The 56,150-nt window shown below is 46.4% G+C and overlaps 1 protein-coding gene across 8 annotated transcripts; it reads right to left on the bottom strand.

The window, feature by feature from the left end:
- Positions 1 to 4,062: 4,062 nt before the first annotated feature.
- On the bottom strand, positions 4,063 to 34,732 carry ZNF384 (zinc finger protein 384). Of its 8 annotated transcripts, none has more exons than XM_035140918.3 (10): positions 32,871 to 34,732; positions 27,426 to 27,496; positions 27,096 to 27,336; positions 24,702 to 25,020; positions 20,978 to 21,100; positions 13,571 to 13,795; positions 12,819 to 13,001; positions 11,887 to 11,965; positions 8,268 to 8,426; positions 4,063 to 8,121 (listed from the first exon to the last, which is right to left on the bottom strand). In XM_035140918.3, the coding sequence occupies exons 2-10, from the start codon at positions 27,489 to 27,491 to the stop codon at positions 7,717 to 7,719; spliced, it is 1,800 nt and encodes a 599-aa protein (XP_034996809.2). In that variant the 5' UTR covers positions 27,492 to 27,496; positions 32,871 to 34,732; the 3' UTR covers positions 4,063 to 7,716. The 8 variants fall into 8 exon arrangements, with proteins under 8 accessions (XP_034996809.2, XP_060125150.2, XP_060125154.2 ...); XM_060269167.2 differs by lacking the exon at positions 32,871 to 34,732 and adding an exon at positions 32,490 to 32,863; XM_060269171.2 differs by lacking the exon at positions 32,871 to 34,732 and adding an exon at positions 32,490 to 32,621 and having other exon boundaries at positions 27,426 to 27,492.
- Positions 34,733 to 56,150: the final 21,418 nt, after the last annotated feature.

The raw sequence follows: 56,150 nt of genomic DNA, 5'->3' as shown, positions 1-56,150 counted from the left end.
ACAGATTTAGCGGGTGGAGAATGCTTTGCTGTGCACAGAAAGAGAAATGTTTTGCTTAGTGCTACATTGAATAAAAATCCAGGGGGATGAAGCTGGTTTTTTTAAAGATAGCCTTAGAAGGGGGAAAAGCTCACTTACACAACGCAGCCACAGCGCAATTGCTGAATCCCAGTTTATACTTTGGTCCTCTTCATTTTCTCCTCATGAGCTGCTTTGTGCTCTGCTTCGACTCCTCTGCAGTCATTTTCTCGCCGCACTGCCAACAAACCTCCCCTCCCTTTGCCACCCATGTTTCTGACCCCATCTCCTGAACTCCCACTGCTGCCTTCGGAAGGTTGCCATGACAACATCCTGGGGGCTATAATTCGGCTGTGATAAATATGAGAAGCTGCCCTGTTATTTTCAAATGGGGGTGGGGGTGGGGGGGAAGAGAACCAATTTTAGGTGGAAAAATTCTATTCCTTCTCAAACACCCTGTAAAGCAGGCAACAGGTGAGTGGCCAAAATTCTGAGAAACCTTTGGCTAGCAGCTTGAGGACACACAGAGCAGTAGGATTTTTCCGTCTCTTAACCAAAATATACACTTCCTAGTTTCATGGGCTTTTAATTCAATTTTAAGATACTACTCTAGGCATGATGATTGAGCTCTGACTTGTGCTAGAGAGGATGACCCCTGGCTTTGATCTCTCCAAGGGGAGAGGAGTCCCTTGCTTCATTGTCCTAGCATGCGTCCATGCAACCAGAAAAACGTTTTTCCTGGCAATAAACTACTTTAGTTTCTCTCCGAACCACCATCTTAAGGATGTCAGGATTGTAAACAGCCCTTTAGCAGCAATATCTTTGCACCACCATTTCTGTTTAACATCCAGCCCAAGAGCTCCGCGAAACTCAAGAACTAGCACACTGCATTGTGACTTTCAGTGGAGCCTAATAGTTTGTGATGGATTGATTTAAATTATAAATTATAAACCCACCTTTTTCCTCAGAGGAGCTCAATGCGGTTCTCCACCTCCTCATTGAATGCTCACAACAACCCTGCGAGGTAGGTTAGGGCTGAAAGGCAGTGAATGGCCCAAGGTCACCCAATAGGCTTCATGGCAACTTTTATGATTTGACCACGCCATCACACCGTAGAGCATTTATGTCTGCCCGCTTAAACGCCTTTCTGTCTTCTGTGCTATCCGGAAGGCTTAGGGCACCCCTTTTGTTGGATGAAAGATTGGTTCCTACTTGATAATACTGATGTATCAGATTTGGAAGGTTATGATAATGCATTTGTGTTGCTGTGGTTCTGCTCCTCCTTGAATTGTCATTTCCAGGGGGCAGTAGACTACTCCCCCTCTTCCCGTAGTTTAACACTATATGGTCCCACGAGGGTCTACCTTGCCTCCTATACAGTCTAGGACAGGCATCCCCAAGCTGCAGCCCTCCAGATGTTTTGGCCTACAACTCCCATGATCCCTAGCTAACAGGACCAGTGGTCAGGGATGATGGGAATTGTAGTCCAAAACATCTGGAGGGCCAAAGTTGGGGGATGCCTGGTCTAGGACTACCCTTATGTAACTGCAGATTTCCCACTTTTCCTTAGGACGTCCCTATTTTCATTGGAGAAATGAAATTGGGAGGGTATGGAGTTATCCAACCCACAAGGCAGCCCTGAATAGGAAATGTTTAATTTAAATGTTTAATTATGTTTTTATATATGTTGGAAGCTGCCAATAGTGGCTCGGACAACCCAGTCTGATGGGCGGGGTATAAATAGCAAAATTATTATTATGGAATAGGACATCCCTATTTCCATCGGGAAAATGTTGGGAGGGCATGTCCATTTCTTTCTTTTTTTGTCCAAGCGAGGCCACGAAGTGTTGAGCTGACTGGATGAGGACCACTAAGCGGAAGCTGTATCTCAACAAGATGGAGGTATTGCCATGAGGTGGGCCTGAGTGCAATGGCGTCCAACCTGTTCTAGATGCCAATGCACTTCCTCTGAGAGATCAGAGTTCATCGTTTGGGAGCACCGATCAGCCTCTAGAACCAAAGCCAGATTGAACTGTCCTGAGGCATGAAGCACATTCACCAGGTACACAAAAAATGGAGAATTTCTTAGGTACACATGAAAAGCCCATGAATCAGTGCTCCTCTGTTGGGTGGGCAAAAGACAAAAGTTACATGAGAAAGAATGAGCATACAGGACCAGCAACTGGTTTGATCATTTAGGCCAGCGGTTGCCAACCTTTTTGGACTGGTTAGTTGCAATGGAGTGGGCATGGCAAAACGGCTACCATGGGGAACATGGAGTAAAACAAAATCAGAGCGACAAGCACCTTATGCTTACCATGAATAGTTCCCTCTGCTCTGCTAGTCCCGATTATGGAGATCAGGAGTGGTTAGAGAGCTGGACTAGGACCCATGATTCAAATCCCCACTCGGTGAATATGGATCATTCAGAGTCTCTCAGCTCAACAGGGTTGTTGTGAGGACAAAAATGGAGAACCATGTATGACACCATGAACTCCTTGGACAAAAGGTGGGGTATAAACGTAACAATGAATACTGATGATGCTGTCTACTAACAGGGAGCATTCCTCAGTATACTAGGAAAAACACTACAGTGGTGCCTCACTAGACAAATTTAATTCGTTCCACGGGTCTTTTCTTATAACGAAAAATTCGTCTAGCGAATCCCATAGGAATGCATTGAATTTTTTTTTGCCCATAGGAACACATTAATTGAATTTCAATGCATTCCTATGGGAAACCGCGATTCGCTAGATGAATTTTTCGTAAAGCGAATTCGTCTAGCGAGGCAACCTCCGCTAGAAAAAACCTTTCGTTAAGCGGAAATTTCGTTAAGCAGGGCATTCGTTAAGCGAAGCACCACTGTACTCTCATTTCAGAGAAATTGCTTAGAACAGGGCTTCCCAAACTTGGGTTTCTAGCTGTTTTTGGACAATTCCCACCCTCTCTGACCACTGGTCCTGCTAGCTAGGGATGATGGCGGTTGTATTCCAGAAACAGCTGGAGACTCAAGTCTGGGAAACTCTGGCTTAGAAGATACCTGAATGTTTTGCCCCACAATTTTCTAGCTAGGAGGGCAAGATAATTACTTTTTTAAAAAAGACAAGAAAGGCCAGAGTCTGGGGCACTGGTGGAAGCCTTCATGGGAGCTAGGCTGGCAAATCCTGATTTGGGCACAAGCAAGCACATTTCTATTTTCACAGACTTTTAACAACTTCTAATGCTACTATTTTTAATTTAGGCAGTTTTGATTTTACTGTCCAATTGGCTGATTATAATAGTATAGTAATATTATAATAGGTGGCGCTGTGAGTTAATAACCACAGAGTCTAGGGCTTGCTGATCAGAAGGTCAGCGGTTCGAATCCCTGCAACGGGGTGAGCTCCCGTTGCTTGGTCCCAGCTCCTGCCCACCTAGCAGTTCGAAAGCATGTCAAGTGCAAGTAGATAAATAGGGACCGCTCCGGCGGGAAGGTAAACTGTGTTTCCGTGCGCTGCTCTGGTTCGCCAGAAGCAGCTTTGTCATGCTGGCCACATGACCCGGAAGCTGTCTGCGGACAAACACCGGCTCCCTTGGCCTATAGAGCGAGATGAGCGCCACAACCCCAGAGTCGGACATGACTGGACCTGATGGTCAGGGGCCCCTTTACCTTTTTATGCTAGTTTTATTGTACTTACTGGTTTCCTTCCTACCTTTTGCTTAAAGCTCCCAGGGGAACATACAAATTTAGGTTGAAAATGAGTGGGATGCACATAAATACATATACAGTATACACCTGCTGACAGTAACAACAAATGATACAGCCATCTCCTCTACCTTCTTTGGCATTTAAAAGCAGTATGGGGGAAAATAATGAAAGCAGTATGAAGACAAACAAAGTGTTTGGAAATATGTGTGAACATTCTAATGTTTAGAAACAAAGAGGGGCATGAACAACAAAATTTCTGAAGCTTTTTTTTTAAAAACACGTTCAGTTTAGAGGATGGTTTGATTACAGCACCCCTTCCAGCCATGTCAACAGCTAAAAATTCGACCACACACAAATTTGGTTTCATGAAGGTTAAGAGGGCTTTCGGAGTTTATTCTTTTTTAAAAAAGTAATGAAATTAAATACAAAAAGATCTAATGCAATATTAAAAGTTTGAAATTTAAAATACCCCTCTCCCTCTGGGAAATGCAACTCGAAAGGTCTTTTGAGAGAAGTGAAAATTACACTGAACTGATGCTGCGTTTTTAACGAGGTACGAGCAAAAACAGGAAATGGTTGCCTTAATATTCAGTGACCCGAATTCCACTGGTACTCTTTCTTTACTGAAGACGGGAAAAGCATGAACACTGGCCCAGCATTGGGAACATTTGGCATTTCTTGACTTGATGTGTTTTCATTGGCTACTTTAGACACTGCATCTGCGGAGAAGCGCTTTTCTATTCACCATAAGCAACGCTGTGTTCTCGGCTCTCACTACCCACTTCTCTCAGATCTCTTCCCTCTCTGGTGCAGCTCAGGAGGTGGGGATGCTGACCGAAACAGCAACCAAATCAAAGTTAGGGGAGTGCAGAAAAGGGGTGCCAGCCTGGGAAGATGCCCACATACGCAAGGTGCTTTATGATTGCCAAATAGACTGCGGTGCTCTTACCCCAACTCACGTCCTGTTAAATTTCCAGGACCAACAGGTAGGTTCAATCCTTGCAACCCCCCCCCCCCCGCCCAGGCTTGAATATCTGGAACCATGTGTGGCTCTCAGCGCTGTCCAATTCTTTATCTCAATGGCCCACATTAGATTAAGGACACAGGCTGTTTCCACGCTTGGAAAACAGGATTCTCAACGTACACCCCATAGTCACCTCCTCACGGAGGAGCAAGGAGACTGAGATAGCTGCTTCATCCTGGTGAATGAGTCGAAAGGTCAGTTTAAACAAGCCCCGGAAGTCGGAGCATGAAAGAGTTTGCGTTCTCACGTACAAAATGAATTGGTGTCCATCTCCAAGGCACATTATCTGACTCCTTAAGTGCTGAAAGCAGTGCAGAGATATTTTTCTCAAAGGCCTGAAATCAGCATACAAGAGTGTACCACTTTTGCCCATGGTACATACATTCATAGGCTGCCCCTCTGTGGTCAAACAGGTTTTGCCAATTACAAACCTTCTGAGCATAATTGGGGAGGGGGGGGGGAGACGTGAATATAGGTGCCATTGGGCACAGACAGTGTTCTCATATGCTTCAGTTATGGTCTGTACACAGCCTTAGACTCTGCTGTGTTGGGGAAATGCCAACACTGCCTCATTTGTGGCTCATGAAAGCGTTCATCTGCCCCAATGTTTCTGGTAGGAACTGGAATTACTCTTATGCTGAAACACTGCATGGGTATTCACATACAACAACTTTAGTTACTAACTCAAGGTTATGGCTGGCATGTGGAAGCTGGTACACGGAAATAAAAGAGGACACACCATTCCTGCAGCTCCAACAATGGTTAGCAACCATGATCAACCAAGACATATATTATCAGGCCCAGGTAATTCACACTCCAATGAGAAGGAAGTGTAGGATTCAGCCAGACATGTGCATGTTCGTGTACACACACACACACACAATACGCGCATGGCACTTTTGTTAGGATATTTGCAACCATGTCTGACGACAGAAACAACACACACACACACACACACTCAAATTCATCACAGTCCCTGGAGCCGAACCTCAGTTTTGAAATGTCAATGTGCCTTTTAGTTTCAGCGGGGCTTCGTGTGGCCCATTGGAGGTGGGTGGGGAGGGGAACGTGTTTTTCAGTCCTGGTCCATCCCAAGAGTTATCAGGTCACTTATGGATTTGTGTTCAAACAGCAGCTGCTTTCTGCACTCAGGGAAGCAAGAGCAGTTTGCATAGAAGGTGGCTTGCAATGTTCCTGCTTGGCCGGATCTCTCATGGATGAGAGGAGAACATGCAATCCCCATACTCTTGGCCTTGGGCATGCAGCTACTGCCAACGATTCCCAGTTCACATAGAAAAGCATCTGAACCAATTTCTATTTTATGCACCAGTATTATTTTTATATAAAAAAAGCAGAATCCTTACAACCCCCCTCCTCCAAAATCTCCCCCTTGCGGTATTCACATGCCCGTAAGGGATCTTTCCATTGTTGTTGCTCAAATTCCAATCAGCTCCCTCCCTGCTTCCTTCCCTTCCTCTGTGATTCAAGTGATAACTAGGAAAATTGAAATGATGGCATAGGAAACCACAAGATTAGAGAGAGAGATTGGGGAGGGGGCAGAAGAAGAGAAAACGGGGGAAATAACTTGGAAGATGGCGATAGCAGAAGAGAAAATGGGGGGAAATAACTTGGAAGATGGTGAGAGCAAGAAAGGGCATAAATCAAGGATTGAAAAGTAAAAGTGTGCAAGGATAATGCGTTTTATAAACACAGATAAAAACAATTACAGCAAGGACAGAGCAGGCCAAATGGGGCTGGGGTGTGAATAGATATATCTATCTATCTATCTGTATATATATATTTATATAGATATATAGATATATTTAAATTCAATGGGAGTTTGAGTCTATGCTTGGGGTTTCCCCCTTTTTTTCATTGGTCTCTCTCTCTGTGTGAGCAGCTGTTTCCATAGTCTTCCCCTCTTCTCCACTGTCCACCCTCTGCAAGATTCAGTCGCTGCCTTGCTGTCTGTGTGCTGCCACTGCAGCCACCTCCTTCCGGGTTTTTTCTTGGCGATTGAGAGAGCAAAGGAAGCATTTGGACGATGTGCAGCAAGGAGCAGCTCAGCAGTTCCTTTTCCCCTTGGCCCCTCAGAAAGGACTCCCTTTTGGGGGTGCAGCCTGTGATCCTGGGGGGAAGAAGTCAGAAGGATGGCCTCCCTAGCCCCCAACCTCCCCTCCTCTCTGAGGGAAGGGACCGGGCTTCATTTTGGCACTGTCACCACCAGCTGCTTATTTTGTTTTGGTTCAGACTTTCATCTTATTATCTGCAGCAGGCTTCTTGTTGCAACGGGTGCCGAACCTCCCCCCCCCCCTCATTACTTCTGCATCTGGTTGGGAAGAAAGGTTTGTAACCTCAATGCCAGCCACCTACAGTGTGTGATTCAGCCGGTACAGGTCAAACCCTCTGCAACACCCCTTTTGCCTACACGTCTGCAAGGTGGGCACATTTGGTACCTAGAACTGGAGCAGCCATTTTCCCTCCCCCTCGAAAGGAGGGGAGACGAAAAGAGCAAGTGCTCTCCGCTCCCCACCCAAGGGAAAGCTTCCAGAGGCTCCCTTGCCCTCGCTCATCCGCCATCGGCCAGCCGCTGCTGCAGCCCCTTCCATCAAACAGCTTCACCTCACTTAGGCAACCAAAGGGCGTTCTCCTTTCGTCTCATAAAGTGACAGAAACGGGGGCTTTCCCTGGACGAACCAAAGATGCTTCCTGAAACAGAGGACTGCCTCTCACAAGTAACCGGCTCGTTCCCCTACGTCTAGGACGTGCTGTTGTTGCACCTTGAAGCACAGATGGTTGAGCCAAGGGGCAGCCGCTACGGGGACACAGCCCCCATTTCCCATTCCCCCCGCCCACCCAAAGGGAAGCTGTAGAAGAAGAGGCCAGAGGCTGCTTGCTGCACGAGGAGAGGCCGCCACACCAGAAATGCCCTCGGGCACAGATTACGAGCAAGGAGTTTTTCCCCCGTTCCCCTCTAGCAAGGTCTCTAGGAACTGGAAAGATGCTCCACCTGGATGGCGCTGGTGCTAACCGTGAGACAGATGTCTTTGTGATGTTCTGAAGTCTTGTAAGGGGAAAGGTCAAAGGAACATTGGGGCGGCGGGTTGGGAGGGTTGTCTCCAGACGGGCCCCCGGCTGCCCCGCCGCCTTGTGACTGGAAGTGCTGCTGCTGTTGCTGTTGCTGCTGCGATGCCTGAGCTTGAGCTTGAGCTTGAGCTTGAGCCTGAGCCTGAGCTTGGACCTGGGCTTGAACTTGGGCCTGGACCTGGGCTTGAACCTGGGCCTGAACTTGGGCTTGGACCTGGGCCTGCACCTGGGCTTGGACCACAGCCACCTGCTGCTGGGCATCAGGGATATTGTGTTTCCGCATATGCTTCATCAGGTATGTCTCCTGTAACAGAAGAGAGATGGAAAATAAAACCAGACACAGACAGACAGACAGACAGACAGGACAACTATCTCCTTCATGCTAACAGAGAAGCCATGGGGAATCTCTTTCCAAAGTACTGCCAAGACCCAACACAGGATGGTACTTACTGAGGTGTAAGCCCGATTGCACATGGAGCAGTTGTAGATCTTGGCATGCTTCACCGTGTGGGTGGCCAGGTGGACCTCGAGAGAGGTGCCATCCGTGTACGCACGGTGGCAGTTGTGGCACTTGAATGGTTTGTCTTTGTTGTGCTGCCTTCTGTGGGACTGCAGAGCATGAGAGGAGACAGAAGGGGTGCGGATTAAAGTTAGACTTCAGCCCCACTACTGATGCAGTCAGAAGCGAGGGTGGAGCCCAATAACAACCGTCTGGAAGGAATCTGTCAGTGGAACAAGAAGAGGAGGCCATTTTTGATCATCCCCCCCTCCCTGTGCAATCCCAAAATCTGGTCTGGAGGGTTAGGGGGAATCTTCTGGAGCAGGTTCAGGGGTGATGCCACAGGGGTAATCACAGAACATGGACATTCTGCTATTGGATTATTTAAGGGTCCCCAGACATCAGTGTAGCCAAGATTTTTGTGGGGGGGGGGCAGGACTTGGAGGGGGGGCAAAACCAACATGACTGGTCAGTTAGCTAAGTGTTTTTATTATTTCACTTGATCTGGGGGAGGGGGGCAGCTGCCCCTCTGCCCCCTCTTGGCTACGCCCATGTCCCCAGATGCAAACGTTGGTGCTTACTGTGACAAGTTCCTTCTCTGGAGGGAGGAAAATGATCCTTCATATGGGATGTAGGACTACAACTCCCACCATCCCCTAACTCCTGGTCCTAGCAGCAAGGAATGATGGGTATTGTAGTCCAACAACAACTGAGGACCCAAGGTTGAGAAAGGGCAAGTTAGCCGGTAGTCACCCCAGAATTCTAAGCTCAAGAACAAGCACTCCAAGTCTTGATTCCATAGAGGTCCTTCAAATCTCTACACATCTGAGACTTCAAGCTTGCTCTTGACCTGACATACTGAACCTGTAACATACTCTATAGCCAGAGATTTATGCTTGCTTTGGACAGCCATACAAATGCTAACTGTCCTCTCAGTTAATTGCCTTTGCACTTAAGGAACCCAAAGTGATATGAAACCAACACAGCTTTCATTTATACTATTTGCTTCATTTATATTCCACCCTTCTCCAAGGTCAAGGCTGCAAACATGGTACCCCCAACCCACCCACCATTGCTTTTATTAATCAAGCCCTTGAAGCTCAGGGCTGTGAGATGGAAGAAGTGAGAATAAGTGACTGGACAAAGATCATAAGTGATCTTGGCAGGCTGAGCGAGGACTTGAGCCCAGGTCTTCATGGTCCTAGTCTGCAACTCTAACCACTACACCACACTGGCTCTCTCTATACACATATGCACACACGGCAGAAGCTGTATTGATAAAACCTAGCTTCTTATTGTGGTGCCATGTTCAAAGACCCATTCACCCATTCCCTACCATCTCTATTCCATTTCTCAGAGGCCAAGGTTAAGTAATAGTGGCTTCAGAGTGTTGCTGACCCTCATCTCCTTACTTTGCCCCACACTTCCACTTAGGAGAGATCAGCTGTCGCTTGGCAGACTTTGAACAATACCTAAAGCTGTGCGAGTTGACTTGTCCTTCCTCCTCTTCTCCCTGCTGCCATCATGGGCAAGCGGTGCAGAATCTGTTCCATAAAAGGTGTGGGGCATTGCAAGGGGGTAAAGTGGACCTAAATGCACCAGACGGGAAAGAGAGGAGAGCCATCTCCTTTTCTTCTTGATGCTAGCATTGGCAAAGATGGGATTAGTTATATATGGTATTTCATTAAGAGGCTGCTAACTGAACCACCAGCCCTCGTTTAAAATATTCTGAAAACGACTTTGAGAAATATTTAACTTATCTGGTTAAATATGCAATAACCAAGAAAGTGGACAGTGTGTTGGGATTTAGCATCCAATTTTGTTTCCTGGGCTCCAGGCCTTTCCCCTATGAAGATGGGTTAATTAAACCTTGCTTAAATTGCTGTGTCCAGAGTTCAAACCTGGGCACTTCACGAGGTTCTCCATCTACCCATCTCTTTCCCCATCCCTCCCAATGTTCCTTCTCCCTTATCCCATCCTTCTTTGTTTCTCTGCTCCAAACTCATACCACATTTCAGGTTTGTTCAGCATAAAAAGGATGCAAGCACACCCTAAGCTATCCTTTCCAAAATCTTCAAGCAAAGCCTTTAATTTTTAGAATTTGTATTCTGCAATGCATGCTCCCCCCGTCCCCCCAAGCCATTAAAATTCATATGTAGTCATGTTAACAAGCAGATTCCACACACACACACACACACGGTTCACAGGAAGCAATGGCAGCTGTTCTGAATTCAGCATTAAGATTTGTCACTATTCATACCGATAGGAACATCTTATTTTTTATAGATCAAGCTATCTACCTACTGTGACAGGCAACAACCACTGACCTTCCCACGATTACTTAAGCAACCAAATCAGACTGCACCACAGTAATTGAAAAAAGCCACACATGAACATCCTCGCCTTTTCCTTTAACAGATACTCAGACTTCCAGCTCTCTCTCTCTCTCTCTCTCACACACACACACATATTTCTTCAGGCTGCTTATTTCGATTCAGAATTGCAAGCCTGTAGTAGGATAAGACTGGTCTGTTCCATTTATTGCACAATGTCTAGTGAACAGTTCATTAATTTTATGCAATATTGGTACTAAAACTACCAATATTGGGACCAGAGAATCATAGAATTGTAGTCGGAAGGGACCCCGAGGATCCTCTAGTCCAGGGGTCAGCAAACTTTTTCAGCAGGGGGCCGGTCCACTGTCCCTCAGACCTTGTGGGGGGCCGGACTATATTCTGGGGAAGAATATGAACGAATTCCTATGCCCCACAAATAACCTAGAGATGCATTTTAAATAAAAGGACACATTCTACTCATGTAAAAACACCAGGCAGGCCTCACAAATAACCCAGAGATGTATTTTAAATAAAAACACACATTCTACTCATGTAAAAACATGCTGATTTCTGGACTGTCCGCGGGCCGGATTTAGAAGGCGATTGGGCCGCATCCCCCGCATTTGGGGACCCCTGCTCTAGTCCAATCCCCTGCAAGGCATCTATCCCATCTGGGGATTGAACCAGCAACCTTGGCATTATCAGCACCACGCTCTAAGCAACTGAGCTATCCATAAAAGCAGACTAAACTGGTTGAACTTAGGCCCCACTGAGATCAATGGGAGCTGTCTTATCCCCAGCCCACCCTCCAAAAATAACTCTAGGGATTTCAATATTTTCACAATTCTTTTAAATTCTGATGAACGCCCCCCCCCCACAGTAAACAACTTCCTGCTCATTCTAGGCCAGGCATAGGCAACCTTGGCTCTGCAGATGTTTTGGAACTACAACTCCCATGATCCCTAGCTAACAGGGCCAGTGGTCAGGGATCATGGGAGTTGTAGTTCCAAAACATCTGCAGAGCCAAAGTTGCCTATGCCTGTTCTAGGCTCTCAACACAACCCTGGTCACACCCACAGATCCTGCACTTGAGGAATGAACAGATATAGAGATGCCTCCTTTTCTAACATTAACACTCTCCAGCCACAACTCCTTTCTGCTCTGGTTTGGAGAAACAAAGGACCATATAGTGTCCTACTTCAAAAGGGAATATGAAGCAATTTCACTACCTTACCTGCAGGTTGGAGAGCTGCGTGAAAGCCTTTTCGCACCCAGGGTGAGCACATTTGTAGGGCCGGTCTCCAGTATGAATCCTGCCGCAGAAAGGAAAAGCGCAAAGGGAAGATGAGCAGAAGAAACACAGAAAGAGAAACCTGCTCCCAGACGCTCCGATCAAGCCCTACAGTTGAGCTAAGCAAGAGGTGAACTCCCCTCCACCAGGCTTATTCGTTCAATTCTCTAGTGTGAACCCCATGTCGCAAACCCTTACTCCTTCGACTTGAGCTAGCTAAGGGCAAGGGGGAAGCATGCAAGATCGTGCAAGAACAAAAGAAGAGGGACAAGCAGCTCCTGGACAAAAGGCAAGCTCACCGGTACCACAGTCACCCGCAGCTGTGCCAAGGCAAGGGACTGGAGAGCAAGATCTCTGCTCAAGCGGAGTCTGTGGGCAATTTCCTTCTGCCCTCCACAGTGCCCAAGGACAGGCCCACAGATCCATTCATTAGCCTTACAAAAGAACCAACACCGTCCCCAAGGCCAGGCCAGAATTGCTAAAGGAAGTGGCTCCGCTTTCTATCCAATGGAAGCTTCCCCACACCCTTGCGCTCCAATTCTTGCCATCCCTCCCCCTTCCCATAGGTTGGGACCCCTAATGACCCGTGTCTGCCCCCCACTCTCTCTCTCTGTGACCCCCTGGGGGAAATGTGGGGGGGGGAGAGACTTCCCCAGGGTAGGCCCCTGCCCACCCCTGCCCTGGCAAGGTCAGTTGTCTTTTCTGCAGCCCTCACTCCATCCTCTCTGGTGGGCCGCTCCCTTGCGATTGACGGGGCCGTTCCACCTCCCCCCCGCGCCCCCCCCCACTCTGCATGCTTGGCGTGCGTGCTCCAAAAAGGTGCATGCTGACGGCACGGGGGGCCAGGCTGGGCCCCCAGCCTCCTTGGCCCTTACCGTGTGTGCTGCTGTAGGTGGGAGAGCTGGCGGAACGCCTTCTGGCAGTAACGGCACGTGTAGGGTTTGACCCCCGAGTGGATGCGGAGGTGCTGGGCCAGGTAGGACGTGTTGGCGAAGCTCTTGGAGCAGTGAGGGCACTTGTGCGGCTTGACAATCGCCGTGTGGAGCTTGGAGTGGATCCTGCCGAAGAGGAGGAGGAGGAGGAGCAGGGGCAGCAGTTGGGATATGACCGCCAGCTGGCTAGCAAGGGCATGAGGGACGGCACCATGCTGCCTGGCGACAGGGGAGGAAAACCAAGGAGCGCTCTTGCCCCGAGCTCCAGCAAAGAAAGAACGAAAGGCTGAGAGCGCTAGCTGCACCAGGAGGTCAGAGAGAGGAGAACCGGGCTGGCAGAAGTGGGCGCTTGGGAAGCCCCGGGGGCTGGGGTGGGCTTGGGGGGGGGGTAGGGACGGCTGCTCAGGAAGTGCCGTTTGGGGAGGCTGCCAGTCCTGACCTACAGCTTTCAGTCTCCCACGGATCACAGAGGAATGCCTGTCTTTGACAGCTAAACAGCCCCCCTCAACTCGCCCCGGGCGGCTCTTTAGAAGAGGGCTAGAGAGCACACACTGAGGAGTACTTTTGCTCAGTGCACTAATGGGGGAACCACTGGCAGTCAATGTCAACGCTGCCCTGAGCAGTCTCCCCCCCCCATGCGAAGATGCCGGCAGCACATGCAGCGCGGAAGCCTCCCCCGCCCTCGCGGCCCTTACCGTGTGTGCTGCTGTAGGTGCGAGAGCTGGCGGAAGGCCTTCTGGCAGTAGCTGCAGGTGTAGGGCTTGGCCCCAGAGTGGATGCGTATGTGCTGAGCCAGGTAGGAGCTGTTGGCGAAGCTCTTGGAGCAGTGAGGGCACTTGTGCGGCTTTGCCTCGGTGTGGGTTTTGGAGTGGATCTGCATCTCCGACTTGGAGTAGAAGGTCAGGGAACACATCCGGCACCTGATACCAGGGCGAAAGAGACAGGATCACACCCCCGTGCCTGAAGATACCTATCCACTGCTCGCTAGAAGGTTGCTGCTTACCCCCAAGGGCTAGCTCCTCCACCCCCAAGTTCTCTTCCCCCCCCTAATTCAGTTCTGGCGAAGCAGATCTACAATAAGCTACACTTCAACTAGGGCAGGGGTGGGAATATTCCATCATGGGGGACGTTCTGGGGCAATCACTGGGTGGGGCCCCCAGGCAAAACTAAGGGAGCATCCAGTGGGTGGAATTCAACATAGCAATACATGAAGGGTGCGCACAGGGAGCAAAGTCCACTCACACAACAAGACTTTCCCACTCTCTCCTCCCTAAGTGTGCCCCCCACAAACTTGTTCTGGGAGTCCCCCCTCCCCCCAGCCTTCCAGAGCAGTTTTGGGGAACACAGGGGGAAGAGAGGCAGGAAGTCCTATTGCATGAGTGGACCTCGTTTCACACATGCAACAATTGGGGTGAATCTACCTCGGGTAATTAACTCTGCACATTAAACTACTGCAAACTACTGAGAAAAGTCAAATGTTTTGACATTAGCTCAGAGCAAGGCCACTGAGAAGTGTCAGAAGACTGGGCATGGCCTGGGCAGAGGTCCAAGCGGTGGACAGAGGACATGAAGGCTGCATTTGGCCCTGGCCTCATGGCTCCCCACCCCCCTCCCCAGTGCCCTAGGATGTGGAGCTAAAGAAACCATGACAGATACCCATAATGGATGCAAACTGAGATGCCATGATACAAGCAATTGCTTTCTGCTCTGTAGAACTGAGTGCTGATTTTACTCAACAATGCAATCTGAATCCATGATATATAGTGTTATAACAGTCACTTGCCTTTCCCAAACCAAAGAGCTAATCTCTAACCTATTCCCAAGCCTAGGTAAGCATTAAAAATTATAAGACACCCCCTCTTTTCAGGAAGAAATAGCCACAATCCCTGCAGTTCACTTATGAAAAGGATGGCAGCTGATTGATGTGGAAACCCCTGCAAATTGTCTTAGTATCTGGGATACCCCTACTATTGGATGGTAAATGTTGCTTACTTACATTTCATTAACAACAGAACATGTCATTTTAAATGCCATTTCATCAATATCACCTTAACATTTAGATAATGCACATACTCTAAAAGAACTTCACACATTACAGGTTTTTTGTAAGAACACAACAGGGTAAAGTTGGTCAGTATCAGCCCCGTATTGCCGATAGGAGTGACTATGGCAGGCATAGGCAGACTTCGGCCCTCCAGATGTTTTGGGCTACAATTCCCATCATCTCTGACCACTGGTCCTGTTAGCTAGGGATCATGGGAGTTGTAGGCCAAAACATCTGGAGGGCCGAAGTTTGCCTATGCCTGGATTATGGCTACCTAATGAGTTGAGGGAAGGCAGAGACAAGATTTAAACTAAGGATTTCCTGATTCATACCCCCACCTTCACCATGCAAGGGCTCAGATACGCTTTATAGGTAGGAGCACATTATTCACAAGGAAGATCACATGTTCAGGAAAGTCATGTGACCATAACTCAGACGTTCTATCTCATTCTGCTTTGGCTGGTGGGAAGGAAACGGTTGCTCCATGATGTACAGGCCGCCCTTTCATTGTATCATTCTACATTTTATTTATTTAATTAAATGTTTTATTTCAATAAATATATTAAAATATGTTTTCATGTATTAAAAATTTGTTTATTTTATTAAATACAAGATAACAGTACACAGTAACAGACCAAAACAACAACTCCCATTTTAAATGCCTAACTGTCTTATCATATGGCAGAGACCATTTTATAACAACACAGAATTCAGAGTTCATATGCAGGTTTCCATATGAACCTGCCGGACCCTCAGTTCACCTTCTGAGGCCCTTCTACGCGTGCCTCCTCCATGAGAGGTCCGGAGGGTGGCAACAGGAGAACGGGCCTTCTCTGCAGTAGCTCCCCGTCTATGGAATGCTCTCCTGGGATGTTTGCTTGGCACCTTCATTGTACACCTTTAGGCGCCAGGCAAAAATGTTCCTCCAATGCCTTTTTAAATGTTATGGGAAGGGGTGGGGTTGGGTTGCTTTTGTTATTATTATGTATTTTGTGATTTTATCCTGTGAACTGTGGGTATAGGGTGGTATACAAATTTAGTAAATAATAATAAATGACAATAATAGATTACATGTCTTTACTTGGTACTTTTTCAGACCATTTGTGAAAGCAGAATGATACTGTAGGGGCATGAGCACATGGCATTAATAAAGCAACGCTTTCTGGATTTCACTCTGCCAACATTATCTATTGCTTGCCCTTTTTGGATAGATTTTTAAATAGTTCATGTATGAACTGGCATGCTCCCTTTTCCATGCAGTTAAAGCAGGGCTTTCCCAGACTAGCTATAGCTCCAACGCCCCCCCTCCCAAAATAGCCACCCGGACACAAGGCTTTGGTTTGAATTTCTAGGATTAACTTCCTTTTTCTAAAAAAACAAACAAAAATGTCTGGTGTCTGGTAAAATTCAACAGATGGTTTTGATTATGCAAAACCTTTTAAAAATGGGAGCCTCACATGAAATGCCACACACTCTGCAGGTTTGAGTGTAAAGATCTCACAACTGGATTTCCTATAGATAGAAAATTCTTGCCATAGCTAAGCTGTTAACTCATTTCCCCCAGCATAACAGTCCTCAGCAACGCAGCTGAAATGGAGCTGGCCTCTAGGAAAGTTTGCATAGGCATTCATTCCTCCGAGGAGAACAAGGGAAGGACAGAGAAGTAGCTGCTTTGAGAAAAAGAAGAGGGTTTTCAGTCTCAACTTTCCTTCCCAATTTTTCTTAGCCATTACATAAAAAGCTGGTCTTAAAAACTCCCCAATTTTCTTTCCTCAGTATTCAGAAAACTGTGTGAGGTTCTCAAAACAGCTTTCTAAAAGGTTGCCATAACCATCTCAGCCTCTAAAGCAGGCAGGATCGCTGTGTGAGATCCCGACCACACACTGCTAGAAGAATGAAGATCAATAGAGGGAATATCATGGCAAAGTTTCCCACTTATGAAACGGTGACAGAAAACTACCATAGGAAAGCAGGACATTTCTAATCCCGCAGATGAAAAAGAATGCGCTATGACACGTACAGTACACATTTTGTTTTTAAGAACAAAGTGGGGCGCTTCAGATCTTAAACAGGGAACAATGACCCCTACGTAGATATTTCTACATGTTGCGCTTCCCTATTTCTTGGCGCAGGGACCTCTGCTTGCGAACTCATCCAAATCTTCTGCAAAGCTGCCTGCAAACCATTCAACATGCAGGAATGACTTGGGTCAGCTACAGGGAAGTGCTTTTAAGAGTAAGGAGTAAGGCAAGCCATGAGCATGAAAACAAAACCGACACACACTCCTTTGTAGCTCACCCAGGGACCACGAAGACGCTTCTCCAGCTCTCTGACTTTCAGAAAAACATACCTACACTTAACTGGTTCTCCCCTCTAGAAGCATATGAACAATATTAAAAAATGTAAGCCTGGATACACTTCACTTGGGCTGAAAAGCTCACAGGAACACCTCCTTCTGGGAGAGTCCCTCCCTAGCTCACTGAGGGCGTACATGCCTTACATGCAAATGGCCCCCAAAGTTCAACCCCGCAGCAAGGCTGAGGAAGAACACAGCTTGAGACCTAGGCGAGTCAATGCCAGAATAAGCAGTACTCAGCTAGGACCTGATTCAGGATTTATGGATCTCTATGCTGGGACTGAGAGAAAGTATATACACCCACTGCTGTCATAGTAGTTATTAACCCATGCAAGCCAGAGAAGGAACTTCAGTGCTGCACTGTGAAAAGGTGGCATCCTTTTCAAAATCTAATGCTCAAAGCAGCCACATAGATCATCGTTGCAATGGTTCTATGTCCTCCGTATTTCAGAGAAGAGGCTAGAAAATTGAGCTTACTGAAATCCGACCTGGGGATTTACTGACTCAAAACTCATGCCAAACCAGCCCTCCATCAAACTAAACACTCAGTGCATACTTGGGAATCGGCAACTCTTTTTAAGCACTGAGCTCTTCTTTGCTCTTGACTGAATGCATCTTTCTAAGCCAACCACAGAATGCAAATAGTTGCCAAAATCAAACATTACACCACACCATCAATTTCCAAGTGCTGCGGGTTTCTTGTTCCCCCCACGCCCCCTGTAAATGCAGAAGCTGGGGGTTTTACTCTGAAAATATTCTCTCATTCATATGCATGCCTAAACAAGCTGATCTGGCAAACAAAGCTAAAACCATTTGGTTGTCTGGCAGTACCACCTTCAAACCAGTGGTGTCAAATATCCAGGCACCAGTATTAGAAACTCAGCGCCCAAAGGCTCCTTAAACCAGGTTACAGTCGCCAAAACAGAATGTCTAGTTGCCATTTTGGGGCCAGATGGCACAAAAGTTGCATTTTTCAACACGACATTTTGGTTCCTGAAATTCGTTCCGATTGTGCAGATAAAATACCACTAATAGAATTCTAAAGGATGCGTTGCTAGTGTGTGAAAACAGGCAAGATCCAAGGATCCCCAGGCATGCACCTCCAGATGGTGGAGACGTCAGGCGCCCTCCTGGCACCCGGGCATCCTCACAGTGGCTGATAGCTAGGCGCAAAATGCGCCTGGCAAATTTTGAACGCTGCCAGGCACATGCCCACTAGCACCAGGAATCAAGCTGCAACAGGGTTCAAGGACAAGTGCCTTAAGTTGGGGGACGATACCGGGTGGAGTGGGGAAAGGCTCAGGCAACCCAGACATACAACGCCCCTTCAACAAATGCTGAGAAGAGCTGGGTGAGTGCACTATAATATGAAGCATCAAAACGGTAATGGAAGCCTAAATCTCCTGCGGTTAGTAGCACTGGAACCCACAGATATCACACACAAGCATGCCCTGATGACTGGAAGCAGGCCCCGAGGCTCCAATGAAAGTATTAGGTGCCCTTATTCCTTCCTTCCTTCCAGCTGGTGAACTCTCCAACAGCTTGGGGACATGTCCATTTGAAGAGGAGCAGGGAGTCAATGTCAAACTCACATGGGATTATGCCCTGTTAGAAATTCCTCACCAAAGGCTCCAGAGGAAACTTAGCAGCCATAGGATAAAGAACAGGAAGCAGAGAGTGGAATAAGCAGGCTGTTCTCACAACAGAGAAATTTAATCAGTGGGGTCCCCAAAGGACCTTCATCGGGGCCTGTGGTTTTAAGCTTGTTCATCTGAAGCTAGGAGCGAGCAGTAATGTAGTCAAATTTGCTGAGAATTGTTCAGGGTAATAAAAATAAAGAGGTTGAGAGAAATGAGAAATGTTCAGTCAATGTTAGCAGGTGGGGTGATTGACTAGGAAAGCGATTTAGGATTGGGGTGGATAAATCAATGAAAAAGACAACTGAGGGTACAACAGTGTTGAAAATGACATTCCATGTCAGGGATCATTAGGAAAGGAATAAAAATAATAATAATTGCCAATATTGTAAGGCTGGAGTTGCAATTTTTCAATTGACTTGCCTAAGATCCAGGACGTCAATTCCACCTTTTAAATCCCGGTAATGGCAGCATTTGTACAAATCTATACAAAATTTATATGCAGGCAGCATGAGAGGGATATAGCACCGATGCCTCACTGTTAGACTTCCCACAAGGATCTGGATGGTCACTGTGGAAAACAAGACGCTGGACTAGATCAGACTACTTTGGTCTGCTCCAGAAGAGCTCTTATGTTCACTGCAGACTATGTTCACTTCACCACTACCATCATGCATGCACCTTCTCCTCTCAGGCAGGCATCCACACTTCACTACGTGAAGGCAGCCCTCAAAAGCTGGAGATGCACAAGAACTGGGAAAGACCAATGCAATACCATATGACCCCATGATGCTCTACAGTGAAAAAGGATAAGAAAAAAGGCTGTACCAAAACCACAAAAGATAAGACGGAGCCTCACAGTGGTGCCAAGAAATCAATCTTTATCAAATACAGTTCTTGCCTAGCTTTGCAGTGTTTTACAGAAATGATTATTGGATAGAGATTGATTTCTTGGCGCCATTTTGAGGCTCTGCCTGCTCAACCCCTTCCTCTGTATGCTGCTACAACAACCTGCTTCACGACTTCACATTCATTATAAGCCTTAGCTGCAGCATTTTAACTGTGGATACACAGAACCATCTTTCTTAAAAGTGTTTCAACAGGACGGACTTTGACACGCTCACAAACTGGACTCATTTCCAACAGAGGGGAGCATCTATCTCCACTTGATACCCACAGCTTTGGCCCAAAGTTGGATATGGCTGAATATAACATAACCATGTCCCATTAGGAGGCGGCAGTCATGAGAGGGCTCTGGGAAAATAGCCCTGTAGTTCTGGCAACAAAACTATTCCACCCTGCCTCATTGTAAGGACTGTATGAATGAGAAAAAACAAACCTAGCCTAGAGGATGCGATGGATGGTAGTTACATGGCAGAGTATCAGGAGCTCCTACAACTAGAACTCTTGCTCTTTTACCATGTGATGAGCTTCTGGATCTGTAAATAAAAGCGCTCCCTGCCTGCAAAGTATTCTTCAGCTACACAGTGACTTAATCCCAAGCCTTTTGTCTTCTCCCCATCCTCAGACTTCAAAGGACCACAAAAGTTATCGGGTCCAGTTGGGACTTTGCAACCTCAACTGTACATGCCTGCCCAGCAATGACGAGGTCTCAGAACTGGTCACTGATACACCAGAGACTAAAGCCAAGGCTCTGTGTCATGGTCAGGTGGGCAAGATGTCCCAACCCAACATCCAAAGCCCCCTTGAATAGCATCAAAGAGGAAGTGGCTAGTAAGAGGCTAGGAATTTTCAAGGGACCCTTCTATGAATCAGCCTGGGTGGAAACACTTCTGAACATGAGATCTTGTTAAAAGTTCTACTGTTTACTGAATTAAATAGCTTCACACTATTGCTCTTTAGGCACACAAAGAACACTGGGCATCGCATTTTGCTGCCTAAGCTGCTGTAGGTAACTGAAAGTCTCCCGCCACCCAAAGGCTATTGCTACTATAATTGTATTCTGCAGCACCTTCTCAAGATCTGACGATCCCAAAGCATCAGCGCCTATTTTTGCTTGAATAAACACTCAGAAACAACCACAGTTTTGAATATCAGTACTAACTTGAAGTGATCTTTTCCATGAACGAAACCAGAAGCTGGGAAGTCCAAGCTCTGACAACTATACCAAGTATTAACGCAGCCAGCACATCCTGCAAACCATGAAGTTCTAGGCTCCCCAGGGATCCTGGTCAACAGAGAGGAAGATTTTCATAATCAAAGTTTAGTGGAGGGGGAAAAATCAGTTACACTTTGTGGTGGCGATCTCACACCCACCACAGAATATTAGCTTATAAATTGGGCTGAAATACTTGCTGCCAGATTGGGTCCAATTGGTACAGATTAAGAGAAAAGATTCAACAAATCTACGTAGGCAGCAGTTATCCTGTTACAGCAATGCCAACCCTTTTAAGCTTCACTTCTATAGGACAGCAGCTCCAATCTGCCACTACTTCTAGTCTGTCCTTGTCCCCTTAGTAGGGTCACGTGAAATGCTGCAGTGATAGTAAGTCACAAATAACAGAACTCACCTCCTATGCGATTCTTAAAAGGTACAGGCAGGCCTATCAGGGTCTAGCAATCCCATTGCCCCAGGCTCTGAAAGCTCAATTGCACATCTGCTTCCTTATCCCTTACGTCTTACTTTGTCCTTGGTTCTTCCCTGCTGCCCCATTTTATTATACCCAACCAATAATAATTGCTTCCTTAGGTTGCAACTTTCTAGCCCACTTGCTTCTTCGTTCTGTTTCCTCTAACACAAGTTTTTTCCGAACTTGGGTCGCCAGCTGTTTTTGGACTACAACTCCCATAATCCCTAGCTAGCAAGACCAGTGGTAAAGGATTGTGGAAATTGTTGTCCCAAAACAGCAGGAGACCCAAGTTCGGGAAACGCTGCTCTAACCACTCCCGCCTTCCTTCCCTATGCCACCTACTCCCCCTTGACGCTGAGATATCTCTCTTTTTCATTAGCCCTTTCTTCCCACAACTCCAAGACTTCTTTGCTCACTAGGCCATTCCTCCCTCACCTGCTCTTCCCTCAGACTCTGATTTCTCAATCCATCACCAACTCTGCACTCTTCCATCAGCCACTTTGCTTCTGGGCTTCCTCTCCCTTGACCCCTTTCACCATTCTTCAGCCTGTTCCTCAAGGGCTTTCAAGTTTTTAACCCAGCAGAATTGGCAACATTCCCCTTTTTTAACCAAAGTTGGGCTGAAAACATTCTAATGTCTTTGCTCCTTGAGTACCCGGAACGATGTCAATGAGAATGTGCTGTGCAATCACACCTGATCATCCAATCAATGTCAGAGGCTCCATATTTTGTACTGCACTGGAGCAAGGAGTCAGAAGTTTCTTTGGTAGAAATGACAAATACCGAAGAAGCAAGCCATTTTAATCTGAAAAGCAATTTGCTTCTTCAACAGTCCTAATAAACTACTATAAGCACATTAAGAAACTACAAGTTGCATGCAAAATACTGCCGCCTCGCCCCAATGTAGTCATATAGTTTTGCTGGATTATGGCCACAGAGGACAAGCCAAGCCATTATAATTTGGAAACACTTGAGAGACACTAATAAGCAAACCAGGACAGCAGCCCTCACCAACTACAGAAGTCAACAATGGAAGTAAAAGGACAGAGTGCCAGCAGCACAAATCCTGCTTTGAATTCAGTTGCAAAACAAAAGGACAAGGTAAAACAGATCTAAGAACACTCCTCAGCACAAGTTCAAGACAAAATGAGCTGGCTTTTACCAATGCCCTATAATGATCCTGGATTCCAGCAAACTATTTCATGCTACTTAGTAAAAATAAATTTAGTATGCAAGACCATCTTACTTAAATGGAAGAGAACCCTGTAGTATGGACAGCAAACACCCCCACACAAGCACAACCTGTTCAGCCACACCGCATGTTACAGAGCTCAGCACAAGAGACAACTGGAATTGCTACTTGAGAGACAAATTCCTCAGAATTACGGAACAGACAGAGCAATAGTTCAGCTATGGCAATATACTGAGACTACAAATATCAAATATTCAGAATCCACCCTAGGACAAGGAAAGTATGACCATTCAGTATCTCATATTTACACAAGACTTGCAGCAGGTGGAATTAAATATGTTCTCAGCATAAAATTATAGCCCCAGGCAATTTGCACTAGCCTCTCGAGAGTCCAATACTTGCTAAAAGTTAACAATGGAATATAATCCTGGGAACTGAGGGCAACTTGTTTCTGTCTGGGCACCTTCACTGGCAACAAACAGACCAATCAAGCATTAGAAGGACACAACCATTGTTATCAAGGAAATCAACTTCCCAATCATTTTCCATGGTCACATTTGACTTCAAATCTCCATTTAGGCTGAGATGTTAAGCTTAGACCAGGCATCCCCAAACTTTGGCCGTCCAGATTTTTTGGCCTACAACTCCCATCATCCCTAGCTAACAGGACCAGTGGTCAGGGAAGATGGGAATTGTAGTCCAAAACATCTGGACGGCCAAAGTTTGGGGATGCCTGGCTTAGATTAAGGCACCCAAGACAATAAGGAAGCAGCCCCATGATTTCCTTCTTTAGCACGTTCACTTCCAAGCGACTTTTACCAGATATGCGAAGAGGTACGAGAACGCCAAAATCTGCAGATACTTTCCTCCTGTTCTGGTCCCTAACACAATCAACCAGCTGAGGGTGTAATCACTAACAAGCCTGCTTAGAGTTCTGGCAAAGGAAAACTCCGTATCTCAGACACTACAACCACCAGCCAACACGTTAGCATGCATTAGCATCCATCAAGGCTAGGAACCTCTACTCATAATGTATAGACAAAACTCATTTTGCACTACACAAACCTTTGCACTCAGCATCTGTGGCAGAAAAACTTAAGATATCACTAGCTCTCTAGGCACCCCCCCCCCCCAGTGATCTGGGCAAACCCCTCATTGAAGTACGAAATCTATAAGAGAAGTAAAGTGGAGTTTGAGGTGCTGTTTTAGCTCATCCAATTGAGGTCAGTCCAGAAATTGGTAGCTTTGCCTCCCCAGCCCCCAATTCTCTTTCTCGACTTCCCCTCCAGTTTTTCCTCCTACATCTCTGTTTTAAAACTTTTGTTCCGTTTGGGTTTCTAATGGAATGCATAGCCTCATGTTCTTTCTCCAGGTAAAGGGATGTTAAGGTGATCTACAAAAGCTTTGTTTTACCCCAGTTCTCCTATCACAAACCTGCAGCAAAGGAAAGCCCAAGAAGCCTTAGACCAGAGGATAACTCCTGATTATTAGCATCTCCCATCATCTTGGAATAGGCAACACCTGTGCCTTAGGCGCTTTTCCCTTTCCAATTCGTCTGTCTTTCTCTCTCCTGAAGCATATCTACCTTTTAGTGACAGGTACAAAAAACACACACACAAAAACCATGGCATCCCCTATAAAAGCCTTATAAGGGATGCCATGTATTTCTGGCATCTATTGCTGCCCCCTGTCCACAATTATCATGGCACCAACACATTGCTTCTTCTCATTCTATATGTCCTGATCCTCTAGAGATCGACTCAAATAGTTGCTGGTCCTATGTGAATGCGGCTGCTGTAACTAATCTTTTATTTCTGTAATTAACCATTTATTCAATTATTCCAGCATTGGTTGCTCATCTTATTGCTAATTCCAGAGTGGCCCTTGAGCCATGCCATGACGTTTGGTTCATGAGCCAAGACCATGATTAAACCCGAACCAATTAAGTCTAAAATTCAAAGTGCACACTAGCTGCCCATATGCAACTTTGAGTCCCATAACCACACCTGTATGTCTTGCCATCTTTGTGCTGGTCTTCATCATCCTCATTTGATAACACAAAAGGGTCACTCATCTCTGGCAGGCCAGATTCCTGTAGCCGCTTCTTTTTTCGACCACGAGCTTTGGGGGTTATACCTCCAGCACCTCCGGCTGCCCCACCCTCCGTGGCCCCCTTCTTGGAAAGGTCAGGTACGACTTGGAGAGTTGCCTGGGAGCCAGGGGGAAGCGCTGAGACAATCATTGGTGCAGAGATGGGAAAGGTTTGCACGGAAGAGGCTGTGGTCACCAGAGAACCAGAGGGAGAAGTGATCACCAGGCCAGGACCTGCAATGAGGAAAAAGGGAAGGGTCAGATTCCAACTCCATCTTTCAAGATGGCAAAGGAAAGAAGACCTACACATTTAACAGTTTTGCCACATAAGGCATTCCATATGATGCAGTAATTAAGACTCGGACTAGGACTTGGGTTGCTGCGAGGATAAAAGGGGGTGGGGAGAGGACAGCGCCGTCTTAAGCGCCCCTGTCGCCATGGCGCGCCAGATCTCTCCGGCGCCCTTCCGCCCCGTTTCCCAGCGTGGTGGGCGCGGCGCTGCTGCGCGGCGGGCGGGCACACAGCGCGATCTCTATGGCGCCCTCCCGCCCCGTTTCCCAGCGCGGTGGGCAGGTGGGCGCCGCGCGCAGCGGACCAGCTGGTCAGCGGGCGGGCGCAGCTCGCGGCGCCCTCCTGGCGGGCCGGCGCCATGGTGCACTGCGCCACCGGGGGTCTATGATGAGCCGGCCCTGGGAGAGGAAGAGCACTGAATGCTGGCTTTCAACAAATCTCACCACCACAATGACTGTGGTGCTCTTTTTTGGAAAGCATGAGAATTGGCTGATTTCTCTCGATTAGGGCCGGGTGATCTATTGATATATCACCCCAAACCGGCTGGCAGTTCATACTGTGCTATCAGTTTCATTTTTCTTTTTTGACCTGGCAATATATCACGAATCATGGTATGTGTTAGGGCTGGGCGATATATCATCCAAAACCGGTTTCAAGTCCGTATCATGATAATGATTTCATTATTTTTGACCTCGCAATATATTGTGAATCATGATGTGTGTGTTTTATGCAAAAATCACAGTGTGGGGAAAACCATGAAGCCAGCCAATGCCTCTACATTGCTCCATTCTTATTTCAGACACTGTGATATATCAGTATATCGTGATGTTTGTTGTTGTTGTTTAGTCGTGTCCGACTCTTCGTGACCCCATGGACCAGAGCATGCCAGGCACTCCTGTCTTCCACTGCCTCCCGCAGTTTGGTCAAACTCATGTTCATAGCTTCGAGAACACTGTCCAACCATCTTGTCCTCTGTCGTCCCCTTCTCCTTGTGCCCTCCATCTTTCCCAACATCAGGGTCTTTTCCAGGGAGTCTTCTCTTCTCATGAGGTGGCCAAAGTATTGGAGCCTCAGCTTCAGGATCTGTCCTTCCAGTGAGCACTCAGGGCTGATTTCCTTCAGAATGGATAGGTTTGATCTTCTAACAGTCCATGGGACTCTCAGCTGAAGATATATCACAATGTTGAAAACTAGATTATTGCCCAGCCCTATTCTCAATTGTGAAGCTGCAATGGTAGGTGGAGATCGTTTGCTGGTGATCCCCCAACCCTGCCCAGCTCCAAATCTGAGGAAGGCTGTGGATTGTTGACAGCTGCATGCCAAAAGAACCCAAAGAGCCTGGGCAACCCATGGCCTAACTGGGACCTCCTGTTCCAGGCTTTTCCTGCTCCTGGGCAGGAAAACTGTATAAGGAGAAGTTGACATTGCTGCCTGAGAACAGTTGGGCTGACCGTCAGAACTGAGATGCAAACTCCCCCCTCCATTCCCAGCCAAGTAGGCAAGAGGCAGGGGAGCTGGTGAATACAACAGAGGAAGGGTGTAATAAAGACACAAACAATACAGTTGCACCTTAGATCCCGAATGCCTCGTGAGTCGAATGTTTTGGCTCCCAAACCCGGAAGCGAGTGTTCCGAGAACCTTCTTTGTAACCTGAACATCCAATGCGACTGCTGCGGTTTCTAATTGGCTGCAGGAGCTTCTTGCAGCCAATTGGAAGTCGCGCCTTGGTTTTCGAATGTTTAGGAAGTTGAAAGGACTTCCGGAATGTATTCCATTCGACTTCCAAGGTACCACTGTACAGGACTGAAACCAAGACACTCATCTAGGCAACAAGTGGATAGTTAGGTATTTTATGGGACAGAAGCATTCAGGCCATACTGTGCGTTCGGACAGCATGCTCTTCTTTTTTTAACCATCTGAGACAAGGATTAGTCTTGCTCTTTGACCAAGAATGGCCCAAGCACCGTTTCTTTGAGCTGCACCCCTCCACTGCTACTACACCCGCCCAATCCTCTCACCTGTTGTCATGAGCCCAGCAGACTGCACAGGCACCACAGTGATGTTCTGCGTCACGGAAGCCTGACTGTGTGGAGTAAGCTGTTCTGGCTTGGTGTCAGAATCCATAGAAATGTTGGTGGGAAGGGCCACAGAGGTGGGTACAGTCAGTAGGGTGGGATAGTGGGCAGGAGCCAGACCGCAGCCCTTCTCTGAGGGCAAGAGCTGCTCCTTCATCTTGTTAATGAACATACTGTTGTCAATCTACAGCGGGAAGGAGGAAAGGGGAAGAGTTTAGAATAGCTACGGGGTAAACACTCCATGAAGCATGTTGCTACTTGGTTACTCCTTACCTGTCCTGAGACTGTGGGCACTGCTGGCCAAAAATATGGGGAGGAGTTGAAGTGAGATTCTTCCATTCTAGCTGGGGGAGATAAAGACAGAGAAGGGTTGATGTTAAACCAGGGAACCTTTTTATGTTACTACTGAAACACAGTGACTTTCTTATTTCAAGACAGCCCCAACTCTACTCCTGACACTCCATGACCTTGCTAAGCAAATTGGGGGCTGCTAATATGCTCTTATGTTCCACAGTCCAAATTATCCAAAATTTTCACTCTTCCTTCCAGTGCACTGCTTTGGGGGTCTCTCAACATCCACCTGAGACAATTTTGGAGGATGAGGAAGGAGGGTGAAGCTCTCTTAAGCTAATAGGAGTTGTTAGTTGAATCCCACCTATGGGCTTCATAGAAAGACGAGAATTTTGTGCTGCTTAGACCAACATGGCAGGAGCTGGGGGGGGGGGGGAACATTCATGTTTCTCTTGCTTTTCTCCTGAAACTTTGCCCAGATGACAAACAAAATACAGAAAGGGAGATGTTGCACAAATGCGCATGGTTGCAATATTACCAAAATCTTAAACAAAACGAATACCTTCCTTGGTGTGGAACTTTGGATGACAGAACTGCAGAACAATTCCTAACAACCTTGACAATGACGGTTCTCTTCTCAAGCTCTGGGAGGAAGACCTTTCATTGCCTACAGACAGCCACCCAATCTTAAGCAACTCCTCACCCACAATAATACAGCCACCAGACTTAACATGGACACTGGTACCAGAGCCAGCAATAAACCCAGATGACAACTTTGCTGCCACATACACCCAGACAATAATAATAATAATAATAATAATAATTTATTATTTATACCCCGCCCATCTGGCCGGGTTCCCCCAGCCACTCTGGGCGGCTTCCAACAAAACAGAAATTCTAAAATACAGAGATCCATCAAACATTAAAATACAGAAATCCATCAAACATTAAAAGCTTCCCTAAACAGGGCTGCCTTGAGATGCCTTCTAAAGGTCTGGTAATTGTTGTTCTCTTTGACCTCTAGTGGGAGGGCATTCCACAGGGTGGGTGCCACTACCGAGAAGGCCCTCTGCCTGGTTCCCTGTAACTTGGCTTCTCGTAGTGAGGGAACCGCCAGAAGGCCCTCGGAGCTGGACCTCAGTGTCCGGGCAGAACGATGGGGGTGGAGACGCTCCTTCAGGTATACCGGACCGAGGCCGTTTAGGGCTTTAAAGGTCAACACCAACACTTTGAATTGTGCTCGGAAACGTACTGGGAGCCAATGTAGGTCTTTCAGGACCGGTGTTATGTGGTCTCGGCGGCCGCTCCCAGTCACCAGTCTAGCTGCCGCATTCTGGATTAGTTGTAGTTTCCGGGTCACCTTCAAAGGTAGCCCCACAACACCATTACTGGCCCCAACAACATCAAACATACCATCTCAGGACTATTTAATTGTTCACCTTCTAACATTGTGTATGCCATCAAATGCCAACAGTGCCCTTCAGCTCTCTATATTGGACAAACAGGCCAAACGCTACGCCAAAGGATAAACGGACATAAATCTGACATCAGGAATCACAAGACAGAGAAACCAGTAGGAGAACACTTCAGTCTCCCAGGACATTCTATACAAGATCTCAAAGTATCTGTCTTATTACAAAAGAATTTCAGAAATAAACTGGAAAGAGAAGTTGCTAAATTGGAACTTATTACCAAACTTAAAACCATGGAGAGACCTGGTCTGAATAGGGACATTGGATTCTTATCTCATTATACATGATAAAGCTATTTTTAGCCATCTCACCCCTTGCTTTTTCCTGTAAGACCAATTGCAGTCGTTAACAGTCGTCAACAGGTTTACCACACCTATCAGCCAATCACCCATTCCCACCACCCCTCCCCACCCTCTCACAATATATAAGGGTCTGGTGACTTCTGTTTCAATGTATCTGAAGAAGTGTGCATGCACACGAAAGCTCATACCAATGACAAACTTAGCTGGTCTCTAAGGTGCTACTGGAAGGAATTTTTTAATTTTGTTTCGACTATGGCAGACCAACACAGCTACTTGCCTGTAACCGAGGACACAGGCAGCAGATAAAGAACCTTGCATTTCATCATTCTGAAGTCTATTAATGATTGCTGAATACTGGAAGTTCGAAAGAGGTCTCATTTGCTTCAGCCCATTGGGATGCAATGAGGTGGAGCCATATGGCCCAAATGTTCTGCTGACTTTGTTGAGCCAAAGGATATGTCTCTTAGTTCTGAATCCTCTGAGATCAACAGGACATTAAAAAAACCTTTTCTCTCTCCCATATGTGTCAACAAAACACCAAAGTCCTGGGTCCGGACTCCCTATTTGTAGTCACTCCCATGCTGTTAGTACACAACTCCCTAAAATAGGATATGCTTGATCAGTGCCATCCAATCTTAATTTTTCCTTCAGTCTGGAGGCCTTTGAAAGACCTGTAGACCTTTGAAAAAACTTCACTGCAAGAGTCAGAGTACTAAAAGAATACCCCAAACAGAAAATGCAATGGTGAATTTTTATAAAACACAACTGACATCCTTATGGGTATGTCCTGGATGTTTCACCTCATCATACACCCTTTACATTTTATGACAGACATGCCAGGAAAATGTTACTTTATTTTTTAAAGTCACGTCCAGAGCCACCCACAATATTTCATTATTATACATCTGAAGTGCATGCCAGTAGAGTGTTGCCAATAAATCATGTTCCCGTAGTTGAGCCTTAATTTAAGTAGGAACAACAGCTAAGGAAAGATAGTTTTACGGAATTTTGTAAAATAAACATGGAGAAAATGTGAGTTTTACACCACAGCACAACTTCCACAATGGAAAGTTTACTTAATATGATAATGCATACATATTTTCTAATACAAAACATGCAACACAGGCCCCCAATGACCTCTAATGAACAATGGTTGCTATCCTATGCATACTTCCTTGGTGGTAACTTTAGAATTGAATTATACAGAAAGGTTATTTCTATTGTCAAAGATAAGCCAAATAAACCTTTTTTCTCACCTCCAGTCACCCATCAAGGGTTACCAGTGCAACTTTAAAGCAATACAAACAAACATTCCAACCAAAGTTTGTATTTACTGACAAAACAGAACAATCTGCAGAAAGACCACATTGATTACTAACATGCTGCCACATATTCAAATTTCATTCACCTCCAACTTATAATTACGGAGTTCCCAAGGGTTTCCATCAAAGATTAAATATGGAGCAACAGAACTATTAAGAAACATTATTCTTGATATCGCCGATTGTTCAAAGCCAACCAAACTTATTGGGCATGCCTCAGGAGGGCGTGTTTAATTTTTCAACTTTCAAATTCAAAAAATGAGGGGTGCTAAGGACCTGAGAACTCAAAATATATTTTGGTTAAATTCATATATTTTAGTTTTGCTTGGTAAGTAACATGTGTGCAAAATCGTAAAGAAACCATTAAAAATGATTGTCAAGCACTTGCAGTTGGTTATATTATATTACCTGACATTTTCAGAAAATAAAAATTTAAAAAATGTTTTCAAAAAGTAATTTAAATGTTGTTCAATCACAAAAATAACAGATTTTAATTCCTTGCACCCAAAAACTTATTTTTAAGAGCCCTCACCAAAGAAATTTGCAAAAATTAAGTTTCAGCTCCTAAAATGACATGCCCTAATGCCTCAGGCTGGACTATAAAGTACTATGGACAATTAAACAAGCTACAGAGAAGGGATAGTACCTTATACAGAAATAAGTGTACTCAAGTGCCATATTTCAGGGGACTAGCTACTAATATCTGATACATCAATGCAGATTGCAAACTAGGACCTGTGCCCCTGAAAGGCCTGAGAGCAAGATGAGGTGCTTTTAAGGGTAAAGGGACCCCTGACCATTAGGTCCAGTCCTGACCGACTCTGGGGTTGCGCGCTCATCTTGCGTTATTGGCCAAGGGAGCCGGCGTACAGCTTCCAGGTCACGTGGCCAGCATGACAAAGCCACTTCTGGCGAACCAGAGCAACACACGGAAACGTCGTTTACCTTCCCGCTTTCGAACTGCTAGGATGGCAGGAGCAGGGACCGAACAACAGGAGCTCACCCCGTTGCGGGGATTCAAACCGCCGACCTTCTGATCAGCAAGCCCTAGGCTCTGTGGTTAAACCCACAGCACTCCAGCAAAGAAAAAAGAAATTGCAGATACAAACACCCTGTTTACAATTCAGATTGTGGGGAGCAAGAACTCTTATATTGCAATGCTAAGCTATGTCTATCCAATGTTAAATATAAAAACATTAGACACCACCCCCCAGAACATACAAGAAAATATAAAAACAAAGCAGCAACTTATCCAGTGGGCATGATCCACCTACTACAAGTCCTCTCCTTTCTGGAACTCTGTTTTGCCACCTGCTTCCATGTAACCCAAATGCCCTCCCTGCACAAAACCACAGCAGTTCAAGAAGCCACATTTTAGAACTGGAGTGAGGAAGGTTTGTTTCAGCATTCACACTGCAGCCCACAAGAGAACTGTAATGCACTTAAAAGCTGTACACTGAAAAAAGAGGATAATTCAGTGGGGAAGCATATGCAGCCCTTGCCCCTGGGAGAAAAGCGAAATGAGGAACCCATTTAAGCCCATAAGGAAAACTCTATCAGATCAGGCCATGGGCCAAACGCCTATAGAGAGCACCACTAGCTGGGCATGAAGCCACACACACACCCCTACCCACTATGCTGTCTGTCCCCAGCTTCTGGCGTTCAGCGGGATGCTGCCTCTGACCATGGAGGTTCCACGTGGGCACCGACCACCTTACCCTCCGCAAACCTGACTGAACCCCCGCCACCCTTTCAAGCCCTCCAAACCGCCGTACATAACGCGACGAGAGAAGCGGGCTCCCTTCTCCCGGTCCCCGAGCCCCCAGCCACCTGCACGCCGTTCAGCAACCCGCCCCGCCGCCTCAGAGAACCGCCAGCCCCCGACCCTCCGCCCGTCAGCCTCCCAGCCCCCAGCAGCCACCCCCGCCGCGTCCCTTCGCTCGCACTGACCCCGCCCGCGGCCCCTTGCTCTCCGCCCTGCCCGGGCCGAGGCAGGGAACAGCGGCCGGGCCGACGCGGAGTCCAGCGGCGCACGGGCCACGAGCTGAGGTGGGGCAGCCCCGGAGCCGCCACCGCCGACGATGCCGCCTCCTCCTCCTCCCGCCGCCGCCGCCACCGACGCTCCCGCGGACAGCCAGGCGGACAGCAGGCAGCCCTTGTCTTCCGTTTCCGGGTGACCTAGGCCCGAGAGGGCTCCTTGCCGAGGGAAGCCGCTCATGTTTTCCCGCCCGCTGCCCATCGCCCGGCTCCTCCCGCCCGGCCCGGCCCCCGGAGGCAGCCCCCAGGCTCTGGCCCAAGTGGCGGCAACGGCAGCCTCCTCCTCCTCCTCACCGGAAAAGGGGGCCGCGAGTCACTTCCGAGGGCGAGGGGGCGGGGTCTGGCAACTAAAACTTCCGGGGCTCCCGGAGAGCTTACGGCTGGACAGAGGGCCCCTTCCCAATCCCCCCCTCGCGCGCGCCGGAAGTGACGGGGACGGCGGCCGAAAACCGGAGTTCCAAAACAGAGGGCAGCGGGCGCGACAACGGCAGCCGTAGGGACCGGGTCTGGCGGGGCGGCTCCCCTCAGCTACGGGCTTGAAGCCTGTTTTCCCCTCCTATGGGGAGGCTACTGTTTTGTTTCCATTATGCATGTTGTTGTTGTTTTTGGCTTGTACCTGTATTTTTTATGTTGTAAACCGCCCTGAGATCTACGGGTGGAGGGCGGTATACAGATTTAGTAAGCAAATAAATAGTAATAGCTGCCCCCGAGTTAAATCGGTAAAGAGGGCTGGCTCGCTCGCGTTGCCTTCCTCGGCCCTTTCTCCAGGCTTTTGGCCAGATAGCCGCACTGGGGTGATGGCTGCAGCCGGGGGGGGGTTAGGGTCTCTCTTTTTCTCCCTCCCCCAGTGGGATATTTCGGATCCCTTTCCCGAGCTCGGTCTCTCGGCTGCCGTTTTAAAGGAAACGCCAACCTTTTATCTTTCTGAGGTTACTCAGAGGTTAAGCGGGAAAGGCATTTCTGCCTCAGGGGCCAGGAAGAAGCAGTCCCCAGTCCTGCTCTGTAGAGTGTTTATTATTACAGGGGGAGAACAATTTGCATGAGGGTTCAGTTCCTGGCCCCTGTGTCCATCGGTGGAACGCGCATAAGCCCCTTCCGCCCTCTTCCAGGTCCAAAAGGACTTGCGCTTTGGCAGTCACTTGTCATTTGGATGTGTGCAAAATGGTCACCACCTGTATTATTATTGCCTAATAAATACAAATGCATTGGAATGGCTGGCAAACACTGGGGTGCCTATGTCTTGTTTATTGTTTATGTTACTAATATACAGAAGCAGATTTAGGGTACTGGGTGCTGAGTACAGAACAAAGTGAGAGTGGGGGGGCACCGAATTCAGGTCTTTCAGAAATTGCTGAAATTTGAAAGACTAAAGTCTGTCTCTGCTAATAAGGTGTGTGTTTTTCAGCTCTTGTATTGTAGATTACCATGTGATCTTAGGATGAAGGGCACTGTATAGGCCATAATTATTGTGCTTGCCATTGAATTATGTTGTCCTTGCTACTAAATGGATATTAAAAATGGATGTGTGATTCCCCCACACCCAGAGTCTTTATTGAGTGATTGCCAGTATTAGCCATAATGTAGACCCATTGGTTTCAGTGGGTCTACTTTGAGTATGACTAACATTCAATATCACTCATTGGTTTAACAGTGGTGTTACATGCTACTTCAGCAATGAGGTAATGCAAGAGGCAAGAACTAGTGGAGAGGTGTATTGTTTACACAGTTGGTGGTTTTCATCTACAATGCGATGGAAAATTACCCACTATAGTATATCTAAAAGGAAAAAAAAACTACGCCCAACAGATTTTACTCCCACGTGATCTTGCTTCCCCACCCCCAGTGAGTATACCAGACATAACCACCTTAGTTGAAGTTCCCAACTCTGAAACTTGGGAGACTTGTCTAGCCCTTTTCCTGAAAACCTTTAAGAAGATGGTGAAGACAGTGTTGCTTCACTAGGCCTTCAATAGTGGGATGGTTTGCTCCCTCTAATTAGTCTTATTACAGCAGGTATCTAAACCAACATGCATGTCCAGCACAGACATGTATTCACACAACCAATGAGAGGTTTAAGATCTTTTGCTGGAGTTATAATGTGTGCCCATTTGTGAATATGTGTTTGCCTCTATTCCTGTCTAAATAAAACACCTGATATCCAGTAGTTTATTCTGGACTGGTAATCCTAAAGACCTCTTAAATGCAAGACTGGTGACCCAGTAATTTTTAGAGGCAAGCAAACAGCTGTATATTGACACATTGACTAAGAAAGCTTGTTTCAGACAGTGAAATTACAATTTAAGCGGGCAGCAAATCCAACCATACATACTGTACACACCTTGATCTAAAGAGTGGAATAATCCCTACTCGTTCTCAAAATCCTACAGAAGTGAGCACTAATTTAAGAAATGGAGGTGGAGGGAAGGAGAGTAGGCTATACCTGTTTCTAAGCGTATGTGTGTTCTTGGGAGCACTGAATGAAGGTCATCGTTGGAGCTAGGAGAGCCACTGATTCCAAATTTTAGGATTCCTTTCCAGGCGTGTCCAAAGTCCGTTTTGGGGGCCTAATCTGACCTGCCAGTTGGTTCAATCCGGCCCCTGTGGCAGTTTATTTCCTGGGGTAAAATCCAAAAAAAAGCTCAACAACTTCAATCCTAAAAAAAGGTCAACAACTTTGGTCGGCCCTCACACATGTTCCCTTCAGGCAGGAAAGTTTGGGCACCCCTGCTTTGTATACTTCTGATCAAGGCATGCCAGTGGAGGGGGGGCCTTGAGATGAACAGCTGGTTTTATTGTGCTTTTGAATTTATCCCAGAATTTCTTGCCTGCTTTGCCCATCTTGCAAGTTCAGTGTTTTGAGTGAAAGTCATCCTAGTGACTTGAACAGGCTACCTTTTTGTCTGTTGTCTGCCTCACCATGACCTTGATGACTCCCATTTGGGAGTCTGAATACACCATACTTGGCAACTTTATTTACATGCATTGACCTTTATGCAAAGTGTGAGGAACTCAGGATATGCCTGAATGCCTTCAGGATGTGTTTGGAGTTGAGGCTGGTATCAGACTTCTACCAAGATCAAGCAAGGTTCACGGTGCAGAATCTCATGTCCTATTTATGTCAAATCAATCTATATACATATACCGTACTATGAGCTTCAGAGATCAACCATAGAAATAAGCTCCGATTCACACACCTACTCACAGTTTCACTCTTTGACTCTGCTTGCTGAATGAGCTCTCCTTTTGCTTTTTGTGCTGCTGAACATTTTAGCACATTTCTTGCTTTTAAATTTTGTGTGTTCGTTTTATGATTGTCGTGCATTGCTTTAGAGCCCCTTAAAGCCAAAACACAGCTTGTACATTTTAATACTGTATGAATAAAAGTGCAAATGATGTCTGCAGGGAACGGAATTGTACCAACCTTGAAGATGGGATACAGCAAATGTTTTTAGCAGTCCCAAGTCATTTTGCTACCTGAAACAGATTTCACATCCCACTATTTAACATGGAACACAAACCTCTGGGAAATTTTCTTGCATAAGTCTCACTGAAACGAATTTGGGCTACATAACTCTTGTGCATTTCAGTGAAGCCTATGCATGAATTATGTAAACAGTAGAAATGGGGATAGCATTTTAAATTCTGTTTCAGGCACCACCATGACTTGCCACAGAGGATGACTTCAAATGCGCTACCCTTGCTCCCGTTCTTAAAAACTGGCTGTTAGCCATGACACACAGATGGAACCTCAAAGACCAGAGTTCCCCTCTGCTAGATGCTCAGGCCAGCAACAGGACACAGGTATTGTCCAATCCTAGTGGGCTACAACCTGCAAGGGGGTGGCGGAGGCACTGAGCTGAATTCACCTGACCAGGAAGCAGAGAGCAAGTGTCCTTTGCAAACACAGCCTATCCAATGAACAGTGAGATGTTCTTTGAGGAGGTCTGGACAGCATAACGGCACATGACAATTTCCTCCAACAATTGCACTTGGCACTTATCTTTTGAAGAAGCTACGGGGATCATGGCAGGCTGCAGGGAAGTCCACTTTTGAATTAACAAATTTTATGACACAAAAAAGGGTCACATGAACAAATGTTTAATTACTATTTGCTGATCTTTAATTTTACTGTTTACTATCATATTCTAATGGATTATTGAATATTGCTTGATTTGATACATTGTCTCTTTTAAAGTTATAGTGACTTTTTTTTTTATTGGATCAGATTCTTACGTGTGTGATCTTTGCTATTTTGTTGTTTCTTCAGCTTGTGAACCGCCTTGTGTATAGCAATATGGAAAGGCAGTATACAAATTAAAAGTGAAATGAAATTAAAATGATGACCTGATTTATATAAAACAATTATATAAATTATATATCTATACCTATCTAATAAATTACAGAATAACAACTATATAAAACAATGTTATAAACAGAACAGAGCAGCTTTTTGCTTGCTTTTGTTTTATAATCAGTCTGTATGTATGAATTCATCAACATCAAAAGGGGGAACTGGTAGAAGCAAATGCTTTTTAATAAAATGCAAGTTTATCTTGTGGCAAGTGAGGCAAACACCAGTGAAGAAGAAAAAGATGAAGATGATGAAGATGAATGAATTTTGATCATATCAACAAATGGGGAACTGCAAAGGAAATAGCTTTCTTTTGAAGCATAAGCCAGAAAATGATGGATATTACAAGGAACCTTCCCATGGGTTTATTTCCTTAGCTGTCATAATCAATATTTTAAAGCTGTTGCCTTTCACCATAATAAATGCAAAAGAGATGATAAAGGAAGAGGAAGAAAATGCATAAATTTTAGATTAAAAGCAAAGAGCTGGTATATTTTAACTACAGAAAGTAAGCATGTAGCCCCTTTATATATTGACTATTAATACGTCTAGCTACATATATCTGCAGTTTAATTTATTACCAGATTTTTACTGCAAAACTGCTGCTCAAAAGCAGCCAGATGATTAATGTTTTGTATTTTGTTTTAAGATTTGCAGACAAATAAGTAATGACACTGACTGCCTACAGTGTTTAACCAAAAAGGGGAGAAAGTGTGGATATTTATCAATCCCTTTGTAGCTAAGCTACATATTACATAACTGAAGCACATCATCTCGAACCTGTCACAGAAGATATTCCAAAGATTTCTAACTCTTTTGTAAAAAAAAAAAAAGTTTTGAGGCAAAACATGTTTTTATTTAGGATGCAATACTAGATCTGAGTGATCCTGGCTGATGGGCAATTATTCAGTGGAAGCCTCGCTCCATTCATGCCCCCCGCGATTGAGGGGGCTGTAGATATATGACATCAGCACGCCATGCAAGCATGCCCCACAGAATGCACACATGATGTCAGCCCGCAGTGGGGCATGCTGACATGTCATCCTGACACCCCACGACCTCTGTGCTTGATGCAAGCATGGGGATGATTTGTTTCTGTCATTGCCAGGTATGCTCTGGGCTGCCTGGGGCAGTGATATCATCCATATAGAATGACACTCTCTGGAGGCATGTGGCGGTGACCATAGCCGCAGCCTTGCATTCAAACAGAAATCAGTCATGATTCTCTCTCTCTCTGTTCCCAGCTTGCTGCTTTTCTTCTAGCTAACGTCACTCCAAACAAATTCAACTCTCGCTCTACCTACAAGTTGGGGGAGGGCCCCCACCCATTTGCCACCTCGCCCAGAGCCCCTTTCCTTTGTTCCCCTTAATGGCTCATCACCTGGGTGATCGCCTTACCAAGAAGCGAACCTGGCTTATGTTTTAACGCTCGCGAGATCCAGGGGTTAGGAGGGTCTTCGGCGTACAGCCTACTTCCCAAACTCAACTATTTTGGGGTTGTGTGGTCTTGTCCTCCCCTCTAGGGCTAATGATGCACTGGATAAGGCGGGTGTTCTGCTGGTGTGGCAGTGGCTGCCAACTCTCCATTTTGAGAGTATGCTGCTTTTTGCATTGTTCTGCCCGAAGCCCGAGCTAAACATTAACAGTAGCATCTACATAGGGCAATAATAATAATAATAATAATAATAATAATAATAATAATAATGTATTATTTATACCCCACCCATCTGGCCGGGTTCCCCCAGCCACTCTGGGCGGCTTCCAACAAAACACCAAAATACAGAAATCCATCAAACATTAAAAGCTTTCCTAAACAGGGCTGCCTTAAGATGCCTTCTAAAGGTCTGGTAATTGTTGTTCTCCTTGACCTCTAGTGGGAGGGCATTCCACAGGGTGGGTGCCACTACCGAGAAGGCCCTCTGCCTGGTTCCCTGCTACACCCAAAAGAAACCTAGGGCAAGCTCCTACCTTCTATTGCTCATTTCCTACATCACTGGGCCAGCCAATGTTAATATTTAATCCCAGCCACTGTCTTTCTCGTGAAAGAATGCACTATACGTTACCACCCTGTGTGCTGTCTTCTCCCCCACCCCTTCGCCAGAAAGATCTGTAAGCAAAGATGCTGCCTCATCACCACATCACTTTTCTGAAAAAGTCCACTTGGGGGCATATCTACACTACAGATTTGTGTTGGCTTCATCCCACCATCACAGCTACACCCAAAAGAAACCTAGGGGTTGTTGCTTGCGGAGGCCGCTGAAGAGTTTCTGCGCCAGTTCCAGTTTCCTAGCTCCTCTGCTCTAGAACCACAGTCCTCACAGGGGAGAGAATAAGGCTGCCTCAATCTGTGGTGCTGGTTTGCCCTTGGATTAGGGCTTGCAAGCTGTCTTACTGGCACCAATTTTCTTGCTGTCCTTCTTAGAACCTCAAAACTCTCAGCTTTTGCAGGTGGCGGAATTCGCTTGTGTGTCCTCCTCCTCTGACACCCCCTTTCTCTCTCACACTAGCAGTGCTACAAACACATATCCGGAAAGTCCACAATGGAGAGCCAGCGTGGTGTAGTGGTTAAGAGCGGTAGACTCGTAATCTGGTGAACCAGGTTCGCTTCCCCACTCCTCCACATGCAGCTGCTGGGTGACCTTGGGCTAGTCACACTTCATTGAAGTCTCTCAGCCCCACTCTCCTCACAGAGTGTTTGTTGTGGGGGAGGAAGGAAAGGGAGAATGTTAGCCACTTTGAGACTCCTTCGGGTAGTGATAAAGCGGGATATCAAATCCAAACTTCTTCTTCTTCTTCTTCTTCTTCTTCTTCTTCTTCTTCTTCTTCTTCTTCTTCTTCTTCTTCTTCTTCTTCTTCTTCTTCTTCTTCTGCCATGTTCCTCACAGGTGTTATAAGAAAAATATAAAATAAATGTTCATAAATGTACAAGGCAAACACATAAGTATATAAACCATGTATAGTACAAAATAGTACAATCCTGAAGCCATTTTGACTCTCCCAAATTGACCTCAAATATTTGTGGGCACACACGCTAAACCCTGTCTGTGGTGCCTATCCCTTCCCCCCAAAGAATGAGACAAGAGACCAGAGTATGGGTTCAAATTGGCCACAACTTTATTGAGCCTCAGAAGTGGGAGGATATGGCTGAGGACGTCTGGCTGAGGATATGCAGGCTGATGAGATGCAGTGGGAGGGGACTGTAAAGCACAAACTTACACAGCATGCCCTTCCACTAACCTCGGCCCGGGAGTTTGACCTACATGCCACTACTCTAGGGCCAGGGACTCCCAGTTTTGTCCTTTAACGGGCCCTGCAAGCGCCGCCGCATGGGAAGGGAGCATGAATGCACCCCCCCCAACTTGCTGATAAAGGATACCTTGCCAAGGCCTAAAATTGCCAAGTTGTGACGAGATGCTACGGGGAAGGCGAAACCTGCCAATGCAGGGGAAATTCCTTCCTGGTTCTGAATACAGCAACCATCTTACGACCGCAGCAGCACCCGCTGACCTGGAACGCAAAATATTAGTCTGTAAAAAATAAATGTTAATGTTAACTTGAAGTCCGCTGACCTAGGATGAAATTAGGAGGCAAGAATTATTATTGAGGGAGGGTTGGGTGGGTGATCCTGGAGGGAATAAACCAAGTGAGTCCTGCCGAAAGGCTCAGCCTCTTTTCTTTGGCCTTAGCCCCACCCTGGCCGGCCGGCCAGTGTCCTCCCTGGCTAAGGGTGGGTCAAAGGCCAGCCCAAACAGGTGGGAGGTACCCGCCCATATTTATTTTGGAAAATTCCGTAGAACTATCTTTCCTTAGCTGTTGTTCCTACTTAAATTAAGGCTCAACTACGGTAACATGATTTATTGGCAACACTCTCCTTCCTTGGAAGTTTTTAAGCAGAAGTTGGATGGCCACCTGTCACGGATGCTTTGGCTGAGATTCCTGCATTGCAGGGGGTGGACTAGATGACCCTGGGGTCCCTTCCAACTCGAGACCGTGCTTCATGGAAAGCTTCATGTGGACAAGAACCTTCTTCTAAGAGGGAACTGGTTTTTTTGTTTTGCTTTCTTTCCCCATTAAAATAGGGAAAATACTGGTGCTCCAAATATGAAATCACAGACAATCCTTGACATTCTTGTTTTTGAGTGAGAAGATGCAGGAGACACCTCCTAGGGTGGTAAAAACATAATAAACTAAATAGTTGACCATTTACTGCCTTTTAATGACACCCCAAAATACGTCTCCTGAGGCGGTCTCCTCACCCTGTATCTTCTAGAGAACAAAAACTTCCATATTTTTTCTGTATGATAATAAGAATCAAACCGCAGCTCCCCCCCCCCCACTTCCTTGCCTTCAACACAGCATTCCTTATCTATAAGAGACAGGCTGGTCCTATGTTTGGCTGCTCCAGTAGTCGCTATGCCAGAGCTAATGCATGCTGGCACCATGCATTTACAATCCTGCGCACTCTCAGCATCAAAGGAGAAAGCAAAACAATAACCGAGGAAACAAACCCCAATGTAGCAACGTCAGCTCTCCCTTCCACAGCATCCTTGGAAGTGCCTCCATGAAATGTTGTGCGCTAAGGATGGCCCCATGCGACCCTCGCAAAGGAGGTCCCAGTCAAAGTGCAATGGCGATGAGAGTGCCACACTTATGCTAGGGCAGGCGATCCAGGATAGGCCTCGTCTCCACTTGCAGTCCGCAAGGTAAGCTAACTGGGTGGGAATGCCCACAGTGGCAGAAGCCTCCAATCGCCTGGAAAGCAGCAACCAATACCAACTGCATGACCTTTGGCCCCCTCCTCAGATAAGAGTGTGAATCCCTTGCCAGTCCAGACATGGTCACCATCAGCAGGCAAATGGTCATCCTTTTGTCACAGATATGGTCACACAGGGTAGGTAGAGGAACTGCCATTGCCATCAGAGCAGCTGTGTAGAGCCATGGTTAAGCTCAACATAAAAAAATCCCAATGCTACAGGAGCATTCACACAGTTCAAAGATGGAGTTAACTTTCTATTAGCAAAAACACGATCGTCACAGAGTTGATTGAGTCTGTGGCCTAATGAGCAGAAAATCTCATCCCCGGTGGTCTCATTCCCCCATGAAAGTCAGTTCTCTAGACTGAAAGTCCCCGCCTTCTCTCCAGGTTTTTTCCAAGCAATCGGAAACTGCACCTGTCTGCTGTCAACCTCTCCTCCGCCTTTTTCATGCCTCTTCTGGTTCTGGGACAAGGGGGAAGGGGTGGTTGTTGCAGCAGGAGGACGAGACAACTGTGACTCTTTGCCAGCCTATCTCATCTCTGCCTCTTGGCCTCCCTCATCTCATTCTCCTGCTTCAGATTCTGCCTCTGATTCTGGACTGCTCTCTGCCCCAGACTCCTCCCAGCTCATTAAGTCTTGTTACCTCTTCAGTTTCTGACACCTCCTCCTCCCAGTCTTTTCCCTCTTCTCCCTGTGACCACTCACAAGTGTCCCACCATCAATCTCTAGGCTCCAAGCCTTCTTTCCTTGGGGGTTCCCCAGCTGGTTCCTCCCACCATTCTTCTGCGTCCAACCCATACATGACACCCAACTGTATTAGACCAAGGGCCCAAATAGTCCATCATCCTGTTCCCAATAAAAGACAAAAAAGTCCAAAAGCAGGTCATGAAGGAAGCAGCTCTCCCTAGCTGTCTCTGACACCTAGCAACCAGCATTCAGAAGCACATCACCTCTGGGGTCTTCGTCATAGATGCTTCATCAGAGACCAATCATTATGTAACCAAAATTGAACTATCTATACTGAAGACAGTCTTGAACTGCCCTGTTCCCCTGATATGTGGAAGGCCAGGGCAATACTGAGCCATGTGCCTGATTCCTTTTTCACTCCCCTTGTTTTGGCACTGTGGGTTAAACCACAGAGCCTAGGGCTTGCCGATCAGAAGGTTGGCAGTTTGAATCCCTGCAACGGGGTGAGCTCCCGTTGCTTAGTCCCTGCTCCTGCCCACCTAGCAGTTCGAAAGCACATCAAAGTGCAAGTAGATAAATAAGTACCGTTCCAGCGGGAAGGTAATTGGTGTTTCCATGCGCTGCTCTGGTTTCAGTGTTCTGTTGTGACAGAAGCGGCAGTCATGCTGGCCACATGACCTGGAAGCTGTACGCCGGCTCCCTCGGCCAATAAAGCGAGATGAGTGCCGCAACCCCAGAGTCGTTTGCAACTGGACCTAATGGTCAGGGGCCCCTTTACCTTAATCCATTGGTGGGATGCGGGTGGCGCTGTGGTCTAAACCACTGAGCATAGGGCTTCCGATCGGAAGGTCAGCGGTTCGAATCCCCGCAACGGGGTGAGCTCCCATTGCTCAGTCCCAGCTCCTGCCAACCTAGCAGTTTGAAAGCACATCAAAGTGCAAGTAGATAAATAAGTACCGCTCCAGCGGGAAGGTAATTGGTGTTTCCATGCGCTGCTCTGGTTTCAGTGTTCTGTTGTGACAGAAGCGGCTTAGTCATGCTGGCCACATGACCCAGAAAAACTGTCTGTGGACAAATGTTGGCTCCCTCGGCCAGTAAAGCGAGATGAGCACCACAAGCCCAGAGTCGTTCGTGACTGGACTTAACTGTCAGGGGTCCTTTACCTTTACCTTTTAATCCATTGGTACAGTCAAATGCAACATTCCTTATTTCCCTAGAGTGGGCCAAGGCAGGGGGACATCCAGTCAGTGTAACTTCCTGTTCCACCGGTCTGGAGCATCCTCCCCCTGCATGTGACCTGGGAGATAAAAGAGCTGTCATGCAGCCATTTTCACAGTCTTGATTCTTGCTGTCTTGATACTGTTGTTGTTGTTGTTGTTGTTGTTGTTGTTGTTGTTGTTGTATCTCTTGCTGTCATGCTGCTCTCCTGCAGCCATTTTATTCTATTAATGTAATTTTGCTGTCTGCCGGCTCTCAGCCAGCAGCACACGAGTTCAGTCTCTATATGAGATGAACTCACAGTTTGTGTAAATACTAAGTAAAGACTGCCTTTCAGGGACCAAATCGTGAACTGAAATGTGAGTAAACCTTTTGTTACTTTACTCAGAAAGACTCTTGTGTCTTTATTCTTTTAAGAGGGATCAAAGGGGACAACAGGTAATAATCTTAAGAGATTCAAATGAATCTGCAAACCAGCTTCCAGCTATATTGAGGAGAATCTGCTCTACTACATCACTTACTAGCGTGAGTGAAGGAAGGATAATACTTATTCAATACAGTATATCCTTTCCTACCATCCTAAACACTCCCACAGTTTTAAAAAGCAGAGGAGTTCTTTTTTCTTTTTAAGCTATAAAAAGGACATCGGAACACTGAGCACTCTTTCACCCTCATTTCTGTTGGCCGGCTCAAGCCTACCAAGGCATGGGATAATAAGGGATGTTAATGTCCCCACTTCCCAGGTTTGCAAATCTACTGTTTGTCCATTTTGTGTTTTCTCTCTCTTGTTCCAATTGACATCTTATTTCTTGTAATATTTCTTTTTAAAGGCTCTAGGGCAGGTGTGGGGAACCTTTAGGTGGGGAACCATGTTGCTGAGCCACAACTCCCATCATCCCTAGTCATTGTTTATGCTTGCTGGGGCAAAAGCTCCCTCTCATCTGCTCCAGAGAGTTGACAAAAAGAGGTGCTCTGAAGGATACAGAGTTCTACACTCCCACCCACCCACACTTCCATTCGCTGTATAAGACCTTCGATGGAGCAAGTCTGATGCAGGAAAGCGCAGCCTCGCATAGCTCACAGATTGGGTCACAACCCAGACATGGACTAAGACATCTTAACACCTGAAGCAGTAATTTGGAACGGTGGCTGCTGTGGTGTTAAAAAACAACAACAACACAAATATTTTTGCTTCCCTTTAATGGTACCCCCAAATTTCCTGCAAAAGACCCTCCCCATCACTGTCCCACCTCTGACAACTCTAACAGAAATGGGATTATGGGGCTTCATTTCTCCTGCAACAACCCCACTAGTGAGATGGATCATGCAGAGGCAATTGTTGGTGCATTTAAATAAAAGGAACTGGCAGCCCCAATCACTTTGGTAATTAATTTCCTTATTAATTGGGCTTGTTTGAATTGCCTCCTGAATATTCATGAATACTCATCACTTTCCCCCCACTCTTCATGTAATGTAATTTATTCCCGTGCTTGATAAATCAACCTTGGAGGTGACATTTCTTTTCCAGCATCAGGACTCTGCAGAAGTTGGGGGCAGGATCCGAGCAGGATGCTGAGCAGAGATTTCTGCCGCTACAGAGAGGATGACTCAGGCAGGCTGCTCCGGTTCCTTCCACAGCAGGGCTTCTGACCTGATCTCTCCCCTCCAGTTATTTGGGCCACATCAGAGCCTCCTCAGAGCCGGAGGGAGGGAGGAACACAACAGAAAGAAATGACGGAAGAATAGGCCTTCTGGGCTCCATCACTGTCAAGCTCCGGACAAGCCAACATCTGAATCAGGAGTCTCATGATCTCTGTACTGGTACCCCTGGAGGTTACAATGACGTTGATGTTGACTCCTAGTTCTCAGTTCCTTCTGCTCAAAAGATGCAGCACAGTCAGATTTTTTTTAAAAAAGGACTGAATATACCAAAAGATGCTTTGGTATAGCCCGTAATACTGTTCTAGATTTAGAGGGGGGGTCCCCTCCCTAAACCCTAGAAATTAATTAACTGCTTATATACATTATTTACACAATGGGCCTTGCGTGATTGGCTACTTCAGGGCTACACCTGTGGGCCAATTATATTATGGATTGACTTCTGCCAGCCGCCTGATTGGCTGCTCCAGCAGGCCAATCAGGTTGCGGATTCACTTCCACCTGGAGTTGGATTGGGTAGCTCCCGCTGATTCTGAATCCTATTGTTCTAGGAGTCAGCTCAGTACATAACACGCGTTTTCCAATCAGGGACATAGCTGCCAAGTACCCCGTTTTCCCAGGAAACCCCCGTTTTTACTTAGCTTTTCCCGGTGGTCCCCCGTATCACTTCGTCTCCCGTTTTTCTCCGTTATTTTCTCCTGCCGGCAGCCATTTTTTTCGATTTGCCCTTCTATGGGCACCAAAAATGGCTGCCGGCGGCTTCAAAAGTCGCATCTACGCATGTCCGGAAGTGCATAGACGCGACTTCCGGTGTCGGCGGCAGCCATTTTTGGTGCCCATACATGGGCGGAGCGACACTGGAAGTTGCGTCGACGCACTTCCTGACATGCGTACAAGCGACTTTCGATGCCGCCGCCGGCCATTTTTTGTGCCCATAGAAGGGCAAAGCGACACCGGAAGTTACGTCGACGCAACGTCCGGTGTCACATAGCTGCCGGTCCCGGATTCTGCAGTCCGGGACTTGAAAGGTAAGATCAGGGAGAGAGCGTGTTGTGGAAGGGTTAAAAGACATCTCCTGGGTTGGGGGGGGGGGTGTCGGATGAGAGGGAGTGTGTGTGATAGGATCCTTTTGGGTTGCTGGGGTAAAAAGCATGTAGCCAATTTTGATTGACAGAAAGTGACCCTTAAAACATCAGCGTTTGGCGGTTAGTTTCACTTTGGCAAAGTGCTTCGGATCTCCCTCCCGCCCACCACCTTTTTCTAATGGTTTTAGCCTGACATTGCTTTGCCTTTCATGGGGTCGCTTGTTTTGCAAGGGCCCAGTAGGAATTTTGCCATTTAGCTGATTGGGTGTTGTCATTGGTTTTTACCTACGGCTTAGCAAATCGTCACAACTTGTTAGGTTGGCGGTTAGGCATTGGTTAATAATTCTGGTTGGTGGAGGGAGTATGGCATGGAGGTGCCTACCCCTCGTTAAAATGCTGCTTCACATAGAAGTATTCCGTTAAAGGAATCCTGGGGCTCCAGGGCTCTAGTCCATACACCCCCGCAACGGGTGGGGCTGGGGCCATTACAGACCATGAGCCTTGGGGAACATTTCTGGTCGAGGGGAGAGTGCCTGGACACAGCTACCTCCTCTCCCATGGGGGGGTTTACTTGACTTCCCTATACGGCTAGGGAAGTCAGAGCTGATCTGTCCCAGGCGGGGGACAGGTGGATTAACCAATGCCTAAGCCAACACTCACATTTAATTGTATTTAAATAAAGTTGTGGCCAAATTAATGCCAAAACCCAAACCAAAATTTCTGTGTGTGGTGTGAGTTATTCAGGGGGGATGTCTGGCAACCTCGATATGCAAATGCCGGGATTTTGAGTATTTGGGATGTGAAGGGAGGAATACCAGCTGCAGAGGAATTCCTGGGCTAGCCTATGGAAAACGACCTGGTCAGACTAGGGCCATTAAGAAAAAATACACCCGGGGTATAGGTCCCAAATGGCAAAAATGCACTGTGCATCAGTTACACTTGGAAAGGCTCTTACAGTATCTCTTTTAATAATAATAATAATAATAATAATAATAATAATAATAATAATAATTTATTATTTATACCCCGCCCATCTGGCTGGGTTTCCCCAGCCACTCTGGGCGGCTTCCAACAGAAAAATAAAACACAATAGTCTATTAAACATTAAAAGCCTCCCTGAACAGGGCTGCCTTCAGATGTCTTCTAAAAGCCTGTATCCTTCAGTTGTTTTCCTCTTTGACATCTGTTGGGAGGGCGTTCCACAGGGCAGGCGCCACCACCGAAAAGGCCCTCTGCCTAGTCCCCTGCAACTTGGCTTCTCGCAACGAGGGAACTGCGAGAAGGCCCTCGGTGCTGGACCTCAGTGTCCGGGCAGAATGATGATAAAAATGCTTTTAAAATTATTTATTTAATCAACAATATGTACTTCAGTGGCATACAAGAGTAAAGAAATAAAGAAAATAATAATACAGTTGAATGAAAATTAACACACACACAAATTTGGGTCATTTCGTTCACAATCGCTAGGAAAAAACCCCAATTACCATTATTGGTGTTGAGGGTCAGTAACAATTTTTAAAAAGATTTGTCTTGTTTATAAATAGTGTATCCGTATATTGTCCTGGAGGCCTTATGATATTCTCACAAAGCTGAGAAGTTATGAAAAATTCCAAATTGTGGCATATTTCACAGGAGGCATTGGAACACTGCTGTCATCATAAATATATAATATGTTTTTTTGCCATGTACTGTAGTTGAAAATGAGTCTTTTCTAAATTGGCCCTCTAATATAGTTTTTCAGCAGTAGCTATGGACTCGATTTGACTATACCAGTGTCTCTTTGGATTGATTTGTAAGATCCAGCCTGGCCTGGTTTCTACTGCCAGCTTGCCCACTGGCCTTACATTTGCCAAGGACAGATGCATATAAACAGGGCCGGCTCAAGATATTTTGCTGCCTGAGGCAGACAAGATGGCGTTTCCCGCTCCATGCACAAATGCCTGCCAGCTTGGCAGTTGCATTGGCATCTTCCGCTCTACTTGCATACCCTGCAACATTCCTCAGATGAAAATAGGGGCATTTCTCACTCCCTTCCAACTGACCCTCCTCAACCCACTCCATTTTTTTTTGTCTCCCTCCCCTCCACAGAGCATTTCCTACCAGAGGAAGGGCGAGTCTCACACCTCACCAACGGGGCATAACACAAACACCTTACACAATCTTGAGAAAACCCCTTAATTCCAATTCCAATTTATTTTATTGTAGAGTTGCAAAAAGAAACACACATACCAATAAATGAATTTTAGAAAGGGGCAAAATTAGACGTGGACGCACAAAGCATTTTAAAAACCAATACAGTCTTCCTTGTGCTCCACTCCGCTCACTATTTCTTCCTGCCCTCTGCCTGCCCCTCAAAGCTGGCGCATTATGCGGGGCTGGGCCTCAATGGCCACAGCCTCTCCTCCTTGCCCTCTCTCCACCAGCTGCCACCAGCTGCCGAAGGGAGGAGTCTGACAGCAGTGGCCATGGGCAGGCTATGGGATGTTCCCTTTCAGTTGCCACTGCCGCCATCACCATCGCTCGGGACAAGCTCCAGCTCATCTTCCTCCCTGAACTCAGCACTGGTGGGGAAATCAGGGACATTCTGGGATCAAATCAGAAGCTAGGATGGCTTCAACAATTCCAGGACTGTCCTTGGAAAATCAGGACACTTTGAGGGTGTGCACTTGAGGGGTAACAGACTAATTTAGGGGGTGAGGGAAGGGCATGTAGCACAAACTGCCCTGTCCTCCAACATCTTGCTACTGCTCTCCAAGAGCTGCCACCTGAGGCGGCCACCACACTCTGTCCAATTGTAGTGCCGGCCCTGCATATAAGAACAAATCCAAACAGTTAATATGGACACTCTGCCTGCCTGAAGGACCTAAATACAGTCATACCTCTAGTTGCTTTAGATTCACGTTGCGGATTTTCGGGTTGCGAACGTGGCAAACCCGGAAGTGTATACTTCCGGGTTTCACCACGCACGCGCAGAAGCATTCTGCGCACTTTGCGTGTGTGGTGTAGTGATTAAGAGTGGTAGACAATCTGGTGAACCAGCTTCGGGTCTCTGCTCCTCCACATGCAGCTGCTGGGTGACCTTGGGCTAGTCACACTTCTCTGAAGTCTCTCAGCCCCACTCACCTCACAGAGTGTTTGTTGTGGGGGAGGAAGGGAAAGGAGAATGTTAGCCGCTTTGAGACTCCTTCGGGTAATGAAGCGGGATATCAAATCCAAACTACTCCTCCTCCTCCTCTTCTCTTCTATTGCATCAGGTGCATGCGCAGAAGCGGCGCTCTACTTACGGACTTTTTGGGGTGCGTCCGTAAGTAGAGGTACCACTGTACCGCAATATGCATTGAAGAGGCTTGTCTTGTCAAAATCCCAACTACCACATTTGGGGGAACTTGCCAGTGGTTTCATGAATCTTCAGAGGCTCCTGGTTCAGGGATTCCCACAGAGAGACACCAGGAACATGACCAAAACTCTCCCTGCAGTGTCTGCTGATGGCAAACCGATGGGACTCGACTCATAGCAAAAGCATTCTGGTAAGATGCAGGTCTCCCTTCTTCTCCAGATGCCATGATCTAAGAAGGAGATGCTGTGAAATGCCCAGACACTACAGGGCTTGGTACATGGAAACAAATTTTGTTTTAAAAAAAGAGGCAAAGGATAATTTTGTATTCAGCACAGGCATTGCATGGTGTGTGATAAATAAGGCCTGAGGCCAGGTATACAATGATGAGCGGAAGAAAGAATACCGAGGAGCCAACCATTCATTCAGCTCTCTTCATCTCAAGCTCTAAATGAGAGAAGGTTCTTTGGAGAAAGAGAACGTGGTAAAATAATTAAAGTGCCTCCTAAGTGCCAAAGAGGGCAGAAGGAAAGTTGAAAAAGCCGCTTCAATTGTTGCCGTTTCTAACACTCGAGTGTTTAACTTTACCGCCTTCATATCCTTTAAGCACGATGGTATTTCCATTCCTCCTCCGATGCAATTTATAATGAGATTGATTTCTATAGCTAGCTTGTTGTCTGAATTATTCACCATGTCCATATTCCCTGTGTTTTATTGTGTTTCATTTACATGCAGCTGTGCTTAGCATCTTTAACACCGTGCTTGTTACCCAACGCATGCCGAGGCCTTATAAGGACCGTGCAATTTCTCACCGTTGGAAATTGCCAGCAGAGAACACAAGGCCCTCATCAGCCTCTTCCCAGGATATTTAGCAGCTCAGCACTAATGGTATAAATACCTGAAGGGGTGGATGCTCAAACTTAACACTGGAATGATGTCATTCGTACCACAGATCATCTATGTCCATGTTTATTGCATCTTAGAGATTTGTTTTAAAAACTGGCAAGTAGGGCTTGGCTTCTAACCACTACTCGGAATCCTTAATCTCCTTCTTCTGCTATGTCCCTTCCACCTTTGTTGGGTGCACAGAACGTCTTCCTGCAGTCTCTTGCCACTGGTCCTCCTACCGGCTTTCTTCATGGGCTGTTCGAAAGGAGTTGAGCCTTACCAACTCTGGTCTCAATGACTTTTCGCTTTCCTTTTGAAGACCCTGTGGAGGGACTGGGGGTGGGGCCAGAAGTGCGCCTCCTAGTCCTGTTTCACTGTCACATCCCCAGCCAGCTTTGGCCCACACCCTGCGCATACTTTGGGGGAAAGCCTGGAGGCAGGCGCGGGGGGGGGGGGGGGAATCTGCTGAACCCAGGGCTGTTAGGATTTTGTGAACCCGATGCTGGGTAGTGTGATTGGTGTGAATCACATGAGTTGTCTGAGAAGACTGTGGGAACGGAAGACTGTCTTATCTCTTCCGTCTGAGAGTGTTATTGGATTGTACTTTCACATCTGCAGTGTGTCTTTTAGGTCTTGTTTCTGCCGGAGCTGGAGAACACAGACGTGATTATGGATCCTCTGTATATAGTGTGAATAAAACGTAGTTTAGACCTACGGATGTCATCTTTCTTCTTGCTGCGACATGCCAGCTCATGGGGGCAGCCTATACATCTTCAGCAAGCTTCCCTCTCAGAGCTTCTCTTACTGCATGGAGAGTGGGGTCAAGGGCAGAAATGATGAGAGACATGGCTACTGTGTGAGAACATGTTATCTCGCCTGGCACTGCCCACATGGAGAGAAAAGGTTAGATGCAACTACAGGCATAGCTAGGCTCCCTTGCGCTCTTGGTAAGGACATGTAGTGGTAGCTCTGAAGCTGGGAGAGACCATGGACCAGAAACTCAAAAAGTTTGCTTTTTGTTGCCTTTCACGCTCTGCCAGTGACTTCCCCTGTGGCCATCAGGATCTGATCTACTCCAACTCCCTTCCTCCTCCTCTTCCATCCATCTGTCTTCAATTCTTAAGCACTCTTCCCTGATGTGATGCAGTTTTGCATACTATTTAACAAACCTGTGCATTTCTGTGCACACTTTCCCCAAATACTGTATCCACATTTTTTATGCATGGTTTTGGGTTGGAGCTCTGCATTGCAAAATTCAGAGACGTGCAAATTTGGTTGGTCTGCATTAAAATGCGAACTGAATCAAATTGCTTCCCCATCTGTACTTCAGATAGTAAAAGAACTCCATGGTTCGCTCTCAATGTGTTTGGCACTTCCAGGTTCTCTGCAGTGGAGCGATCAAGAAACACCTCATACAGTGGAACCTCGGTTTATGAACACCTCGGTTTACGAATTTTCGGTTTACGAACGCCGCGGACCCATCTGGAATGGATTAATTCACTTTCCATTATTTTCAATGGGAAAGTTCGCTTCAGTTTATGAACGCTTCAGTTTATGAACACTTCTGGAACCAATTGTGTCCATAAACCGAGGTACCACTGTACTGTGCTTTAGGTATTCTGTGTATATGGTTTTTCCAGCTATTTCTCACAGCTATGGTGAGAAAGAGCCACGTGCAATCTTGCAAAATGGGAAGAGGTAATTGTTGCACATGGTGACCAATTTGCTGGCACACAGACAACAAATGGCATTCTAACGTTCCAAATTGCGCTGTTGTTGAACAGGCACTGTTTGAAAAGATAATCAATGGCTGCTTAATGAACACTAACATTGTGTGTGGGATCACCTGACGAAAGTGCACTGAAGACGTTCAAATCAGCAAATGCTTTGAAGGCTATTTCGGTAGGTGATGAGATCCTCAGCATAAAATAGGAACAAGGTATTCCGTTGAGATTTATCCTTTTAGCAAGAGCCCATGCAAAACATAGTATGAAGAAATGAGCTGGGGAGTATAAATTTGGCAGCGTTTCTCTATATTTTCATCGGATTAATTGTTCTTGTTACCATATGGCAAATTGAAGTGTTCTGCATGTTGGAACATGGGTGCTTCCTGCTAGAGTGTTCCTAGCACTACCAAATAATTGGTCTTTAGCTGTAAGGTAAAAGCAGAATTGGCATTCGCAGTCCCCGCTGCAAGGAGTTTAGCACTTCAGGGTGTGCACAGCTTCCTAAGTTTTGCATCCACACATCAGACAGGACATAGCCCAGTAGGCTCTACTTTCTTCCAAGCCCTCAAGATTTCCAGACATTTCAAAGCAGGGACTTCTCACCACCATTTGAGCATTGATGTGTGCACTTACCAGTTCTGAATCAGTGTGCATGCTCCATTAAAGGAAAATAAGTCACATTATTCCACCACAGGTCAATTCAGACCACTAAACAGCCCCAACCCCCCCCCCCCAATTTCTTTTTCTTGACAAAAATCATAATACTGTGCTCTTCAGGGGGACTGGAAATGCAGAGAGGTGACAAATGGAAGAAAGGGCACCTATAGCATGCCGCCCACCTTCAGCAATTCCAATTTTACTTCCACACCTGCAGAGAAATTATGCTTCTAAATCCACGCTTTCCTCCCAAAACTGCAAAAGTGCAAGGCATCTGCATGACGCAGGTCAGTGGAACATGAGGCTTGTGCATTGCTGTCCTGAGCTCCTTTGGGAGGAGAGGCAGGGTAGATGCGTAAAGATGATGTCATGGACTGGTTGGATGCAGAGGAATGGTAGGTAAGAGGTACCAGCTGAGGAGCCACCAAGGGAAGAAGGCTCAGAGGCTAGGGAATGGTGGTGGGATGAGGATGAGTGGTCAGAGAGAGAAGACTGGGAGAAGGAGGTGTTGGAAGCTGAAGAGGTAACAGGGCTTAGTGAGCTGGGAGAGTCTGCGGCAGAAGGAAGTCCAGAATCAGAGGCAGGAGCTGAAGCAGGAGAAGAGGGAGGTCAAGAGGCAGAGATGAGTCAGGCTGGCAAAGATTCATAGGTGCCTCTCCCTCCTGCTGCAACAAGCTCTCCTCCCCCCTTGTCCCAGAACCAGAAGAGGCATGAAAACAATGGAGGAGAGGTTGGCTACACGATTGCTTGGGGAAAAGCCATGGAGAGGAGAGGGGACTTAAGATGGCTGTGGGGACTTTCAGTCTCAGCAAATGATTTTCATGGAGTGGGACCACCGGGAATGAGCTGCTGTGCTCATTAGGCCTGACACTCAACCAAGTTTGTGGAGATCATGTTTTTGCTAATAAAGAGTTAAGACCAACTTTGAAGAGTGTGATTTACTGCTGGCTCACTCTTTGGCAGATGCTGATGAATATATTTTGTGGGCCTCATCCTCTGTGGAACATGAGTTAACAGGGCATACTGATTGTATAATAAACACTTCCTCTGGAAGCACACATCTCATGCCATAAATTTAGCTCTGAGGGTGATAACGATGTGGATTTCGTGCTCCGAAGGATGTTTCCGCAAGTGCATAAGCCAAAAGCAATAAACCAACAGGTCAAGTGGTCTTTATTGTTGGCATTCCCATGGTGCCCGCCCTATTAAAAACAACCAACTTGTTCAGCTGGAATAACTGCATTTGTCCAAAGATTCATTCAAACAGCAAAATGTTATGATGAAGCTAGGCTGGTGTTCGATTGGTGCATTGAACATTTTATTAAGGAAAAGATTTGAATTAAATGAACTTGAGGGAAATGAACCCTCCACAGCATTTCACAAAAATAATTATTCATGAATCAAATCTCCTTGAAATGGTTTTCTCATGTTAACAACAAAACAGAACTGACTGCATGTAAAATTGTATAATTGTTTCAAAATACTGTACGCATTTAACTTACTGTACACGTTAACTTGTTGTTTGTTTCCATCTGTATTTTTAAATTTATATTTTAGGTTTTTTGTAACTTTGTAAACTGCTTCATTGACTATGCAAAAGCATTTGGCTGTGTCGACCACAGCAAACTATGGCAAGCTCTTAAAGAAATGGGAATGCCTGATCATCTCATCTGTCTCCTGAGAAATCTCTATGTGGGACAAGAAGCTACAGTTAGAACTGGATACGGAATAACTGATTGGTTTAAAATTGGGAAAGGAGTACGACAAGGCTGTATATTGTCTCCCTGCTTATTTAACTTATATGCAGAATTCATCATGCGAAAGGCTGGACTGGATGAATCCCAAGCCGGAATTAAGATTGCCGGAAGAAATATCAACAACCTCAGATATGCTGATGACACAACCTTGATGGCAGAAAGTGAGGAGGAATTAAAGAACCTTTTAATGAAGGTGAAAGAGGAGAGCGCAAAATATGGTCTGAAGCTCAACATCAAAAAAACCAAGATCATGGCCACTGGTGCCATCACCTCCTGGCAAATAGAAGGGGAAGAAATGGAGGCAGTGAGAGATTTTACTTTCTTGGGTTCCATGATCACTGCAGATGGTGACAGCAGTCACAAAATTAAAAGATGCCTGCTTCTTGGGAGAAAAGCAATGACAAACCTAGACAGCATCTTAAAAAGCAGAGCCATCACCTTACCGACAAAGGTCCGTATAGTTAAAGCTATGGTTTTCCCAGTAGTGATGTATGGAAGTGAGAGCTGGACCATAAAAAAGGCTGATCGCCGAAGAATTGATGCTTTTGAATTATGGTGCTGGAGGAGACTCTTGAGAGTCCGATGGACTGCAAGAAGATCAAACCTATCCATTCTGAAGGAAATCAGCCCTGAGTGCTCACTGGAAGGACAGATCGTGAAGCTGAGGCTCCAATACTTTGGCCACCTCATGAGAAAAGAAGACTCCCTGGAAAAGACCCTGATGTTGGGAAAGATGGAGGGCACTAGGAGAAGGGGACGACAGAGGACGAGATGGTTGGACAGTGTTCTTGAAGCTACCAACTTGAGTTTGACCAAACTGCGGGAGACGGTGGAAGACAGGAGTGCCTGGCGTGCTATGGTCCATGGGGTCACGAATAGTCAGACACAACTAAAAGACTAAACAACAACAACAAACTGCTTAGAGGTCTTCTGTTGAGTAAGTCATTGAATATGTCATTACAAAATGTTTGGTCAGGTAATGACCTGGAGGCCATGATGACAGCAGCCACAACCATGAAAAGGCACACTCTTGTTCCATGTTGTGCGTAAAACACACAGTCTTGAAGAGACCAGCACTTCTCTTTAGTTTGCGCAAGCACAATCAATATGGATGCTGGTGCTGTCATTCAATCCCCAAATGGAGATGTACCATTTGTGGATGATCTAACTATATCCAACCATTCCTTAAAGCATTTAATTGTTAACAGGAAAAAGAACAAGCAAGTGAGGAATACATTTCCCAGTATGGGAAGCAAAAGCACATGAAGGATATATACTTACTAGGCATGCCTTGACTGGAGGCAACTTTGTGGGACGATTTGTAGGGATGATTGTGTAATAATAATAACAATAATAACAATAATAACAATAATAATAATAATAATAATAATAATAATAATAATAATAATATATTATTTATACCCCGCCCATCTGGCTGGGTTTCCCCAGCCACT

Source organism: Zootoca vivipara, chromosome 15 (genome assembly GCF_965207765.1).
Source record: "Zootoca vivipara chromosome 15, rZooViv2.hap1.1, whole genome shotgun sequence".
Classification (NCBI taxonomy): Eukaryota; Metazoa; Chordata; class Lepidosauria; order Squamata; family Lacertidae; genus Zootoca; species Zootoca vivipara.
Note: the sequence above shows the minus strand (reverse complement) of the source record. Positions and strands in the feature narration are given on the sequence as shown.

Excerpts from the sequence above, each read along its gene's own strand:
- ZNF384 (XM_060269167.2), bottom strand. The coding sequence starts at position 32,778 with ATGGGCAGCGGGCGGGAAAACATGAGCGGCTTCCCTCGGCAAGGAGCC. Across the intron at positions 21,101-24,701 it reads AAAGATGGCAAGACATACAG|GATCCCTGGGGAGCCTAGAA; the intron begins GTGTGGTTATGG and ends TCTGTTGACCAG. Across the intron at positions 11,966-12,818 it reads CACCTACAGCAGCACACACG|GATTCATACTGGAGACCGGC; the intron begins GTAAGGGCCAAG and ends TTTCTGCGGCAG.